At 45.5% G+C, this 72089-nt stretch overlaps 2 protein-coding genes across 2 annotated transcripts; one reads left to right on the forward strand and one right to left on the reverse strand.

Moving 5' to 3' along the window:
* Positions 1–18434: 18434 nt before the first annotated feature.
* LOC142573683 (uncharacterized) lies at positions 18435–35521 on the reverse strand. Its single transcript, XM_075683034.1, has 4 exons — positions 35409–35521; positions 34393–34481; positions 19772–19883; positions 18435–18799 (listed from the first exon to the last, which is right to left on the reverse strand). Exons 2-4 carry the CDS (start codon positions 34430–34432, stop codon positions 18628–18630), a joined length of 324 nt encoding a protein of 107 aa, XP_075539149.1. The 5' UTR covers positions 34433–34481; positions 35409–35521; the 3' UTR covers positions 18435–18627.
* Positions 35522–41100: 5579 nt separating this feature from the next.
* On the forward strand, positions 41101–58765 carry LOC142564803 (ranBP-type and C3HC4-type zinc finger-containing protein 1-like). Its single transcript, XM_075675969.1, has 5 exons — positions 41101–41207; positions 43911–44150; positions 49230–49387; positions 51682–51793; positions 58408–58765. Exons 1-5 carry the CDS (start codon positions 41142–41144, stop codon positions 58756–58758), a joined length of 927 nt encoding a protein of 308 aa, XP_075532084.1. The 5' UTR covers positions 41101–41141; the 3' UTR covers positions 58759–58765.
* The last annotated feature ends 13324 nt before the right edge of the window (positions 58766–72089 follow it).

A 72089-nucleotide genomic window follows, 5' to 3' on the forward strand; every position in this document is an offset into this window, starting at 1 on the left:
GGGTGGTGAGTTTCGCTGGGAGAACCAAGGCTCCAGAGGAACAGAAGTGAGCAAATAGCTGAAAAAATTGAGTAAATAGCTAAAAAAAGGTCGTACGAAATAAACACGTAAAGTCGAAGGTACAAATAAAGAAGAACGCTCTCAGGACGAAAATTGTTGGCAGCGCATCTATCCGTTGGAGATCGGCAATGTTAATGCGATTAGAAATCTTTCCTATGGTGGGTGTGTAATTTGTGATGATATGTTTTGTGTGTTATGATGAATATTATATCGAATATTGCATCCACATGCTATATCACCATGACATCCGTGAATCACGAAACCTTATGGGCACGTCAGCAGATACGCGAAGAGGCGATATCGCGGCCAGCCACAAGACCAAATGATATACGACGACACAGTATATCTCATTGTGGTCACTGCATCCCAGCTGAAACTTCTTAGCAGCCCACACTGTCCCTAGTATCCTGGCGGCAACTTCCTTGCGATGGCTACCCATCCAGCAGCCCTGATCGACGCGGATCGAGGTATCTTTTGCAGATGGGGCGTTTTAACTTCAATATAATTGAAGGCTACATAGATCTTGCGTCCCCTTGCTACATATATATTCTCGGAGATTGATCAAGAATAGGCACGTACCAAGTATCACACACGTAGTGACAAAGTGGTCTGTTCGGGCACATACCCTGTAGCTCAAGTTGTCTGCTCGGCAAGATAGCGCTGCGGCCAGCCCATGCCTAGTGGCCCAAGCTAGTTGACAACTTGGGTCACTAGGTATATGAAAGAGCTCATATAGATACCGCAAACTGGGTGAAATCCCAAAGAATGCTAATCGCATTAAAAATTATTGCACGGTTAACATGCCAGTGCTTCCAGACATTCGATTCAACAGCTTTATTGCCGTGGGACAAAACTGTACCCAAATAAGTATATCAGAGGATGTAAGACAGCCATGTTTAATTTGTGACTCTTCTTGATGAATGAAAATCAACACGTGCCTCGTCCCAGCTAATACCATGACCCGCAATATCACGTGATTGCGGAAGAAAGCAATCGAGCCATGCGTGTACATCTAGAGTCGCTTCACGTCCGAACTATGGCGGACTCTTGCAACCGAAACGATGGGAACTTTCCCCCTGTAAATGCTAGGTGTCTCCGTCATGTTATGCGGCATGGTTAAACAACAGTTTTATCGCGTTTAGCCTTGTCTTGAACACGGCTGTCATGTGGGAGGTAATACGATAACTCTACCAAAATCATTTGATAGTAGCGTTCCGTTGTTGCCCGTCTTCTTTGTGGTGTCCAATCCGCGCAAAGCATGTTTATTTCTTATGATCACCAACTAGCCCGAATCCACGTCGTTTTGTGATTCCGTCATACCCTCGATTTCATCAGAAAGGTATTCAGCATGTGGCAGTTATTTGCGGAGAGGAGGGCGCTGTAGGATTTAGGTTCATGGGAATGAAATCAGGGTCGGTATTTTGTAGCGATGCCTTTTCCGATTCTATGCCTTTTCAGGCTTTTCGCGCTTGGCCACTGGTCAGAGCGACGGTCTGCCCACATTATCAACGCGATCAGGCGGCCGTGTGTGGTGGATGATAAGAATAGCATAGAATAAGGCATAAGGCATCGCTACAAAATAGCGGCCCAGGCCTTATGGTGCTTATAGACACCTGTGATCGTGCATGAAAAAAAATCGATGGTTAAAGAATACAAATACCTAGGTATATGGATTGAAGAGGGGAATAATTACATGAAAACTCATCAACTACTACTGAAAACAAAAGGCAAGATAAGCGCTGCCATAATGTATAACGTAGGGAGTACGAAGAAACTCGGTGTTATGTTTAAAATCTGCAGTGCTAACTGAACTATAGATTGATCGAAGACATGTTGGATAGCCCACTGTTAGCTATACACGGAAAAAAGTAGAAATGGGGCAATACAGGAATACACCTGCGGGGCGACCTTCGAAGTACGGCAGGCCCAGAGCAAAATCTATTTAAAAGAAAACGATTGAACAAAATTAAGAAAAACAGATGGGTGGCTAAACACTTTAGGTATTGTCCTTTAGGTATTATACCGATGGATCGACTACGTCATGCAGTTCTGGTGGTGCCGTGGTTATACGAGCGCGGGGAATGACACTGCGGTTCAAGACATCGCATGTCACGACCTCAACGGCGGCAGATCTAACGGCCCTGCGTCGAGCACTGGAATTCATTCATTCTGAAAGACCTAGAAAATGGGCTGTATTCTGTGATTCAAAACCGCTATTACAGTGCATGCAGTCAGTTCTCCGACACGGATGTCATGACCAATTGACATACGAAATCGTGAAACTTTGCCATGACGTCCAACAAAAAGGTCACGAGGTCGTTTTTCAATAGGTACCTGGTCATTGTGGAATCAGTGGTAATGATTCCGCCGATCACGCTGCTCGCACAGCACATCAAGAAGAGCACAGCGTTCCAATTCCGCTTTCGAGGACAGACGCTGCAAGGCAGCTTCGACACCTGGCACGCAGTCTCACAGTGACCGAGCGGGCCAAACTTACGACTTACACGAGTGCATCGACTAAACCCCTCCCTGCAACTCCGACCTCCAGTCGGACTTCCTCGACGTGAAGCTACGCTTCTCTTTCTCCTTTGGTTAGGAGTTGCCTTCACAAAGGCATACTCTACATTAATTGGAGTGACTGACAGTGCAGCATGCGAGGTCTGTGGCACCGAAGAAAACATCGGCCACCTGTTGTGCCACTGTCCATGAGGTGCCCCAGAGAGACAAGAACTCGCCAAAGCTTTCCAAAAGCTGGACAATCAGCCGCTTTCTGTGCAGGGGCTGCTGGAACACCGCCCCCATCGCCCGTCGGCCCATAAAGCGGTGAAGGCGCTTTTGTCCTTGTTAAGGACGACGGGTTTGTGCGACCATCTGTGACTATTAATGCAATTTCTGTAAGACCACACGCGTCAGCGAACTCACCGCAATGCGCCTCTTTCATGGCGTGACGGCGCATGTACCCTGCCCTAGCGGATTAGTCGCGAAACGTATTGGAAGGGACGCGCGTCCCCTGAAAAAAAAAAAAAAAGAAAGAAAGAGCTCGGACGGGCGCTGCTGCAAACACTGGTGCCGTGTGCCGGGTTGAAACTCTACTGGTATCTCGACGTCGGTGCAGTGCCGAAAACGTGCTTAGCGTAAGACCACAACTCCACCTTAAAAGAGAAACCGGCCAGGGCATCGTCCGAGTTGTCCGGACTGCACCGTGAGCCACCGTGAGCCGCCTTTCTTGAACGGCTCGCTAATTTAACGAAAAAACCGTGCGTTACACTAGGGCGACACATAAGTAGATCACGTTGCTGACGAAGTCTTTTTGCAGCGTCGGTCCTCGCTTGCTGGTAGTGGCAGCGCGTTCCATACTGCACGTACTCGTAAGGCCCGGCAACACTGGGCCGATATGAGACCGAGAAGACGCTCACACCAAAGATTGACCGACTATTGTGCGTCACTGAAACCTTTTTATCATACCAGGTCAACAACGACGCAACCGACGAGCGCGAGTTGTTCTGCGACAGGCTTTCTTGTCGAAGGCACCGGCAGAATCAGCGTGCCCACCATCGTTCGACCGAACGCCGCGCGATTGGCCGTCGAACCGACAACACAACAGCGACAGCGTCTTCACTTATATATATAATTAATCGTGCTCAAAATTAGTCAAGCACGCCTACAAAATTGAAATGCACAAGCTTTAACCCTCTCAAGCCGTGCCCACAAAGGTTGAGCCATTGTCGATCCTGTTCAGCGAAGGTTAACCTGGCGCCGTCGAGTTCGTGCACTGGCTACCGGCGGACCTGAACTGAAATGTAAGCAGTTAGGTCGAACGAAACTGCTTTTATAGTTCAATTCTGGCCTTAGCGATTTGAATTCAGCTACACTTCACTTTGTACAGGGCGTGCACAATAAGCGGTAAGCGGCGACACAGCGCCGTGCCAACATCTGTATACGTCACCGTACGTGTAGGCTGTCGGTCGCATTCGCTACGTATATGGGTGGGCCTGTACGTGTTGCTTTGCCAACACATTTCTCAATTTCAGAGATGCCCTGTTTGCCTCTGCGTCAAGTGGCAAACAAGAGACGGTGTATTCGGTATACAGCAGCGTAAACAACCGCCTCGCTCATTTATACCAACGCCGTGTGAGCGATGGCATCCACGCGTTTCGTGAGAGAACGACATGGCCTACAAATGAGCACTTATGCGAGCACAGTTTTCTCTAATAATGATTTATGGCACGCGAAAACTGTAAGTATGATGGAGTTAGAAAAAGCGAGAATGAGTTAATTAACCGCCCGTAATATATGTATCTGGATCACAGTTGCCGTTGTTTAAGTGGTTCGGCCGCTTGTATTGACTCGTCTCAGGGTGTAACAACATGGCACATATGCGCAGATATGCATGTTTTGCTACATTTTGACACTATTTCATATCAGCAATGGACTTTTACCACAATATTTGACGATGACAACGACCTGCGGCTGTAGATGTCGATGTAAACAAGTGCACCGCTTTAATAAATCCGACGCAGAAGGCTGCGCTCGAAGATATTTTGAATATGCGAAACATCTAAATAATGTGTAAAAATAATACAAAAAGTGATGTCCAATTGCAGAAATCAGTGACAAATCCCAAGGCAGCCGTGCCGCCAAACGGAACTCAGCGTGCCTTTATCGGCCGCACTGTTTGCAGAACAGCGCACTCATGCCTGCTCACCCAGTACTCATTGAGTGCTACATGGCTTCAGGAGCGACGTGCTGTCCCGAAGAAGCCATTAATGATCATTCGCTGTCCACGAAACGCACAACTGACACGCACTCAACGTGGGCGCAGGTACACAAATCAACCGGCGAAAGCCACGGGACCCTTCCAAAACGTTTTCAGCGGCGTGCGGCAGAGGGCAGCACAGGAAAATGAAAGAGGTGGATTACCTTCTTTGCTTCCCTCCTCTCTCTCCCTGTGATCTTTGTTTCCCCTTTCCCATTTCCACGGTGGAGGGTAGCCAACCGGACGTTATTCTGGTTAACCTCCTTGCCTTCTACTCTTCTCTTTCCTTCCTTCCTTCCATAGATGAAAACACCAAATGAACAAGACAGTCACGGATTCTTGTTCTCTTCCGCAAAAGGAGACTGTAATTATATAAATAAACACAAAATTAAGAATACCACGGTTAATTGAAGCACTAAAAGGAATTATAAGATTTAGGGGTTTTCTCACCATCGGTACACGTCCGTGTAGCTCCGTTGAATAATCTGTTTTCCGTAAATGTTACAAAGGTCCTCGCTGGGCACCTCGCTTGCTTTTGCGTATTTGATATGTCTACGATCTTACAAAGTGCAATAACTTTTTCCATCCACGTTAGTAAATACGTCAAAATTGGCCTGCTGGTAGTGTCATAGTTATGTGCCGTTGTTTTTCAAACTCTTTCTAGGCCTCTTTCTTTATCTGTGTGCAGCTTGTATCATATGAATGAGTCATTTTCCTATGTAGTGACGCGACTGTACGCTCTTCCTATTCGAGGCAGATACAAAACGGCAGCGCCTATGCTTATACAGCGCATCACTGTATAAGATGGCCGAACTTTCTGGCCAGCCTACCTATTCAAAGCCATGACTTGCGTTTGAAACTGCCGCTACACTAGGCTTAGTTCATTGTATTGACAAGAGATGGCGATACAGATCTAGGCTCGTGAAATTTGCGGCGATGCTTTTCATCTTGCACGCTTGCTTGTTTTGACTTCGCTGTTTCTGGTTTTCTTTGCCAATTGCCGAAGACACTTAAGAGAAGTTTTGTATTGCGGGCCCAATATTTATTGGCGCTTTGTAGTCTGTACCAAATTACAAAGTGACTACGTCGCGGGATGACCGTCACGCTTAGTATGTGTAAAAAGCTGTCTTCAGATTATCAAAAAATGTTTAATCAGACAACATCAACAACGACAAAAGCACGCATAAACATGAAGACGTAATTAGATCGATAGAAGGTGACGCATGATTGCGTACATGTAACTAGAGCCGTCGCTGCGCCAACAGAGCGGTGCAAGCACTTTCTTGTACTCTCTACGAGGCCACTAAAGCTGCTATATGTATTCGTGTCTTTTGGACATATATCTGCAGAGCTCTTAAGCAAGTCCGAGCCAGTATTCCTGACAATACTCGCGCATAATGAGGCTATTGCGCAGTGGCATTAGAACTGTTGTGCGCTGTGTGAAGAGTTGATTAAAGGTGGAAAGCGCGGTACAGGGCAAGGGCCATGTGAATTGTGGAAACTAGCAAAGGCTCGCGCTTACAGCTTTCTTATTCGCGAGGTGGCTGCAGTTTCGCCAGGTGCTCATCAAGCAGTTACTAAATGTCAACATGTGCGCATTCACAGAAGCAAGGAATCTGTTGAATCATCTCAATACGAACACGACCGTGCTAACGCACTCCCTTTGCTGTATTTTTGGTTCATGGCTTCCTCACAAGCCATGAAGCTTTCGACATACTAAATCATTTCACTAAATTTTCATGTGTGCCTACCAAATACATCCTAACTTATAGCATAAATAAAACCTAATGTAAATAATAAAACTGCGAAGCTGGCGAATTAACAACTGTTCATGGTAAGAAAAGCCAGGCGTTTAGACACAGACACAAGTGGAACGAGAAGAACAGCACAAATACCGACTTTCAACTGAAAGTTCGCACGGTGGCGGAAAAGGAGAAACAGACAAAACTCATCTTAGCGTGCTCAATAGAAGGCAGCGCCAACGCGTCAATCGCGGGCACGTCATTCACACGTCACGGCCATAAATATTTGTTGTTCTCGGGGACGCCATCGTTGAAGGCAAGAGTAGCCGTAGTTTATAGCTGTAGGTCCCGAAAATGAGCCACAAATGAAACCCGTTGATATGTTAAGCCTACCGCGCCGCATTATTACATTTGTATCCCAAGTGGTTGAGAACTGTTGCGACCGGCGGTCCGCAGACTTGTGGTGTCCATTCAGCGTGGAGAAGTAAGGGAACGTGGGGCTGGGCCCGATGTCCAAGACGGTTAAGCGCGCACGTTTATGTTACAATATGTACAATTTTTCAAGTACTGAAAAATAAGAAGTTCATGATCAAGTTCTAGCAGTCAGTCTCTCTCATCATCCGTCTCTCTTTTTAACCCCTGCGCTGTCATTGTCCAGTCGCCTTCCCCCAGGCGTGAGGAGACCGGTGCCGTCATGTCCCACAAATCTGGAGGATGGTAGCACATTCCCTCTGAAGAGAGCTACGTACATCACTGTACACGAACAGGCGAGGGGGGGGGCGAACACACTGACCCCTTTTCCGGCGCGGACGCAGCAGTTTGGGCGGAAGACCGGCGAGTAAAGGATGTCCCCTCCTGCCAGACGTACTCCTGGTGGGACCCCGTCATTGCAAAGCCTTTCCTGGTAGGACTCCACTGGTGGCCATGAGTCATCCCAGTTGAGGATAGCTTTGACGAGGCCGTCGGCCCGCTCCCCATTATCGCGTTATCCGTGACCAACGGTTGTCGCGGGGTAAACGGCCGATCACAACAGAACCTATCCACCCATTGGGGACTAACCTTGTAGAGAGGGATCGTAGGCCCGTAATATCGGACAAAGAAGGCTGTTTTGTCATTATGACGGAGAATATGTTGTCAAACAAAAACATTGTTGGCAATTCAGAAGAATTTAAGACTGTGAGAACAAAGACGTCTGTCCTTAATGAACGTGCTGTCGGTCTCTCGATGAGACACAAGCTAGATAAGGTTGCATCTACTGCCAAGAAGGCCAGATCACTCACTTCAGAACTGAGGCCGAGTTCACAAAGCTTTTCGTTCGTAAGTGTCTTTGCCATTGATCGGTCACCTTCGCTAATAATACGTCCGGAAATTTACTCATACGAACAATTCTAGCAAAGAAAATTTTGTGAATACGGGCCATGTCTTCTTTTATTTTTGTCGCCAAAAACACATACGCAGGAGATGTCTTTTCGGGCTATTATTTCTGAGAAAGTCACTTGGCAGTATATTGTGGCTGGTTATTCCCAAAACTGCTTAGTCTAACTAAGCTATCTAGACTCATTCCGCATACCTAACTCTCAAGCACTACTTCAGGGCCCGTATTCACAAAATGTCTCATCCTATATTTGTTGGACTGGTAACCGGTAAAGCCCTTTAAAAACTTAGATATATAAAGCGAACGCTTTCTGCTTCTCCTAAAGATCTAAAGATGCGAAGCTTCTGTTGTACAAAACACTGATCCGACGTATACTTCAGTACGGCTCTGTTGTTTGGTGCCCTTTCAACCAGTGCGATATTAGTAAAATCGAATACGCGCAGAAAACGCTCTGTGCGCTGTAAATGTCGCCGATACGGCAGCGACTTCTCACACTATGCTGCTCTTCCCTCCTTGAACATGACACCACTCTTGACTTGCCGTGATGTGGACTCTCTAAAGTTATTGTATAATATTATTCCCCCTCTAGTCTATCAAAATGTGCGTACTTAACATTCGCTAAGGAACCTTCTACCAGAAACTACCACGACCTTAATCTGCAACATTTCTGGACACGCATTAATACAGTTAAATACTGCTTTTAGCTCAGAAAAATCCACCTTTCAAATTTATTGCCTGGTTATGTGCGTTTCCTTCCCCTTGACGGTTTTGTTTCTGCAGTTTATTTTACTATGTCATATTCCATTATTTAGTCTTCTTGTAACATTCGTGCTGATTTTCGTTCTCTGTGAATCCCCAATTCTACCCAATCCTGCTTTAGCCCTTGTACTGCGGTATGTAAAATAGATTAAAATAAATAAACAGCAAATTTCAGCCAATTATGATGTTGAAGATATTGTTGGAGAAGGTGGCACGGTAAGGGCAAAATCATTCACGAATGAAAAGTTTTGTGAATTCGGCCCCAGTTTTTTAAAGAGAATCCTAGTAGATGCTTAGCTTTCAGCATGGATATTGCGCATTTCTGCAATTAATGCTTGCTGCATGACGAATTATTAAAGTGTGTTGGGTTGTTAAAGGGTTGCATTAAAGAACAAATTCAGAAGCCAGTCTTTACGGACAGATGTGGTGTGGCTACAGTGGCATTCCTGGAAATCTTGGGCATGTGTTTAAGTTCGAAGCTAGTGGGGTGGAAGAAGGAGTGTTTTTAACAAGTCAGGGATTTCCATAGGTGATACTTAAGCAAAGTTGATCGTGAACTAGACTGCTCCTTCGGGGACCACGTACTTAAAACCTTTCTATACGCGAACGATAACGTAGTTTTTTGTTGCAGTAATCACTTTGACAGTGTCATTGCTTTTGTGACTGAAGAATTCAAAGTAAAATGTTGGATGTTAAGGTTTACATTAGAATTGCCTCTGAAGAACAGCATCCAATTCAAAACATTGCCTTGACAATTCTGGACGATGATGTATGTTGGCAGTACTGTACGTGATTATGGAAACGCTGCCGAAATTTTCCTCCAAGCAGCCTAAAGTTGTAGAGACTATGCAGGTCCAACGTGCACCATGGAATATGTATGACGCGAATCTTTTGTGAAGTAGTTAATTAAATGCTGCATACAAATAAACGTGTTTTGTACAATTTCGTTTATTTACATTTTATGGACTGTGTAATCTCACGCAATGTTGAGTGAGTTGCGCACACTCTATGTCGTGTTAAGCGGCAGTAGAACTATCGAAGCACGATGCCAATATCCGACAAGTTGGCATTGGTGCACGATTTCCTGTTTCACTGAAGGCTGACAAAAATCGGCTCTTCTGTAGTTCACTCTGTATATTCCTCCCACTAGTGAGGCTGACTGAAGTATTGCAACTTCTTTCTTTGAATGAACTGATTTCCTCACTTTTTAACCAACAAAGCACAATATGCATTATAGGAACATGAAGAGCACATTTCAGAAAATTGTGCGAGAGCATAATGCGCGAAACACGATGCGGCGACTTTACACTAGCCTTGAGTTGGCATTGACAACTGCTGTTCATATAGCCGTAACTGCTATAGTAAAAGCATAAAAACACGCCATTATCATAGGTAGGTATGAAGAAAAAAAATGAATTAAGAGCAGATTAGGCTAACACTTTTAGCCTAGTGCCGGGTTGTTGGTTAGAATGCAGATTGTGTCGGTGCGTTAAGCTAAATAATATGGCGATGGATGGGATAAAAGATGTATTCGTTCTCAACAAAGAGTACACCAAAAGCAAATGAACCTGAATGTAACTAGCCACACCCGAATGTGCACAAAGAGTCCTATAGGGTGTTGGCCAACTAAGAGTGGGGATGTATGCACGATACGACACCTTTTTAAGAACCTAAAATAAAGAAGCGGATCCTGAATACTACTCTGTTAGTACATGTCATTCCTTACCCGCTACAGAATTTAATTTTCCGTGCCAAAGGCATAGACTTGTTCTGCTTTTCTTGTTATTCAGTGTGCTCTAATTCCTACATCAAAGGCGTTGATCTTATGTACAGAGTAGATGGTGGAGTGTGGGCTGCTCCATTTTATCCTGCAACGAAGCGTTAGATGGTTCATTGTGTAAAAAAATCGGTTAGGATTTAATCTGCACAAGAATATATTCTCTAAGCTGTCAAAACTTGTATCCATGCTTGGAAATTCTATTGCTGGATTGTAGTTTGTTCTTCAAACTAGGATTCATTAAGTCCATCAGACTGCTTCTGCAGCTGTGTCGGTACTCGGGATCATGACAAGTTTCTTCAGCGGAGCTGGGCTCTGCTATTTAGGGACATCCTGATGTTAATTCAGTTGGGGGTGGGACGTACTGTAACTTGTAGTGGATGATCCGCTTCGTTACATGTGTCAGACTTTCGAAGATTATGGTTAAGTTGGAAGCTTTCCAACGTTCCACCATCACAGGTGCTGGTGTTACTTTCTTCTGAACGTTATAAGATCTTACAAACTTATTCGTCTATCGGTACATTTGGATTATGAAGAAATCTACGGTTTGAATTTTAGGAACTGTTGCTCCCCTTTGGGAACCTCCAAATCCAAGTATACTATGTTGATGTTCCCCTTTTGGGAGCATCAACATGGCGCTGAGGTATCTATGACAAAAACTAAGATTGCCAAGAGCTGTCGTCCTCAGAGACCCCCACAGGAGTCGCAGCCGGGCGACCAATGCCAATGCTGACTCCCCTCTATTACGTGAAGTCTTCAAGCCTAGCCCATAAAATCGCATCTTATAGAAGAACACTGATTTGTCAGTGGAAACCATCTCGAAATTCGTATTTCAGGAAGGGGACAGCTGATGCTCTTTAAACTTCACCACAAAACATTGACCTCACTGATGATACCTTGTGCAATTTAAACGACGCCCCAGTACCGCCGCTCCTCTCATACGCCACCACCTTCAACGTTCAGACCTGAATGAACGTGTCGCCAATGGATCGTAGCCTACATCATTCTGTAACGGTGCCCTAATTAACCGTGCAAGGCCTCTTCTTTCCTTTCCCTTATTTTTCTCTGAACTTCAAAAAGTGGGTGTGGTGCCTCTTTCGAAAGACACTTGCTAGTTGGCTTCTCTCTTTTTTACTATATATATATATATATATATACACACATTTGACGCCCATTGCCTCTAGAATTAGTTTCATGACTTTCGGACTTTTGCAGGCTGCACTAAATTAGCAGAACGAAATTAAAAACAGAACCTTTAGCCGCGAACAACATAAGCTGTCTTTCATGCAAGACCGCAAGCGACATGTGCACACAATACACAATATAGCACACAATATACACCTGCCCCGTTTTAGTCTTCCAATCACGCTAGCAATGAAGCAAGATTTAATATTTTAATCAAGTTGTTCTTGTGGGCAGTACACAAGTTAGGTGCTGGATATACCTGTGCTAACTGCTCTAACTGTGGAGACTTTGGTCCCTTCACGAATGAACAAGGCACTTGCATTTAGAAATTGCATGACAGTTTCTGAGGTTAGACAGCTAGAGAAGAGAGAGAGGGAGAAGTAAAGATATGAACAATCAGCCATCTGATGACGCATGAGTGAAGTTTATTGTGAGTACCAAGTAAAATAGGGCTAACTGACGGCGTTGAGCCAACTACAACGATGATAATTATGTCGCCCATAAGCTAGGTTGATAAAGTCAGCTCGGAAGAAAAACAGCATATGTAACAGTCGTAACATATAGATACCTTGGCATCAACTTGTATAACAACTTCAGTTGGTTCTCTCACCTTGCTATTATAAACTGCGGTATTGTAACCCTACCAGTAAAGCTATATTAAGCGTTGTTAGGGCTAGTTTGACCCAAGCTCTCATATGCATGCGCAGTTTATGGTCCTTAACAATATAGCTTTTCATCAGCTCTAGAATTTATGCAGAATCGCTAAGGAAGGTTTAATATGACTCAGATTTTCTGAGCACACTGGCGTCTCTAACTTAAGCATGACATTAAGCGTTCCGAGGCTTGAACTGTGCCGTTGAATCACAAGGTTGTGCCTTTATCACAAATTTTATCATTCAGCGCTTGATGACAATGTCATCGCGCTTCGTCCCGTGTGAACCATCCTGTTGAACAGATGGCCGTACGTTTAGAACACACTTAACCTTAGCTGTCAAAGATCACCGTTTTCATAGCGCGCACACAGCCATTGTTCTTCCTGTGGATCTATGCGTGGTATTATTAGATCCCCAAGTCATGTCCCTAAATTCCCCAAACCTGGGTGGCCGACTGCAGTCGCCACACTCCAAAACCAAAGACATCTGGCTGTGTACATTACATCCCCTCTGAAGTAGGGTGAAAGAGGAGGCCTGGATTGAGGCCAGATGCACATCAACAAGCTTTCAGCAACGATAAACTTTTATTACTGCGTTAGCTTTTTTAGGGCACTCACGGAATTTTCGGGGTCTATGTATCTAGCCGTTTTCTTGCCTATCTGGGTCACTGGGTGGTCAGTGGTCGAATATGTAGCGCATCGGACTGCTATTCTGAGGGAACAGGGTTCGAAACCAACCGTCAGACGAACTTGTATCCTGGAGTGTACATGCGTATGTGCCATTCTTCAACGAACCTTTTTCACGCCGATATTGGTCACTGTAGATGCGGGACTGGGTAAGTACTGCTACTTAAATAAACTCTTTGACGCCGACTTGGAGCCCTGGATATGCGCCACTCGGCCTGTGCTGTTCTTCGATGAACCTCTTTGACGCCAACTTGGGTCACTGGGCACGCGACAGTAGGTGCGTGCCACTCTGTAATAGATGTCTTTGACGCCAACTTGGGTATCTAGGTGTGTCGCGCTAGTAATGTGCTGCTCTACAACGACGCAAAATATTGCTCAAATTTCTCCGATGCTGAGCGGAATCAGACCCACGTCTCAAGGATCACTCAATCACAGCAACCCGACGCATTAACAGGCTGCGCACAGATGCACTGAGTGTGTAGCGCTCTACAATTAACGCCTTTCAGGCCAACACTTTAGCGAGCTGCACCATTAATGCACTGAGTATGTTCCGTTTTTCAATGAACCTCTCGCCAACTTCGGTCACTGAGCATGTGCCACTGATTGTGTGGCAAGCGGGGGAAGAATTCTCAGGGTTCGCAGGCACCGGCGCACCACGCTTCTCGTCTCGGAGGCCACGCGCGGGCTTCTAGGCAGTGCCACTAGACGGCGCAGCGTATCCAGAAAGAAGCGCGAAAGAGTCCAGTTGCCGCATGACGCGCTTCTCAACGCTCGCACGCACCGACGCGCTACGTATTTTGGAGGCCAGGCGCAGGCTTAGCGGCGGCGGTGCTAGATGGCGCCGAGTGTTCGTAGGGAAGCGCAAAAGAATTCCGCTGCACTACACGCCTCATACATAACTCGCTTCGACGATGGCAATACGCTGTGTCTCTACATTGAGTCAATGCTATAGGCATTACCGTCGGCACTCATCGTGAGATGGGTGCCACAGAATTTTTCTATCGATTCATCGTAAGTGCGTCTTATTTCCCGCACCAGTTCGCTCTACTACCTATCTTAAGTAGTTACTTCTTTGTTCAAACAGCGAAAGAGTAGAATAATTTTCACTTCAGTATTATGTCTACGAAGGCTTCGATCAAAAATATTTCAGGTAGAAAAAAAAGCCCACCCCTTTCATAGCGCAATGACCGAAATTTGTGAACTTGAGAGACTAATAGATGATTGACGAATTAGTGAATGAATGAACGAGCGAACGAACGAAAGAAAAATGAATGAATGAATGAATGAATGAATGAATGAATGAATGAATGAATGAATGAAGTCTGACTTAGGTTGTACTATCAGATGTGCAGACGGTGCAATTTGGCTAGAAAACCACAAGCTCCAGACGCAGCGTTTGTACTCCGAACAAGTGAGTGCTGTTCACCTTTTCTAGGGGCCTCCAGCAGCTGACTGCGCGTACTACAACCCCAGCGCCATACTTTACGATGATGAACGCCTGAGCCTAGACAGCAGTGTGGCGGGAAGTGAACATTTCCGGAATCCTCCACCACGACGTGCCTCATAATCAGATCGTGGTTATGCCATGTAAAACCCCATAATTTTTTTCACTAGAGACGAAATGGTAGTAGTATCAGAATCACAATAGCCTTCTGTCAAAGACGGTGAAAAGTTTCGCTTGTCCAAGCTGAGATTCAATTTGATTAAACCTTACAATGTGAATTTCGTTAATGTTTGGATTGATTTTTCGAAGACACACAGAGAGAGAGAGAGAGAGAGAGAGAGAGAGAGAGAGAGAAATAAGATGAAAGGCAGAGGGGTTAACTAGATGTAGTGTCCAGTGGGCTCTGAACTGGGCTCTGATCTGTAAGCGGTAGAAAAGATGACGAGAAATGAGAGAACAATCTGTCAACACAAACACAAGGAAAGCAACTGACGACTATAATTTTTCATTATTTCTGATGCTTTTAAAAATGCACTAGTGCTTTTAGGCAACTTGGTCTAACATCGGCTTTGACCAGGATCCAATAATTCTGCTTTGCGTAACGGGACGGTTGTCAACCATGTCCAGCGTGGTGCAGAGATTTTTTCTTTGTGCACTGAAACGAGGATTCGTGACTTTTGGCCATTCCAATGAGGAAAGAGTAGGCATTAAGGAATGCTACTCCAAGTCATAGACTACAAACGACCGTTGCGTCCCATCATTGGTAAGCCGAGCGGAAGGCGGGTCGTAGAAAGATTATTACACCAGAATGAATGTGAAGCCACAAATACTTATACAGGAGTGAACTGTGTTCTTAGATATTTACACTTCTCCTACTTCGAAATGTTTGCACTTCTCAAGGAAACTATTTAGGAAGAAATGGGTACTAACTTTGTATAACATTTACACACCGCTGTCTTGCACAATTGTTATTAACCTTTTCTAGCGTGTTGTCGCGATTTCGCGACGTACCGAACCTGAGCTCATAAATCCAAACGGAACGCTTCAGCGAGAGAAATCCTCATTCAGGTGTTATGTGTGGTCATCGAGCAATAAGGCGTCTGCGTGTCGCCATCTCTGGCTCAGAAAGCAAAGTACTCCAGAAGGGCTGCTTGCTGGGCCAGTTGGTTCATACTGTTACTTGAGAAGACCAGCGAAAAAATTGAGACGTAAACACGAAGGAAACACCAAGGACACACGCAAACACGAAATGATTCTGCGTCTCATTATTTTCGCTGGTTTTCTCAAGTAACAGAAAGTAACGCTTTGCGCATGGTGTTTGCAGCGAGGGTGAGCACCCCAAGAAATTTGTGCGGCAGCATTCATTGAGGTGCATAAATTGAAGTTGCCATGTTTGCAATACCCACTATTTTACATACTATAATATGAGAGACGGTTCATCTGACAACTATGACTTAGTTCATTGCGACAACATGCGAATATGAAGGTATTATTTTGTGTTAGATACCCGTGTTTCAGAAAGGAAAGAAGTACCTGGGTTATTCACACTGCGGACGCGAACGAAGATTGGCGTTCGCCAATATGAAGACGGCACTGTGCACACAATGTTGCAACGTTTAAGAAGTATTGGAAGTGTTGTACACTCTACTGAGCACTTTTACAAAACGACACCAGTAAACTATTGCGATATGCGTGGTTCTATAGTGAAACGTGGTAGGTGGAAACTATAAGTGTCGAGAGGCGCACTGAATACGGACCTACACGCCATGCTCCCTCACAAGGACAGCTGCGAGCACAAGTTTGTTATACACGTGTTCGGGTAACGGAGGAGCGTGGACACTTGACGGCTCGCAACGTGGTTTCCAGGGTACAGGTGCAGCGGCTAGTCGACATCTAGGATCGAGTTTATGACAAGCTCCCGCCTAAGCAAATCATCGTCTCTCCCGCGTCATCCACTTAGTGTACGCCCTAGAGGCGTTCTCTAGATGTACGATGCCTTTGCCACACCACCAACGCTCTGGACGACGTAGGCTGTGTGGGTGTCCGGCCATTGTGTCTGCTACCACTGGGAACGACGCTCTGTTTGCTCCCCATTCGGCACGTGCAACACCTATGTGGGTTAGTATTTAGAAAAAAGTTATTACGGTAGAACAGTTCGGAAATGCAATGCCCGCCACTTGCGGTAATATTAATGAAGGTATCTGGCGGATGGCAAACAGCCTTTACGAAAGAGAAAGTTCTTCCTCTGACTCTTAGGCACGCTAAGTAGTACCCGCGTCTCTATATGACATCACTATGAAACTTTCTAGTCCTAGTGAGATCACGTATAACCGTTTCTTTAATTGTTTATTGCTTTTTTTTTGTGTTCTGGCGTCATTTGCAATCTGGTCATTCGACTTTAATCTTATTAATAATTTCGCTCAGTGTACTTCGAGTACGGTTTGTGTCTCTTTAAACTTACAAAATGACTGCGTCATTTCTCATGACTGTTCCGTCATCGTGCTTTTCAACCTACCCTTCTTATGTTTCCTTAAACAATATCCCCCCGTATACATCGTTGCTAGAATTTCTTGTATAATGAACCATTTATTATTATGCAGGTATGCCTAGAGCATGCAATATGCAATGTTAGCATGTTTGGAGGACTATTGTTACTATTTATTTTCTTCAAATATGTGAGACATTGTGTGTGGTTATTTCTCGATGCATAGCATTCTTCGACGGGCCATTGATGCAGTCAGTGCGTTGGTACGATACCGAAAGCAGCAAAGGCTTTTTGTTGTAGTCGGTCAATGCGAAGGGTCTGAGTAATCTCAATAACGCACTAACGGCTGTAAAATTAGCATATGGTTAAACGCAGGGTTACCCTTTCCTTTTCGTTCTTGTTTTATATGGGAACGGAAGCGCAGCGCTTCTGGCCTCGCACGCTCATTGCTACTTGGTTAGCTGCTGGTTCGCTGGCGCCATCTGTCGTTATCGAGCAAAGTCTTCCGTAGTATCGAGCGCGTTCAGACGCTCTGGCGCGCGATTTACGGCGCGGTGTTGACCCCACCGCTGCATTTGAGCAGCCTTACAGGGAAATGCCTCCGCTTGCTAATATGTTGCCTTCAAGAAGGGCCTCTGTGTCTATGTTTTGATGGGCTGTATTTTACCAAGTAGTCTTAAATTGCGTACACTGACCAAACTGTGGTATAATGATTATAAACAGGATAAGGTGCATCAGAAAGGCTGGCCAACGTTTCGATAGAAGGACCTATCTTCGTCAATGGATTCCTATCGACAGGTCCTTCCATCGAAACGTTGTCCAGCCTTTCTGAGGCACCTTATCCCTGTTCATAACCTTTATACCACAGTGTGCTACTCCAACTGCCAGCCCTATTCTTGATTTTGGGTACACTTACCAAAGATTACTTGTGTATTTTGCTACTCCATTTCACTGTCACAAAAACGGTTTGCAGACAGCTTCATGCGAATAAAATGTTGGTTTCAATAATGGCTAGTTCATCGCGCACATGGGAAGTGAACCGCATTCTCATGTTTGCATATCAACATAGCTTCAAGTGCAGGAGCTATATGCGGCTTTGCAACAGCATCTTGCAGGCTTACAAGAAAAGTTGGAAAACATTCTTAAATATCCAGTTTGTTTTCACTGTGAGGTTGCTCAGAGTGTGAACAGCGTTAAAATAGATCAAAGGCGAGATAGGTAAAGCTTAAGTTGTCAGTACATGAGTTAGTGCAATTGATCCCTGCATAACTGTACGTTACTGTAGCTAAAATAGAATGTTATTATACACAGCATATATTCCAAGCTGGCCCTCACGAAGCAGTACAAAATACGATCTCCAATGACCGAGATTTTGAAATTAGGTACCTTCCTGCTGAGCCAAGGGCATTTGCTGAAGATTTTCATTTTACTACGTAACATTCATCGTGCAAAGCCCACTTCTGTACCAGCTATATGCAAGTGGATGACATACAAACCTTGTGCTGACAGAACTGTCATTCATAAAAATGTTTATTCCACACCATTTTGCGTGTGCATGGTGTTCGGGTTTTCGTCCTTCTCCTGTCAATAATGTCCAGCATTACGGATGTTTCTTTCATAATTGATGGCATGAGAGCGGCAGTGTGAGGTGACAGGTGTCACAGTTGGGACGTATTCGACGCCTCTTGTGGCGGCAGCGCTGGGACTAGTATTGTCTTCTCGGCGCGTCACCACACAGCTCTCGTCCACCCTGACACTGGTCGGGGGTCAAGCGGCTCGCATCGCGAAGTTCTTTCAGCTCAGCCATAGCATAAGCCTGGGGACAGTCCGAGTACCGAGAGGCCAGCTTGAGGCACTCCGAGAGGACGTAGAATGCGCTGAAACAAAACAACAACAACAAAAATAAACGTCTTATTATTTGGTTGTTTAAATGTAGGTATTACAAGGGATACTGAGATGGGAAGCTCCAGCTGCTTCTTTGCTTAACACACAAGAACACCAGCAACATAAGAGCTACGTATACATGTGTGGAAGTGGTCATTCCTTGAGAGTGCTCACTCCATGCCCTGTGAGATAAGTTGAAGCTTAACTTAGGACTAACTTGATTTAGCAGAACACAAGAAAAAAAAATAACAGCTGTATTTTTTCTGCGTTGATTACTGTAGTAAATGACCTTGCAGTTACTTCAGCTTCATTCAATTCTAAGCGCTAAATGAGCCTTGAAATCGCGTTGTTCTTCTTGCGTTAGTGCAGCACGTAGTAGTGCAACATTAAAGCTCATGTGCGTATTCTTCAGGATCAAGCGTCGAATACTGAAAAAAATGTATACATTAAAAACAGCCGTAAATGCATTATAACAGGAATGGAATCAGAGCACGCTACGTATTACGTTTACGCGTATAAACAGGGGAGTTTCGGAGGTCATGGATATTATATAAATAAAGCAAGGAGGCGAAAATACGACACAATCGGAATACAAGAGACACATTAGGCCAGCGCACTTTAGTTTTGAGTAGACGCACCTTTCCTCTCCTTTTTACGAAGGCAAAGTTCATATTACCTCCCTATCCCATACCACTTTCTATGGTTAGTAGTTCCTGTTTCTTTGTTTTGCTGCAGTTACATGTGGCAACGGCAATTAACGCTGCACTTATTTATGTTTTGGTACGCATGCGAAGACGGCAAAACACCGAGCAACCACATCAGAAACAGCTGTCGCTGAATAATTGCCGATCGCGCTATCTATTGCTTTCGAGTGGGCTTAATGGCCAGTTCAGGAGTCCTCAAGGGCCGCCGCTCGCATCCTGCATGCATGCACGTCGCCGACGCAATAGAAGCAGCTCTCCCACCAGCATCTCTGGGAAGCTGACGCCTGTTGCAAATTGGTTTCGTGCTTCGTCTTGCAGCGGCCCGCATCCCGGCGGTAGCCCATGTGGTCGCATCCGTAGGCGGTCGTGCACACTGCGAGGAGCAAGCGGAGGAGAAGCGCCAGACCCTCGATTTTGTCCATGGGCGTTTATCAGTCATAATGGCCGAAACGTGCGTATACGACCATAAATTGGAGCACAAAAAAAAAAGCCGCTACAAGTTTATGTAAACAACAACAACAACAACACCAACAAAACACATAACGATCGATCGAACGAATAATGCGGGAAGAAAGGCAAGTATACAAGTTCGTGCTCAGAGTTCTCTAAAAGAAACAAAATTAAACTCAGCCGGTGTGCTCCTAGTTCTTGCGTATAAGGCGACACTGAGGACGGGTCCTGTACCAATACTTTCTAAGCAGTTTGCAAGAGACAGTGGCGCATGTAAAATAAACGCTGGCCAATTGTAAGAGCAAAAACATCAGTGAATGTGGCCGGCAAATAGCAAACAGTTCTTTCGTCGAAGGGTCTGTTAATTCTACACCAGGTGCATGACAAACAGAGCTAAAGCTCTTCGCCGCGCGCTGCAGCAAGCCAGGTCGATTTAGCTCTCGAGATATGCGATAGCATACTTAGAATGTGAGGGTTGAGACATCCTGACAAATGCTTGCGCCTGCATCAATCGCGGGTGAGCTTGCACACTCTCATTCAACGAAGTGATATTTTGAACCGCCGCGGTGGCTTAGCGGCTATGCTGTTGCGCTGTTAAGCACGAGCTGCTAAGCACGAGGTGCACGAGGTATTGATCCCACGAGTGCCGGGCGCGGCCGCCGCATTTCGATGCGGGCGAAATGTGAAAACGCCCGTATCCCGTGCATTGGAGGCACATTAAAGAACCCCTGGTGGTCAGAATTAATCCGGAGTCCCCCACATCGGCGTGCCTCATAATCAACTCGGGGTCTTGGCACTTGAAACCCCAGAATCGAATTCAAAGAGACGTTTCTATACTGCGTATTTCCTACAAACTTGCGATTTCGTGCACACTGTGATGCGTTCGCGCATGCGTTCAACATACCTCGAGTTTTCAGTTAGATTCCTCCGAAGAGGGCGAATCACGCCTATAATGCTAAAAAGACATGTGTGACCACTGGTGGGATCGAACTTCAATCTTCCAGCCCAGCAGCCCAATGCTCTAACCATTAGACCACGATCTTGCGCATGCTTCCCTCGTGCCGAAGTCGCTAGTTGAAACGTCTGGCTCTTATGTCACGTGCCAGTTTTTAGAACTCTTCCCTCGTGACATCTAGAGCTTGAAGACGGTGTGTTTGAGACGCTGCTTTACTTAGGGATCGGCCCATACTTTTCATCAGTGGGGGAAGTCCGTCTATAATGCTGTCGCATTATAATAGCGAAAACACAGGACAATCAACTTTGCATTAACAGATTAGAATTCTTAGATACCGTGGACTGATTGGGGTGCATTTTTTTTCTTATTTGAAGCTTGCCACTTGAGGGGTGGGGGGCACAATACTGCTAGGTCAGACATATATGTCCGTGTTATGTCATAGGCAGGCCGCCTTCGATAATTAATAGTACATGAGCTATCACAATTTGTCGGCGCCTGCTCTTACGAACCACTCAAGCTTACAAATTGATTTGTAACTACGGACCCTGGTACGTTGTCATGGTCAACAACCAAAACAGTTTGTGGGCCAATACTCACCGCGTCCTTGGCGTCATTATCGACAGACGCTTTTCATGGTGCCCCAATATGTCTCAACTGAGAAGTAAACTGTGTTTTTATACTTTGGGGCGCCGCTATAGGCAACAGGCGCGGAATCATCTTGGACCCGTGGCGCCTTCTTGCGGCGGCCTCGCGAATGCAATGGCATGTGACGGCCGAACCAGGCGCAGCAGATGCAGCCGCCAGCTACGTTATGTTGATTGTGTTACTATCTTTCTTATTTTTTGCGCTGCCGAAATACCACGTGGAACCCAATCCGAACAAACATCTTGCCTTTTTTGGTGCACTAACAGTTACTCAAAGATGACTGAACTCGGTGAGGCCACTTAGTTCTACCAGTTTCCAGCCTCGCCTCATCAGATGGTATGATGCAAAGCCTGGATAAGCGCGGTTCTAGGCGACGGTACGCCCATTTCCAACGCTACTTTTGTATAATTCTTCTAACATAAATATAGGAGCAGTTCATTAACAAGAGCTTCGTGCTCCATGTAAATTGTGGGTATTAGCTTCTGCAGGTGTGGCGGTTTCGGAGCTTGTGCACCAAGGCCAATAGGTGGATTTGTAGTCGTCATTCTGCCATCCTTTCAGTGGTTCAGTCTTCTTATTTAAGGGCATATTTCCCGTAAAACACGTTGTTGGGCTAGTTGCTGCATCGTATTTAAGAAAAAAAATCAGCCAGTTGGTTGTTTATTGGTTTTGAACCAGCCAATTGTTTAGTTGTTTTATTGGTTTTTACTGTGCTTTTGCTATGAACATGTGACTCTGCTATGCTATGAACGTGTGACTCTGCGTTGTTACGATTAACTAACATCTGTATTGCTAACATTGTCATCACTGGGGTTAAGCAAAGATAGATGTGAGATTTCTTGGAAGATAGAAGGTGCATGCGGCCTTTGGCATTGCGTTTTCTTGACGGTTGGTTGCCATAAGCCAATTGTGCGGTTGTCATGTGACAGAGTGCCCTTTATAAATTAGAGCCCCGTTCTGTCGAATAAACAGTTGTAGTCCAGTCCTTTTCCTTTCTTCCTGCTGTTGCGTTTCGCCTGCGACACGTGGTTTTGCCGGCGCGACTGCGGCGGGGCGGCAGACATTTTGGCCCGATCGTCGTCGCCGCAACACTCATCGGCAGGTGTTTCCAGGCGCGACTGCGGCGATGCGACCGCAAAGGATCACCCTCTCATTCCAGTCATTGTGCCCGAAACAGGCGATGCCAAAGCAGGGATCATCCTCTCATTCCAGTCATTGTGCCCGAAACAGGCGATGCCGAAGCAGGGATCATCCTCTCATTCCAGTCATTGTGCCCGAAACAGGCGATGCCAAAGCAGGGATCATCCTCTCATTACAGTCATTGTGCCCGACCGGCAGCGCTACAACAGGGTGCTACGAGATCGTGCTCGACATGGTGCTACGGCAGCGCTACAACAGGGTGCTACGAGATCGTGCTCGACAGGGTGCTACGAGATCGTGCTCGTCATGGTGCTACGGCATCGCTACGACAGTGTGCGTCACCATTAGCCCATTGTACATTCACGTGCTCGTCTTTTGAGGGGTTCCTTCTTGCCCTCAACTGCGAGAGTATAAAAACAGCTGCCCCCGGACGCCAAAAAGGAGGGCTCCGATTTCTTCTGTTGAGTAAAGTGCTCTCCCGTCTCTCTACTTCGGTCAAACCTGACCGCCAACTCTTTGCGATGTTAAAATAAACAAGTTGTTTTGTTGTTACCAGTCGACTCATGCTTTGCCGGGACCTTCGGATGGTTCCAGTTGTACCCCAGGCCGCCAGGCCAACGCTACCCTTGGGGCTTGCGACCCAGGTACAACCACGGGCGTCAGCGCCGAGTTCCCAACAACAGATCGTACCAGCGGTGCGATCCAAACAACTGGTTGGCAGCGGTGAGATCGCCTACGACTTCAAACAACTGTCTGCCAGCGGTGAGATCGCGACAACGGAGGCCAGCAGCAAAGAGATGCAGTTGACAGTATGCTGAGCAGCTCAACGACGATCCGGGAGCAGTGCAACGAGCCCTGTGTGACGACTGGTTGCCTGCAGCGGAACGACTGCGCGGAATTCCTGCCTGCGAGGTTTGGTGAGTGCGGGACTTTCTTCTTCTGAGCTTTGCCAGGCTTTTGTTAGTGTCAGAAACAGAGCTGGTAATTGTGGTTGTCGTTGCTGCCGGGTTAGTTTGCGGCAAGACAATAGTAAGCAGTAGAGAAAGCAGCATTCAGAGCAGCCATGGATTTGAAGTCGTTGCGCAAACCGAAATTGTTGGAGCTTGCAAGAGAGTTGGGTCTGGATGTCTCGGACAAACTCAGAAAACCTGAACTGCTAAAGGCTATTCTTGAGTTAGAGGCTGAGGATGACGAGCTGTCGGAATGCCTTGAGACCATTGAAGAGAGGGAGACTGCAAAAAGAGAAGAGCGTGAACGTAAAGAACAGAAAGAAAAAGAAGAGCGTGAACGTAAAGAACAGAAAGAGCGAGAGCAACAAGAGCGTGACCGTCAACACGCTTTGGAAATGAAGCGTCTTGAGGTAGAGATGGAACGCGCTCGTAATGGAAGTCAGGCACACGGTGCAGGAGAACGCGTATTGTTCAAAATGACTGACCTAATGCGGCCGTTTAAGCTTGGAGAGGACATTGGTTTGTTCCTGGTTAACTTTGAGCGAACGTGCGAGAAGCAGGGGTTCTCTCGGGAAACGTGGCCACAGCGCTTGCTCACTTTGTTACCCGGCGAGGCGGCCGACGTAGTCGCTCGCTTGGATAGAGAGGAAGCAGAGGATTTCGACAAAGTAAAATCGAGTCTGCTAAAAAAGTACCGGCTGTCTGCGGAGGCGTTCCGTCGGAAGTTTCGGGAAAATGAGAAAAGCAGAAGTGAGTCATACACAGAGTTTGCGTACAAGCTTATGTCAAACATGCAGGAGTGGCTCAAAGAAGAGAAAGCGTTCGGTGACCACGATAAAGTTCTGCAGTGCTTCGGGCTAGAACAGTTTTATAGTCGGTTACCGGAGAACGTGCGATACTGGGTCTTGGATAGGCCAGACGTTTGTACGGTGGCTAAAGCCGCTGAGCTAGCCGAGGAGTTTGTGACTCGTCGGGCTCGCGGAGCTAAGGACGGTCAAAAGGGTGAATTTGGCTCGAAGTTTGAGAGGCCGAAATTCACGCCCATGAGATTAAAGGGGGACACGCGTAGTGAGGATGCGAGTGAAAGCAGTCCGACCAAACGTAAAGAGACGGCGGCAGCCAAACGCAGAAAGCGGTTCGAGATGAGGCGAGCGCGCGTTTGTTATACGTGCCAGAAGCCGGGTCACTTTTCGGCGCAGTGTCCGGAAACAACACCAAAAGTTGTGTTTTTTTCAATAGGCAGCACTGACGAGAACATGAAGCTTCTCGAGCCTTACATGCGAGACCTCCTCGTGAACGGGAAAGAGTGCCGAGTGCTTCGCGATTCCGCAGCTACGATGGATGTAGTTCACCCGTCTTATGTAGAACCCCATATGTTCACGGGCGAGTGCGCATGGATCAAGCAAGCCGTGGAAGCTCATAGCGTGTGTCTGCCAGTAGCAAAGGTGCTTATTGAAGGACCTTTCGGAGCGCTTGAGACGGAGGCGGCAGTGTCATCTATGCTGCCACCCCAGTACCCGTACCTATTTTCAAACAGGTCCGATCACCTCCTGCGCGAGAAGGGGCTTTTGTTTGGTGAAGCTAGTGTTCAGGCCTTAACCAGATCGAAGGTTCGGGAGCTCGCTGCAAAGGCGGTAGTTGCGGGGCCGACGTTATCAAACAACGAAAAAGGGTCAGAGGCGCAGCAAGCTGATATTCAGAGCACGCCCGAACAGAATAAAATTGAGTCTGTAGCGTTGAAGGCGCCAGATACTGGAGAGGAAAATCCCGATTCGGGAAAGTTAGAAGAGCTATCTACTGATTTGCTCATCGCGCCTACGTCAGACGGACTTGATAGGTTGCTAAAAGTCAGCCGGTCGGCTTTGATAGCCGAGCAAAAAAAGGATGGCAGCCTGGAAAACGTGCGCTGCAATGTCAAAGAAGGTATCGCCAGGAAAACTGCGCGTTTTGTGGAAAGAGGTGGAGTCCTGTACCGGAAGTATCTAGACCGCAGAGGAGTGGAGTTCGATCAGCTGGTCGTGCCTCAATGCTATCGTCAGGATCTGTTGCGCTTGTCACACGGGGGTTCGTGGTCCGGACACCTAGGAGTTAAGAAAACTAAGGACCGTCTCTTGCAAGAGTACTATTGGCCAGGGTGTTTTCGGGACGCAGACCATTTCGTGAGGACATGTGACACTTGTCAGCGGGTGGGCAAACCAGGGGACAAATCGAGGGCGCCGTTGAAATTGGTACCTATCATTACGGAGCCTTTTAGACGGCTCGTTATTGATACAGTGGGACCTCTGCCGGTAACAGCCACAGGGTACAGACACATTTTGACTGTGATCTGCCCAGCGACAAAGTTCCCTGAAGCAGTGCCGCTTAAAGAACTCAGCTCAGTTGAGATAGTTAATGCACTACTGTCCATATTTGCGCGAGTTGGTTTCCCTGCGGAAATCCAATCAGATCAGGGCACAGTGTTTACTAGCGCTTTGACGACAACTTTTCTCGAAAGGTGTGGGGTAAAGCTGTTACACAGCTCAGTGTACCACCCACAGTCGAATTCCGTTGAGAAGCTCCACTCCGTCATGAAGCGCGTGCTGAGAGCGTTGTGTTTTGAACATCGAACTGACTGGGAGCTGTGTCTGCCTGGGGTGATGTTTGCTTTAAGGACCGCGCCGCATGCGGCTACGGGGTTTTCGCCAGCTGAACTGGTGTACGGTCGCTCGCTTCGATCTCCGCTTCGCATGCTTCGAGAATCGTGGGAAGGTAGGGGCGACGACCCAGTCGTGGTGGAGTACGTGCTTAAGCTCCTCGAACGCTTAAGAAGGGCACAGGAGTTGTCAGGTGAAGCAATGACAAAGGCCCAGCAGAGGGCCAAGGTTTATTATGATCGGACAGCCAGGGCCCGTCGTTTTGAGGTGGGCGATGAGGTCATGATATTGCGCACATCGCTAAACAACAAACTAGACGTGCAGTGGGAGGGCCCAGCACGAATTGTTCAGAAACTGTCGGACGTTAGCTACGTGGTAAGTCTGCCAGGAAAGCGGAAAGCACAGCAAGTTTACCACTGTAATCTGCTCAAACCTTATAGACAAAGGGAAGCAGTGGTGTGCATGATGGTAAACGTTCCTGAAGAGCTTCCGGTCGAGCTTCCGGGACTAGGCTCAGTGACGAACAGGGAAGACACCGGTCAAGTCATTAGTGACCTTATCAGTAAAGCACCGCTGTCGCCCGAGCAGAAAACCGAACTACACCAGCTATTACAAGAGTTTCAAGGTCTGTTCTCTGAGAGGCCTGGTAGGACTTCTGTACTTACTCATGATATAGAACTTACCTCCCCAGAGCCAGTACGACCCAAGGCGTATCGGGTGTCACCCCGCCAGAGCGATATTATGGAGGCTGAGGTAAAGAAAATGCTACAGCTCGGTGTTATTGAGGCAGGTGAGAGTGATTATACCTCCCCTTTGATTTTAGTTGAGGTACCGGGCAAGGAACCTCGTCCTTGCGTCGACTACCGCAGGCTTAATTCCATCACTAAGGATCAAATTTATCCGATCCCTAACATCGAGGAGCGCCTTGAGAAAGTTAGTAGCGCTCAGTTTATTTCCACCCTAGATCTTGTCAGGGGTTATTGGCAGGTTCCACTTACAGAAGAGGCTAGTAGGTATGCGGCGTTCATTTCACCAATGGGAACATTCCGTCCTAAAGTGTTGAGTTTTGGTTTGAAGAACGCGCCATACTGTTTTTCAAGTCTCATGGATAAAGTGTTGCGGGGACAGCAAGAATTCGCTTTACCGTATCTAGACGACGTAGCGATATTCTCCGCATCCTGGTCTGAGCATATGACACACTTGCGGGCAGTGCTAACCCGCCTGCGCGAAGCAGGCTTGACAGTAAAGGCTCCTAAGTGCCAGTTAGCACAGGCCGAGGTTGTCTACCTCGGTCACGTGATTGGTCAGGGTCGTCGCCGCCCCTCTGAAATAAAAGTGGCCGCTGTGCGAGACTTTCCGCAACCGCGCACCAAGACCGATATTCGGTCGTTCTTGGGTGTCGCCGGCTACTATCAGAGGTACATCCCTAGGTACTCTGATATCGCGGCTCCCCTGACGGATGCTCTAAGAAAGACAGAGCCTCAAACAGTCGTCTGGGACGAGACCAAGGAAAGAGCTTTTAGCGCCCTAAAGAGTGCCCTAACAAGCCAGCCTGTGCTACGATCGCCAGACTATACAAAAGGGTTCATTGTTCAGTGCGATGCTAGTGAGCGAGGCATGGGCGTTGTACTGTGCCAACGGGAAAATGGAGAAGTAGAACACCCCGTCCTGTATGCTAGTCGTAAGCTGACCAGTCGTGAGCAGGCGTATAGCGCCACCGAGAAAGAGTGTGCGTGTCTCGTGTGGGCCGTTCAGAAATTGTCATGCTATCTAGCCGGCTCGAGGTTTATCATTGAGACGGATCACTGCCCTCTCCAATGGCTGCAGACCATCTCTCCCAAAAATGGCCGCCTCCTGCGCTGGAGCCTCGCTTTACAACAATATTCCTTTGAGGTGCGTTACAAAAAGGGGAGTCTCAACGGTAACGCCGATGGCTTAAGTCGAAGCCCCTAACGTAGGAATCAGCCTCAAAATTGTTTGTTACTGATGTTTTTCTTCCTGAGGCAGGATTTTTTTTAACATATTGCTTTTGTTTAGTGTTTCAAAGTGATGATATGCTTTCTAGTGCAATTTTTCAATTTGTGGACGCGTTCTGAGTGATGCTAGACTACTGTAAGGAACTAGGCAGTGGTATAAAAAGGGGAAAGAGCCTGGCAGGGCTTAGTGAGGGTTGTGCCGTGCTTGCTGACTGAGCGGTTGAGTTTCAGCGTAGTTCTAACGCTTGCCGGGAACGAGAACAAAAATGTGAACTCTCCCGAAGTCACTTTGCAGTGTCCCGTGCGAACCTGAACGAGAGAACGAGGCCTTCTCTGTGCGCTGCGCTCAAGAAACGTCGAGGGACGCCCGACTTCGGTTATGAGCATCATCGAGCGACATCCCTCCGGACAGCGGATGCAGTCCCCTGTCCATCGGGATCTCCTTCCCCCGGCGGGGCGGTCTGTTGCGTTTCGCCTGCGACACGTGGTTTTGCCGGCGCGACTGCGGCGGGGCGGCAGACATTTTGGCCCGATCGTCGTCGCCGCAACACTCATCGGCAGGTGTTTCCAGGCGCGACTGCGGCGATGCGACCGCAAAGGATCACCCTCTCATTCCAGTCATTGTGCCCGAAACAGGCGATGCCAAAGCAGGGATCATCCTCTCATTCCAGTCATTGTGCCCGAAACAGGCGATGCCGAAGCAGGGATCATCCTCTCATTCCAGTCATTGTGCCCGAAACAGGCGATGCCAAAGCAGGGATCATCCTCTCATTACAGTCATTGTGCCCGACCGGCAGCGCTACAACAGGGTGCTACGAGATCGTGCTCGACATGGTGCTACGGCAGCGCTACAACAGGGTGCTACGAGATCGTGCTCGACAGGGTGCTACGAGATCGTGCTCGTCATGGTGCTACGGCATCGCTACGACAGTGTGCGTCACCATTAGCCCATTGTACATTCACGTGCTCGTCTTTTGAGGGGTTCCTTCTTGCCCTCAACTGCGAGAGTATAAAAACAGCTGCCCCCGGACGCCAAAAAGGAGGGCTCCGATTTCTTCTGTTGAGTAAAGTGCTCTCCCGTCTCTCTACTTCGGTCAAACCTGACCGCCAACTCTTTGCGATGTTAAAATAAACAAGTTGTTTTGTTGTTACCAGTCGACTCATGCTTTGCCGGGACCTTCGGATGCTTCCAGTTGTACCCCAGGCCGCCAGGCCAACGCTACCCTTGGGGCTTGCGACCCAGGTACAACCACGGGCGTCAGCGCCGAGTTCCCAACAACAGATCGTACCAGCGGTGCGATCCAAACACTGCATGTTTCCTGTGTGCGCCTTTCTTGGCTGTTTTTTTTTCTTAAATAAGGTTTATTTCCCTTCCTCACGCTTCCCAGCTCTGGCTGCGTCTTGTACACGATTCTGTATGCTCTGCATCACCGGCAAATGCCAACGCAGTAGCATGTTCAAACTAGCCGTCAACGCCGGCCTTACACGAGCACTAGCCGCCGGCGACAGTTTAGCTCCGCCAAGCTGTGAAAAAGACCAAGGCTGAGGATTGAGCGAATTAATAAGACATTAAGATGGGCGAAGCATCAAAAAAAGAAGAAGAAAGATGAACGGAAAAGTGGAACATACCAACACATGTGCGATCGATGAAGCAGAAAAAAAAAAATCTCGTATTCCTTTGTCCATGATTTTTGTGCTTCACCAATCTACATGCTGAAATACACGAAAATGTTAACGTGCAGAGCGCAATAGCATCTGCACTATAACTGATGGAGTTCCACGTCTTAGCTTGCCATGGAGCGCTTTGTTTGCGGGGTGCCATTGCATCGCAATTTGCACTAGTTTTCTGCTTTATATACTATCTGATGTCATAAATGTGACCTGCCTCGTACAAGCGGCGACCTTTCTCAAGGGCAGGCGCACGAAAATTTGTTTTGCGGCTCATTACGCTTTCAAAATCAACAGTGTGAAATTACTGGAAGTGCTGTGTGCGCCTTCGGCCCGTTGTCTGCATCGCATGCCAGTGCTCTTACTGCTGCTGTTCGCGGCGCTCTTATCCAGCGAATTGCTGGTGCCTTAGCAATTAGGTTCTCACCCGCAGCAACGACACTGTCCCCTTTTTTGTGCCTGAAGTATCCTACTGAAAACATCACTTTTCCTGAAATAAAGAAAAATACCAACTTACTACCGCCGGCTATTATAGCGAAATAGCCGGAACCAAATTCCTGGCTATTTGGTGGGCTACTTTTCTAGGTTCACATCATTCAGAGACACAGGAAGCTGTTAATTGAAAAGCATAGTGGCTAGCCAGCATATTGACACGTGTACTTATCTTTATCGGGCAACCACGTTTCGCCGCTTAACAACTGTAATCGCACAGCGAGGGACGCGCCTGCATGTATCCGACGTTTCTGGAAAGTTATCGACGCTTCTATCCGCGTGCCTGTTGTCACCGAACCTTGTGTTATCAGATTTCATCGCGTGACACGAATGGTGTAGAACTTTGTGGAAGACACGCGGGTCCCATCAGTTAATCTGGAACATTCGACGATTGATCTATAAAAGCCGACGCGCTTGACCCGCTAATCAGTTTTCCGACGATCGCCGACCGTGTTCGCCGCTATCGTTGTGCTATAAGTGTAGCCTGTTGTTGTGGGCACAGGTTCGCCCAATAAAAGCTAGTTTTGTATTCCACCGTATTGCTTCTTTCTTGACCGTCACTACCACGTGACAATATATTCGTCTACTTACTATTCTACAGGCAATGGGACAAAGGGGAAGAAAGGCCCTAGAAGAAGGTGGGCTGAAGGAATGAGGAAAAAAGAAAGGCAGAAATATATCGCAATTTTTGTAAACACAACGGTGGCAGTTTTCTCTGATGGCGGACAGTAGTTGCTCCTAATTCCTACGGCGTAAACATTAAGAGCTTCAAGAGCTGCATTAGAATCACAGAATACGCATCAAGATCACGCATCATTCAATTAAAACTGGGATCCGGAATCGTGGCTCTGCTGAATATGAGCGGGGGTAACCACCTGGCAAATGGGCAGTATTCTGCATTCTAAAGTGTTTACGGGCCGTGATCCGTCATGTCGGTTACATATAGCGACCGCAAAATTACCTTAACATTGCTGCGTCGACTAGTGCTAGGAGTAGCCTTCGTCAGATTGCGTTATGTAATTGGAATAGTATGTAACACTAATAAAATATTTTAGTGACATTTCATGAAATTGTGTTTAATTCCTGTTCAAGAACGCTGGAGCTGACTCGCGACATATCACTGAGAGTATGAAGTGGCAAAATAAAACGGTAGGTTCGATTATTAATGGGCCAACGACTACGGTAACGCACAATACTCTTCTGAAGGAACAAGAAATTATGATTGGTAATCAGCCTCTCGAAGTCGTGCAGGAGTGCATTTATCTGGGCGAAGTAGTAACAGGTGAGCCGGATCGTGAGAAGGAAATTTCCAGAATAATGAAAATTCATTGAAATGCATTTGACACGCACCGGGCCTCAAGCGAAGAACGGCAGCTTGTCCACATTAAAAATTGACGTATGCATGTGTGCCTTTTACCAGTTTTAACTTATGGTATTGAAACGTTGAGTAATAAAGAAATGTGAGAACAAGCTAAGGACCGCACAACAAAACAAAACAAAAGAAAATTATAGGTGTAGATTAATCGAAACAAAGACGGATGAAAGAGCAAACAGGCTAGCTTACAGTGTTCTCGTTGAAACTAAGAGAAATCAGCGGATTCAGGCAGGTCATATAAAGCGTAGAGCAAACAAACGATGGTCTACTGGAGTGAAAGAATGGGTGCTATGGAAATGTAGAGCGGTCGAGGATGCCAGAGAGATAAGTGGTACGATGGGATTAGGAAATTTGCAGGCATAACACGGAGTCGACTGACCAACACACGAGTAGTTGGATATCGCTGGGAGGTTGCATTTGTTTTGCAGTGTGCATAAAGTAGGCCGCCGCTGGTGATGGTGATTATGATAAAATATGATAATGGCTGGTCTACACGACTTCACCGGAGCCCTGAAGGTAACGAAACTAGCTGAGGTAAAGGTGAGCAGTGTTAGAATGGCGCACTCGAATAATCTTACGCCTCTCCGTTTCGTATTCCATTTCTTCCGTTTTTTTTTCTTTATTGTTTGTTTCACGGATTCTCTCCGTGTAGGGGGCAGAGGTAAAGACAGCTCCCCTTCGGCCTTGCATTGTTTATGCCCTCTGATTGCAACACTGTTCAAGCATGTCACTAAAATCTTCCTTAAGGCAGCTATGTGATTTCAAGTTGGACATCTTTCCCATGTATTGAGATTCAACCAAAATTGAGGGTGACCTTCGGCTCGAAGCCCGTATACTGTATTCATCTTCGGTATTGCATAGAACCGGAGTCACTGCACTAACTGGACCTGACCAGAAGACCAAGTAAATTAGCAAATGTAGTGCAAAGTTGTACAGCCTTCCTCCCTTAAGTAAATGAACGGCTGTTACTCGCTTCTAGAGGCACTTTATGACCCTTTCCGTTATACGGCAATATTTTTCAAGTTGCAGATTGCTTCTCTGGGGTGAAAAGTGAGTGTGCAAGCAATGTACAATTGTTGCTCAAGTTTTCATAGCGGGTCATTACAACTTGTACGGAATGATAATCGCGCTTAAAAAATGCTGTGATGATGTCATCTGAACAAAACAAAATAAACTAGGTACACTTGAGACAAAGTTTATGGATCAGGTCGGAAACCGTACAGCTAGGGGAGAGAATTAACAAAAGAGACGTTACAAAATTTTGTGTAATACTTGTATTTGATAATAAATAAGAGACGAAAATTTGAGTTAGAAAGGTTCAGTACTCTTACGCGCATGGTAAGAATGGGAGCTAAAATCAAAGCAAGACAAAATTTAATTAAGTTATGGGGTTTTCCGTGCCAAAACCACTTTCTGATTATGAGGCACGCCGTAGTGGAGGACTCCGGATATTTCGACAACTTGGGGTTCTTTAACGTGCACCTAAATCTAAGTACACGGATGTTTTCGCATTTCGCCCCCATCGAAATGCGGCCGCCATGGCCAGGATTCGATCCCGCGACCTCGTGCTCAGCAGCCCAACACATCAAAGCAAGGATCATATGTGAATAAATTCTGAAACATAAACAGGCAAAAATGGCAAGCGGTTCAACACGGCAGGCTGTCATCGGGATATCTTCGTCGAAGTGCACTGAGCTCTTGCTATTTCAAAGGTGCACACAGCTTCTCAACGGCGCAGCCAGGGGGTGGCACTCCGGGAACTCCCCATGCCTCCCCCCCCCCCCCGAAAAAAAAAGTGTTAGTGTGTGGCATTCTTAGCGCCCACTGGCCCCCTCATTCTCACCATCTCCGAACAAGTACGTGCCCGCCCCCCTCCCCCTCGAAATAAATAAAATTTCCGGCTACGCCACTGCAGCTTCTGGATATCAAGAACAACATAGCCTGAATGTCCGGCTTATTGCAACGGTATACAAGGCGGAAAACATCTCCTCGTGTACAAAATGTATCCCATAGCTGCGGGCTTTGATAGCACAAACTACTGTATGCACGAGTTGTTACTCAACTAAATGCATTCTTATACGTACGGCACTTCAGTTTGAAACACCTAGTGCATCTAAAAAAACTGTATTGGTAGGTAATGACGCATAAACGGCGCAAGAAAGACGGGAACTAATAAAAGAAATGGACGTGACAGCGCCAGACACGTCTGTTTTTTTTCTCAGTCCCCGTATTTCTTGCGCCGTTTATCTATCATTATGCAACTTTACCAACCCATCCAAGTTGCCGCAGTTGTCAGTATTTTATTGTGTTTGAATTACCAGCTTGAAAGCGGTTAAACACTGAAAACCGTTAAGAGCTATGCTGCACCTGCCATGTGGCGGGTACAGAATTTACACGTTCATTGAACTCGACGTCATAACATCCTTTTCTTTATTATGATTATCTCCATTTCCTTTGTTTATTTAATTCTAAAGGTTAACTCTTTTTTTCTGTAGAACCGACGAAAGTGGAGAAGCCGAGGTACTTTCTACCTCAATCTATCCTTAGCAACCGATTTGTAACAAGAAACAAAACATAACCGAATAACAGTTTACTTACACACAACCAAGAGGGCTCCGATGAAAATTGTCGCTTTCATGGTGCTTTTTGGAGGAAATTTCAGGAATTCTTGTCGGTGTCGACTGCCTCTGAAGCGATCAAAAGAAGACCATCCAATTTTCTCTTTTGTATTGGTATTGCCAACAAAAGATGTCGCTTTTAGAATGCGTGGTTAAAATCCTGTCACTAGCTTTGCAACGGTATACTTGGCAGAACTGTTTAAAATCACGATTCATCACGATTCCTTCCTTCTATGTACTTTCCAACTAATGAATAATAGCGTTTCAGCATGTCCATTTTTCTTTTTTTTTTTGATATCGAAGAGGATCTGCAATAATGGAAGCGGTAAACGTGTCGTCAAGTTTCTGGGCCCCTAATCACAACACAGCTCATAGTACACTGTAGTTTCGTCCCAATTGTACAGCATGTGACGGTGGCAAAGAAAACGGTTGTGCACTCGGAAACCTTCCATGCCTGCGTATACTTCCAGGTACTGTATAAGCACTTATTCTAAATTCGTCAATATTTAAATAGGCACATTTGTAAATTTCGCGAGATGAATTTTGGAAGGACTCAAGTAGCTTGGCCGTGCTACAAATATATAGCAAACTTTAGCGCGGTTGCCAAGAAAACAATTAGTTATTGCGTTTATGATTAATAGCACCAGGATGATAAATATTCCAAACTAATTGAAACCGCAAGGATATATACAAGGCTCCAAGTGAAGGTAGCCCGTTCTTCGCCATTACCCCAGCAAAAATGTATTTACTTTTGGCAGCGTGTCAGGACCTCGCAGAAGCACCTGCTTGGCTTAGTGAATAGAGGGCCACTGAGTGGCCGAAGTAAAGCTTAAACTCGCCATGACTTGACAAACAGCATAGGCAGGCTTCGAGCATCGTCAACAGCCTAAGAAGAACACGGAGTCGCGTACAAGCAGTAGGCTGTATACGCGACCCATGTGCGCGTTGCAGCATGAAGGCCCCCGCAACACGCGCCAGGTCGACCGAGAACCTTACCTTTCGAGATGCGGTGAAGCACTGCCGGTTGTAGCGGTTGTTCGGGCTCCGCTTATGGAGCCGCAAGCGGTTATCCTTGGCAAAGAATGACACAGAAATCAGGAAGTCGGTCCGTGACCGTTTACTGTCCCTCTTTCCGTAGAACCTGTTCGAAGAAAGGGACGCTGCGAAGCGCCCCTGTGGGTTATACAAATGAACGGGTGGCCGGGGCTTCCTTGCGTAAGTGTGCCATCAACGCGGCTGCAATCACCTTTGCCCGGAACGTGGCCAGCGTACGTCTGTGGTTGGACAGGATGTACGCACCATTGAAGGAGGGACGTTAGAAAACACTTTTGCTCGCTCGGTTCGTCTTGGCGTTTTTTCGCGTATCTGACTTTTTCTTTCTCTTTTTTAACTTCGCACATAAACGACTCTCGGGATATTGCTTCGTGTACAGGCAAACTGCACGGGCGCCCTTACCAGGTTCGCATGGCACGTTTTCTGTCTATCTTTTAGAACTTGAATATGAGTTCCGGCTTTCTAGTACATCGCTTTTTTTATGCGAGTGTCAGCAATAATTTGACTCACACGAAAAGGCTTTTAAAGCCACACAAAATGGCTAGAAATTTCTAAAAGACAACGCTTTTACACATTTGTTTTTGTGTGAATGTAACAAATATTGTAGAGATCAACATATCGCTACTTGAGTGACCGTTAAATTTAACACTATTTGAATGAACAATACATGTTTTGCCGGAAAACACGCCGACTCTAGCCGCTTTTAAGTGATTATAACATTATAATTGTATTTGCTTATACATGCGCATCTATTATCTATTTGTGTGTTATCTATTTTTTGTCGTAAGTGTGGTGTGATGGAGTGGCATGCTGAAATTTCGTTGAAACGATCTACTGGTTGAGGCAGACAAGCAACTCTCTATTGTATATTTACTACATCCGTTGAATTGTGTATCAACGAGTGTTGACCGCATGAGTAATACTCTCAGTTATTGCCGTGATAGCTCACAAAAAACGTACATCTTATAAAGGACTTTTTGCACTCGAGAACTGTAATGTAATATTTCCGTGCATAAAAAATTGGAACTCTGGAAGCTGATTTACTACCAAAATAGCGTGTTCCTCGCTGGACACCAAGAAAGTTGCTTAAATTGTTAGTTTGGTTGTATACCACACAGAAAGGTTTCACGGCGAAGTGAACACGACAAGAATTCTGAAGCTGTAAACCACCACGCGTATTCAATTTGTGGCATCTGATACGCGGATGTCGTTGCAGTAAACTACCGGGAGTCGAACCACTGCAGTGATGACGCACTGCTCGCTCACTTTCAGCTTGCCCATGCGCAATGCAGACTAGCAGAGCAGCAAAAGGAAAAGCGGCTGGCGACTGTTATCGAATTTCGCGGAGTTCCTCAAAGAGCAAGCGGAGTTCATACCCTAAAGCTCAGGAAGTCGCAGACGCGGGCAGGTTACATATTGAAGACATTAAGCCAACTCTATCCGGTTTCACAGCACAATTTGAGCTGTTTCTGACGTTATCAGATGACATTTATCAAATATATTAGAGACATTTTATAGAAGCATTATCCAGCGTATTTGGTGCCCATGTCCCAGAGACCTGTTTTGTTAAAAAGCGAATTGTTAGCCGTGCTGATATTACTTTTCTTCGAGGGAAAAGAAGGAAAGGTTGGGAGGGCAACAGACACATGTTTGGCTTGCTACCTTACACAGGGGATGTTAAAGGGACTGACAACTGGCCAGAAATGGCTGAGACGTTGGTAGAAATGAAATCACCATTATTTATAGTGAAAGAATCCACCACGCTGTTCGAAATTTAAGTAGGAATTATAATTTTAAATTGGTCAAAGAAAGTTAATTACCAGTAAGAAACCAGTAAGTTGCGAGACCTGGCGATGAAATTTGGTACTTCTGGCGTATTCTATGATACTACTGTACGTAAGTCGACTGTGATTAAGTACGGCATAATTATTGCTTAAAGTTGCAGTTCGTATATTATCAGACACTCGCGCATTATTCTATGCGTCGAAAATAAAAAAACGCACGCGTGGCTACGGCGACACGCTCAACTGTGTACCACGTGCCAAGGCGTCGTTTCGTCTTCGATCTGATTGGTTTCGTTTTGTCTGGGTAAATACCAAAGCAGTAGAAGAGAAAAGCACGAGAACACGTAGCCATTATCGCATAAATAATTTAACAATTCGGAAAGCATAAATCGCAGGAACATCAACTTGATATACAAAATAATACTTTCTCATACATAGTTACGGCCGCGCTTGACGACTGCGTCCCACTAATGCCGGCATATAATCGCTATCGCGCTCACCTATGAACGTTTTCAGCATGCTTCCAGAGAACGGCTACATCCTCACTGCAGATCGAAAAAATTCTGATAAAGAAATGTTCCACGACGTTTTCCGCGTTAGCACTTCATGATTAGACACTCTGACCGGTAAGCTATCCATTGCACTAAACAAAAAAAATGGGTACCATGAAAATTGGTTGTCAGCCCCTTTAAGGCATGAAAAGAAAGAGAGAAAAAAGAGGAAGAGTGGCAGTATTATTGCAAACACTTGGGGCTGCCCAAGTGAGGCGCGTATATTTCAGAAACTTTAGTAATGTCTGCGTTTCTTTGTAAGCCTGCGACACATAACGACTAAGAATCTTGGGCCTGTATTCACAAAAAGCTCTTGCGCATAGTAGTGTTCGTAAGAAGAAATTACAGCCAATCCCGATGCTGGGAATATCATTGGCGAAGGTGACGAGCCAGTGGAAAAACAGTGCTTACGAACGAGAACTTTCTTGAATTCGGCCCGTTGTTCTCGGAAAGTGGCTCACGATCAAGCCGGTCTGACACAATAGGAAGAACGTCGCCCTGCTCGACATGGTAACGATGAAAAAAGAAAAACACAATATGTGTTCGGCTGTTTCTTTACAGCTGCACGAGTCGCACGTGAGTTCAAGTGATCCACTGAATATATGATCTCATATTATTTTGCAGTACCGCATCTGCAGCACTTGAGATTACAAGTACCCGTATTATAAGACTGGCGGTATCTGTGGACACAGTACACATTCCGAAATCGGATCGCTATCGGATTGAGCGACCGTATAACCCAGCCCCACCTATAAAGAATCTCGCCTTTCGTTGAAGTGACAGTTGCGAAGAGGAGATTATAATTGTATTGCGTCATGAGACAGTGAATGGACCACGTTTTCTCTCTTTTGAAGCGCGCGTCAAGAGAGAGAGAGAGAGAGAGCAAGGACAGGAAAGGCAGGGAGGTCAACCAGACGAGTACCCGATTTGCTACCCTGCACTGGGGGTGGGGGAAAGGGGAATAGAAAGAGGAAAGAATAGTATGTCAAAGATGGAAGAAGCAGCCGCACATCCAATGCGGATCTTGTTACAGCAGGTGTCACAGCACGCCGGCCTGACCCTGGCTGCTCACGACGAAGAGATGATGTGCCTGACCTCAACCCGCGAAGAGAAGTGTTGACGTGATTGAAGTGCCTACAAAGCTGTATGGTTAGTTGGTCGAGGAAGTTGCGGGTGACGAGAGGCACGTTATAGAATTTACGGCTACGCTTTTTCTTCCATCTCCTCAAGGTTTCATACATTTAATCTAAGACCTCACTTTTTTTTCTTTTTGAACAACCCGCTCCATTCCTAGCCGATTCACCACGGCGTGTCTACGCCGCAGTTATTGAGTTCGTCATCGCCATCATCATCAGTAGCAGTGGCATTCGCGGGCCTTTGAACCTTACTCTAATGAGTGCTAAGAGTGATCTGCGAATAATAGGCTTGATAATGCAAAATTAAACAGCAATTGAAATTCTAGTACTGATGAAAAGTAAACAAGCTGTATGATCGAACAATGTACGGAAATCCAAACAGTTTATTTCAAGATGATTTAAGGGTGCTTCAACAAAGAGACATCGCAATCTAAGGAAAGGGTCGCTGTTGATACGTTTTAGAATGCCCCATTTTGTACCTCATTTTTTAGATTCATTGCAGTTCTTCTAAACATTAAGCTTTTGTTTCGTTTTTTAAATGCTAAAACGTCCAATTTTATTGCCACTAACCCTAAGAACTTCTGATCACATTTAGTACAGAAGAAAGAACCTGCCAACGTAGGTCCGTCAACTACCGATAGCTGCGATGTTTACAGATTCTTTATCTGCGTTCTCTTTTATACGTGCTTTTAGTGGCTTGCCCGTATTAAGGTTATTTCCTTCGCTAGTTTTTGCCAACATGCAATAATGCTTAATTTGGGTGAGTGGCTACGAAGGCTTGCTATTGAACTAGTCTGCTGATTCACTGGCTAAGGCGACCCTCTGCGGTCTACTCCTCCCAGTTTACCATTGCGACCACTGCCGCTAGAATACGGAGGTCGTATAGTTATGCAAGCTCTCAAGCTCTATCAGGCCCTCCACTCACTTATTTTCTTTATTTCTACAGATTAGTGAGTGCTGCAATTAATGGTGGCTTGAAGTATTCCTCACGAAATTAAGTTGCCGCTGTCTAACCCTGAACTGTTACCTACACAGTTCTGGCTCTGCTCTCTGTGCTTCTGAAGCGAGGCCGAAACATCATCACTTATTTCTGTTAGGCACAGCTTAATGGCATTTAGTTAAAATTATTTTAAAATTTCTCCTTCATAGACTTCGCCTGGACTTGACAGCTCATTTTAGCTATTCTTTTGGAGCGCGAACTTTGGGATTTAGCTCCAAAAGTATTTCTCCCATCGAACAGGATCGATTGTCAACCAATTGCCCTTTTAAATTTGTCTGTTTTATTGTGCTTTTAAATTAGTAACACCCGATTCTCTCTCTCTCTCTCTCTCTCTCTCTCCCTCTCTCGCTTTGTGCTTGTATTCAAATGAAACGCGTGATTTAGCCTTTCTCATATTGATTACTTTACAGCAGCCTAGACCCGCCGTGGTTGCTCAGTGGCTATGGTGTTGGGCTGCTGAGCACGAGGTCGCGGGATCGAATCCCGGCCACGGCGGCCGCATTTCGATGGGGGCGAAATGCGAAAACACCCGTGTGCTTAGATTTAGGTGCACGTTAAAGAACCCCAGGTGGTCAAAATTTCCGGAGTCCTCCACTACGGCGTGCCTCATAATCAGAAAGTGGTTTTGGCACGTAAAACCCCAAATATTATTATATATTATTATTACAGCAGCCTAGAATTGCATTTGTTGTTGTCATTTTCGATTATCTACATTGACCTCTATCCATACAGGGTACGATCATAAGTTTCTTTGCTAACAAAGACAACCTCCTTCACGCTAACTTGAGCTGGTATGTGCAGTCAGTGGGTGCATAGCAGTCATGAAAGCGCATAATTGGAACGTATGACTAATCTACGCGAATCTGTGATTGCTATCAGCGTCAATACGGCCGTGTTATGCGCAGACAGCGCAGAAGAAATATAAGAAAAAAAATTGCGCCTCGATGTTGGCGTGTTTGACTGTCACTTCTATATATTCGCGGTGCGCAAAATACCCCGGGCGCAGGCAAAAAGGTTCCCAAGGGCAGGTGGCCTGGATCTAATAGATCACGGCCGCGTGCCAGACGCGAGTTCTGCGTTCACATTCGTTCGCCCTGCTGTTTCGAAAGGGTCCAAAAGCAGCGCCTCGCTCGTGGCACGGTGCCCGAACTCGGGAAGCCCACGCTGGCTCGACGCGGCCCGACGCGCCACCAACACACGCAGCCATGAGCGCCGCCGCCGCCGCTCCACGAAGCGCCGGGCACCTTCGCGTGGACGGGAATGCTTCGCAGGTTAGTCACCGGTGGCCGGCATTTCGCTCACTTGCATGGCGAACTCAATCGCAGACCTTTTACGAAGACGTAGCACACCGTTGTGTTCCGTGCGACGGAACTTTTCCTTTCTTCATCGTCTCTGCTGAGATATATACGTACTTATGCTTGGAAAATCGGGCGAGCGCAAGCACTGGGCGATAGCGCACTTCATCCAAAGGAGGGTCACCCGCCGTGGTAGCCCAGTGGCTATGGCTATGGCTACCTCGAGTGGATGTTGTCATTCGAACTGGTGGGTCTGATCCCGGCAACGGCGGCTGCATTTCGCCCCAGCGAAATGAACTTAGATATAGGTGCACGTTAAAGAATCCCAGGTGGTCAAAATAACCCTGAGTCCTCTACCTACTCCGTGCCTCATAATGCGATCTTGGGTTTGACACGTAAAAGCTCAGAATTTAATGGAAAGAAGGGTCGGTGGAGGCATCGCCGAAATACTGTACACGTCTAACTTTTAATTTATTAGAGGGAAACACGTACTAAAGCGACGGAAGTGTTGCGTGGCTTACATGACGTGTGGATGCTTGGAGCATAGAAAGAAGAGTTTTTGCTCTCATTACTTAAGAAACATCGCTCCTTAAATCAAGGCTGTTCAATTTCTTAAAAGTTTAGCATGTTGATTAGTCTTCACATAACAGGCAGCTGCTTTTTGAAGTCTTTCACTTATGGGTTCAAAGGTCTCTTTTAAGGGATGCTTACTTGTGAGATTTATGTATGTTTCCGGCGTTTTACGCTGAATTTAGCTGCTTTGGCGCGGTCTCCCACCGTATGCTCAATAAAGAGCGGTGTTTCATTGAACTGCATGTGACATATGGGACACTTTCTCGTTCTGACATTGTCTATGTGAAGTAAAAACAATATTTTACCTTGCGGCTACAAGCGACCGCGTAGACCGGTAAAATCTCGGACTTCCGAGAGAGAGAACAAGCCGACAGGACCGGTCTCTTTAAGTAGCATTTTTTTAACATTTCGAAAAAAAAAAAAGAATGCTAGCCCGTGCCGGCGCGTGCCAGCGCGTGCCAGCGGCACTTGCCTCGTGTAGACACGAGCGTCTACGTAATTCTGATTGGACGCCGATGCTGCTGCTCCTACAGAGGACTGCCCCTGTCCCACCCTAGAGAGGAGGAAAGCTCGACAAACAATGGAAAAGTCACGTAGGGACGGATGCGACGCCGATGCTGTTCTACAACCCTAACAATATGAGCTTGTGTGAACTGAGACCGCCTTACACTGAATACGTATTGCGCAAATCTATTTGCTAGACCACATAAGCCCCGCTGTATGAGTGAAAACATTCGTTGGAGGCAATAAACACCCGAAATGATGTGTTATCTTGGCATGCATTCACAAAACTTCCCCTTCGGCACTAAAGCTTCTCGACTGGATGGCTTACGGGCGCCCGCTCTTGATAGCCATCGGTGTGATAGCTGCAGGATCACCGCAGCGATGACAATCTCCTATGGTACTAGTCTGCAATAAGTTTTGTGAAAACAGCCCTGGGTCTATACTCACAAAAATTCTCTCAGGTAAGAATGTTTGCTTATTAGCCGGCACTCTGACGCTCGTCATTAACGATAGCAATCGGCGTGATAACAAAACCACCTCCACGAGGAGGATAAATCGTGGACGGCACTTAGGAAAGGGGAGTTTAATTCACAAAGCTTCCCTTTCGTAAGAGCCGTTTGTCATTGGCCAGCTATACCTTAACTAAATATATGCTCGCTGTCACTATTAGCTGGTACGTGTTCGTACAAACTAACCTAGCGTAATAACAGCTTGGTGAATGTGGAATCGGGGGCGGAATGTACAAATCTACTTGATCGTAAGGTCAGTTTATCATTGGCCAGCCACTGTCACCAATAAAATGTCCAGCGTCACGATTGGTTCTCGTATACTTTTACGAACACTATTAGCCTATTAGCACGATAAATTTATTTGTGAATAAGGGCTCAGGCCGCATTCCGAAAATGCTATTGTGCTCGAATTGTATAGCAAGAAAAACTCGATCCCATCCTGACGCTGGACATACTATATTAGCGACAGAGGCTGGCCGATGGCAAAGTTCACTTACGAGCGGAAAGCTTTGTGAATTCGGCCTCAGAAGTTCTTTGAATGCGGGCTTTCATACTTCCTGCGTCTTCACAGCCATTCCTCGAGTAGACACAAGGATACTACTTCTCCCAAGCGTGCTTCATTTCCCAGTGTACTGCATGCCGTTGCTTGCTCACAGCCCAACAGCATCTTATAGAAAGTGCTATGCAGTAGGCTAAGCGATGGCTGTAGGATGTTTTCTGTTAGGACTATATGTGCATTACCCGCATGAAAGTCTACGTGAATTTATTTGTTCATTGTACTCTCGACTTAGTTGGGAAAAGAGAAGCTGGCCGAACCACGCTTGGGTTATGGCGACCGTCCTCGGCACCCAAACCGCATTACTGTCTGTTTTGCTTCATGGCACCCAACCGCGAAGCCACTTCACACTCAAGGCCGTTGCACTTATTTTGCGACGCTGGTCGCGGACTTTTCATGCTTCATATCGTTACATTTGTTAACATTTCATGTTGTTTCTATTCTCACGTTGTATCGTCCTAGGCATCGGGAGTGAAATACAAGACGAATGTTGGCGAGCCTTTCGAGCATTCTCTAAAGGGTCTCCTTGTCTTCCAGAAAGAAAAAGAGCTTAACGCCGAGAAGGCACGGGTGAATGACAAGTTTTCTCCGCTGTACCACTGCGCGCGGTCGAGATGCTCCGGAAGCTGGTGCTGGGACGGCCCGGCGACGGAGCCCGTGCGATGCCCACAATGTTCTGCTCTCAATTGCCTCGCCTGCCGGGCCATCCACGACGGCCTGTCGTGCGAACAGTACATCGTGCGCGTCGTAAAGGCCATGGACAGCGGAGCCTTGGAGGTATGGGACGCTCTGGATCTCTAATTTGGTGCAACATTATTTAAGCTGTGTTATACCCTGTCAGGAGGAAAAACGCCTTTATCTCTTCTGCAATGTTTCCATAAGTGATCTGCCAGATGCTCATTAATGGGGGAGTTTACAGTTTGGGCATGCATAATGGCCAAGGCCCGAATTCACAAAAACTCCTTACGCTAAATTGCCCGTTAGATAAAATTTCAGCCAATCTGGATCCAAGGGATAATATGGCAATGGCAATGGGCCCTTACTAAATAAATGCTTTGTCAATTCGGCCCCAGGTTATTAGAAAGCACAGCAGGAGTTTATGTCTGTCATAATTGTTTTCGTATAGGAAATGGCAGCGTCTTCGTAACGAAGACGCTGCCATTTCACGACATCACGGCACACTACCAATTACAAAGACGCATATACCCATTCCCTCACGCTAGGTTAGACAGGACGCAAGCAGTACACTTCAGACAATTACAAGCAGACTCTTACAGAAACCCCAGACTCATGCACGCCATGTATCCAGACATGTACACTACAAACAGATGTACATCGTGTGGCGAGGTTGCCACACTAAATCACATGTTATGGGAGTGTCGGGACCTAACAAACAAGTCGGGCAGTGCGGACCCCTCCGTCTCTTCCACCGCCAGCCTCCAGTCACGCTGGATGACCGCACTGCTCAGCTCTGACCTGACAGCACAACTCTGGCCCGTCCAGCGAGCCGAGGAAGCCGCTTCGAGACAAGGTCTCGGAACCGCGTCCGCGGCGGGTGCCCAGCCCCACTAAAAAGACGCCGGACTCAAATCTTGTTGATTTGAAATAAAAGGTTACGCTCTCGTAACGAAGACCGTTCCAGCACGCGACTACTCGAAGGACAAAATATACGATGAGTATTTAAGTTGACTGCATGGGCACATGAGCGAGCGTCATTCAACGAGTTACCTAAGCTAAAGCTGCGCACAGAGGGAAAATGTACGACGCGTGGTTGTGCGAGAAATAACAGACTCTTCGACATAAGGATAAGCTGGCTATCTGAAAGGGAGGTCAAGAATTTTACCAGTTACAGAATATTTCTAAAGAGTGCAGCTGCGAGGTCAAGTCTCAGCTGCACAATAACAACTACGGAAATACGCACTTCATTAAACTTGCTGAAAGACCACTCGGTCACACAAAACCAGGCGCCGGTTCGCAAAGCCAAGTTCGCTTCTCGAGAGTTGTTGAATTTGCGCGGGAAGCTGTACCGACCAATAGTGACCCGTCAGAAACAAAAACAAAATGAAGGCATGAAAATCCACTTCGTGGTTCCTCTCAACGAAAACAGCGCTGTGGTCGTTTCAAAGTTTTGCATTCGGCAAAAAGAAAAAAAAGAAAAAAAAACCCGTAATTTTGCAGCCCAACGTCAAATTTGGGTATCCTTTCTTGGCAGAAGGGCGCCGGTAGACTACTAATGCGGATGCGATGAGAGATAGGTGGGAGGTCAGATCGTGCTTTTAGTGACGTAACACTTATATGAATATGACGTGTGCATGAATCTTGTGGAACGATTCTAAGCTACACCATTAAAAAATAGACGCTGGAAAATTTTCAGCGTCCATATATATATATATATATAAAGCGCAAAGGGGAAAAATTTGTTGGCAACTCTTCAAAATGGGCATATGTGCTTAAATGGTGCTCTGCTCGGGGCAAAACTCAGAAACACGCTTCTTGACTGATTGCGATATAAATATTTTACTACGCCACAAGAAGCAGAGTCGTCAATAAATGCAATGTTTTGTGACGTAATATCAAGACGTCCAGATCTTGTTTGGTCGACTTCGAACTACAACATGCCAAACCTATTTACCTGTCATAATACTGATTACATAGCATAATTACATAACACAGCATCGCAAGGACAGCCCTGAGTCACTGGACGTCCTCAGCTACCTGCAAAATATTTCGAGCTGACGACCGTCGCACAAGATTGCGGTCAGAAAGCCGGCGCGCCGCGCGGGTGCTCATTCTGGGTTTTTTTGGGCAGCGTGCCTAGTGACGGGAAACACTTTAATTTTGTTCTCGTGCTTCGTTTTTAAAAGTCTGGCGAGCGAGTGAATCGTTGCAAAACATAAACTAACTCTCTTTCTGTTCCTCGTTGCTTATTTTTCTCTATACGCGCAAGAGCATAGTAGTCATAGTTTCTTAAACGGTTCAAAACAAGAAGGGGATGTGCTATAATTTCAGGCATGTGAACGAACTACTTTGGGCTATCGGGATGTACGGCAAAGTGATTGACAGCTTACAACACGCTTCTTAATGAAAGTTCGAATACCTTACTAGAAGTCATACGTTCAATCTGCAAACTCTTGGAGCAACTCTCGTTTCAACACGGCCAGGGCATTCGTCTAATGCCCGCGAAACACTTCTAATTTTTCTTGACAACTGGTCTACGTGTCTCATTGCTTGTTTCAAGCTTCGTTAATAACAGGCTCTGTGTGATTTCTGCCTCATTGTAATGTTTACCGCCTAGTGTGCTTATCTTAACTGCTAATGGTGCACAAGGTCCATTCGGAAATTTCAGTTTTTATAAAGAATGGTGAACATCAAACAGCAAACCGACTTACTCAAGGCTTCTTGGTTCTATAGGCAACAACCATATTCATAAATACATTCACTGCCTAGATTCTGAGGCGTTAACTTTATTTCCTCATTCTCCAATTCCTGCCTTTTTTTTTTTTGCTCGTTTGGTTTCGAAGATGTTTAATCTCTCACACATTTATCGTATGCGCTGTAAAGCGCCGTCTCAGTAACTGTTCGACTGAAATAGTTTTTCGAAATAGTTAAGTAGAGGTAGAAGCAAATGAAATGGAGTGAGTCTATGATTCGAGGAGGCCGAACAAGCCAGAGATTCTCGCCTTTCCTTGACAAGCGTCCGCAAATCACAGGACCCAATTCGCGTTTACCTCGCGGAGCATAGCCTTCTTTCTTTCTACCTCATCATTTCACGCTGTGCGGTGCATTTTCTGTGGCGGTCTTACGCCTGGGCGTTTCACGGTATTCCAGTATTGTTGGCATAGATGGTGTTCAAATCCGTGCGCCAGCGACGTTTTCCTCTGGGCAACAGTAGCTTATCTCAAAGGCCGTGCTTTTGCTGACTGCACGCACCGGAAGCAATTGCGGAATCGGAAAAACATAGACACATCATAGACGCCATGTATTGCACACGACCTAGTAGCGCTAGCTATGTGTGCTCTGAAAGCGGGGCCCGGTAACATGGTGGACGAGACCAGTGACGTCGTCTCTGCTGCCGAGGAGTACGTGATCAACTCGGGACCAAAGACGAAAAGAAATTGTGATCAACGATGCAGTACCCATACGGATCATTGATTCACAATGACTGTGAAATGGTTAATATCATGGGAGGTAGGCTTTTTCTCCAGGATATACAAAATAATTAAAGATTGCTTGCAACAGATAGCACGATTCCAGTCCCTGAGGAATTATTCGAAGAGGCGGACATTACTTGTACGCGAACACAAAATATATAATCATCAAATTAACCAAATTTCACCAATTAGGTGCGTCATCGAATCCCGGCTTCGGTGGCCGCATTTCGACGAGGGCGAAATGCGAAAACACCCGTGTATACTTAGATTTAGGAGCACGTTAAAGAACCCCGGGTGGTCCAAATTTCCGGAGTCCCTCACTGCTACGTGCCTCATAATCAGAAAGTGGTTTTGGCACGTAAAGTTCCATAATTTATTTTAATTTAATTACTGATACGGCGCGCTTTGCCTATAGTGAGCATGTGCGGCTGTGTGTCGGGTCAGGATTTGCCATGGCATGCTATCATTGAAACTTAGCCCAAAGCTGCTTTACGTTGCCGTCTGACGCGTAGCGGGACGCACTCAGTCTCGATTGGCATTTGACGATCAATGTCTCGAATTAACTGCGATTTTCAAGATTTATAGAAGATGGGTGGGCATGAAAATATCACTGCCTCCAAATTTTCCATTTAGACAACTGGCCCCAAGGTACTAATAAAAAAAGTTTATTAATAAATTTTTCGTTATTAGTCTTCTGAAGCTCACGTTATTATTAGCGGCCCAGCATGTCCGCCTCATCTAGGAACTCGTCTGCAAAAGTGCCAAGTTTGCTGCGCTCATTATCTTTTAAATAAAAAATCTGCATAGTCTAAAAAAATCCTGTATATTAGGCCTCTATTCAACTAACACGTTAGGTCAAAATTATAAACTTTCAACCAGCTTCTTGGTGCTGGTTGACTCGTCTGTTCTGCTTCAGCAATGCATAAATAGGCGTATTCTAGGTGCCCTTTAGGTAACGTTAAGGGATAAGAATTGAGCTGATAGGGTGAGGGAACAAACGCGACTTAATGAAATCTTAGTTGAAATCAAGAAAAAGAAATGGGGGGGGGGGGGCATGAGGAGGCCATGCAATGAGGAGGAAAGATAACCGATGGTCATTATGGGTTACGGACTGGATTCCAAGAGAAGGCAAGAGTACCAGGGGGCGGCAGAAAGTTAGGTGGGCGGATGAGATAAAGAAGTTTGCAGGGAAAACATGGCCAGAATTAGCACATGACCGGGGTTGTTGGAGAAGTATGGGAGAGGCCTTTGCCCTGCAGTGGGCGTAACCATGATGATGATGATGATGATGATGATGATGATGATGATGATGACCCATTAAGCAACACTTCCACGACCTTGGTTAACCTCCCAGCCTTTCCTATTTATCTCTTTCTCTGTCTCCACGTTTATGAAAAATTCATCGGCAGCTCAGATAAACGAGCTGTTTTCTTATATCGCAAATAAAAAAAAACTTGTACTTAATCATCCTTAATTCACCTTCAATCGTATTTATTAACACATTTAGTATAAGCATTTCACGAACGTAGATAATCCAGTTTAGTTTGCTCTATATGATCAAGAATGCTACGTTATTTTCGTACTACATGTCGGGAATGAATAACCACCGTTCTACTGTATAGTAGCGTGCTGTTCTTAAGCATATTTTTTATTATCCTCGTCCTTTACCTTATGCCCCACCTTGTGTTTCTTATCTTCTGAACAGGATTCGAAAGAAAAAAAGAAGCGGCTTCAAGAACAGTTGGAGTTATACACCAAAGACATCGTCGTAAATTCAGCGCCCTTCACATGCCCGGTTTGCAAGTCTGATGTTGCAAAAGGAGATGGAGTTTGCCTGAAGAGTTGCCACCATTCGGTGTGCAGGTCAGTATGGCTCGTGCTCTCCGCGTGCTTACAACCTCTCGCGAAAGACCAAATAAAAACAAAGCATACATACAAATGGAGGCAGGCTTTCAATGTGCCAGAGGCTCTCTAGCAACATATTCCGAACAATTAGTGGCGGATGAACATTTGAAGTTTCGAATAGCCCCCCCCCCCCCCCCTGAATCGAACATTGCACACTACAACTATTCTTTCGGTATTTGAAAAAGAACTATTAAGTATTTTTTAAATGTTGCAATGTAAACCTTATTTCGCAACAATCTACTGTTCGAGACTTGTTGCTCTTATCCGTCTGCTAAACAAAGTATCGCAAATCATCAGATGTGAAATAACCACAAAAGTTTTCGTAGCAATTCAGAAACACAATGGTTAATGCTGCCTTCTGCTTACGATTTCGCGGCGGAAACTTGCATACCAACCTGTGATTTTCACTTATAGTCCTATATTTAATGTTTTTGGCAGTCTATAGTCATGCAGCTGTTATATCTATTGCGTTATAACCAGTGATATTTTCCTTGCAACTGACCATTTTACATGTGTAGGAGGTAAGTAAGTCTTTGAGCACCTTTCCTTTTTTTTTTGCTTTTTAGAAAAGCTTCTGATTTTATTTCGGCAACCATTTATTTAGCGTTTTTGGAAACAGCCATTAATTCTTGCAAAGTTTGTTTGCAACCACGCTCTCAAAATGTTCAGAGGCCAACGTGCTGTTATGTTTAATGACTATTAGTGATCTTGTCTTTAAAACTGATTCTTTGTCATTGATAGTTTGCTGCCTTTTTCGCACCATAGACAGCGCAGGTGTGGTACCTAATGACACCAAAATAAATAATCCTGCAGGTGTAAGTATATGCGTCTTCGTTTGAATATTCAATATTCGAAACTATAGTCGATACTTACTAATTGTATATTCCATTCGTATTCGAAAAAAGTCTATATTCACTCTCCTTTTCGAGCGCTGTATTAAATGACCGTGTTGAACCAAAGTGGGCTTTGCTCAACGCTGCACCCGAGGCTGTGTCGCGCGTCAGAATGCTACTCTTTATTCCAAGAGGGCGCTCTGCAGCGCCGATTATCTTTCGCATTACAATTTTGGGTTGTCATATCCCACCTTGACAAAGGTCGTTTGGGGTACCAACGCGTTTATTTCATCTCTCTGCGTTACCGAATTAAGGCTGCTGCATCGATATAGGCGGATGAATGCATTAACCCCTGTGCACTGACGATTCTATGACCATCATAGAAACCCAGGTGGCTAAATTTAATCCATGTATTACATCGTGCCTCACAGCAGTGGTGTAGTTTCAGGACGAAACACACCCCAAAGAAAGAAAGAAAGAAAGAAAAAAAAATCCCCAGCTATGTGACGGTGACATGCTGTGCCGGCAGCACCGTCACGCTATCATCAGCTCTTCTGTGCCAGAAATGTCTGATTCTGTTAATGAAACAAAGTTGGCAAGTGGTAGGCCTGCAAAATGGTGGAAGGAATGGAATCGACAAGTATGCGGTATAGTCCCAGATGAGGTAGGTAGTAAATATGCGAGTACAAGGACTCAGCGAACCACAATAAGGATTGTGAGGTGTTGTTGATTCATGCCGCTTTCTAGCTTGGCATCTATTGCTAGAATTGTCAGCGTATCAACCGCCGTGCTTCCTAGAATAAAAAAATTTGGAAACCACTCGTTTACATTGGTTTTAGAGTCATTGAAAAATACTAGACTGTACTACAACGCTGACATGCCTTTGTGCTCCGATTAGAGCACCCAGCCTGAAGCTGGCAATTTCAACTTAATGACCTCCATATTTTTCCAGTTAGCGCCCATTCATCCTCATTGGCCGCTCCAACTAAAGTCCATTGCATGCTGAAAAAAATTATCTTTTTGTTGGACATTACAAAAAGCACAAGACATACCTTGTGTATGAAGCATCATAAATAAAAAAGCTTTGGCGCCATTTAAACAAAAATAAATAAATAAATGAATAAATAAACGAGCAAAGACTCAAAAAAAAAGGAGAAATTGTGTAGATGCAAAGTGCTGACTCTTGGATTTTCGCAACGATTTTACCAGTACTGGAGAACATAACTGTGGAAAGGAACGAAAAACAACTACAACAGAGTGAAATGGATCAGCAAAGATATTTATTATATTGACCTATCCACACAAAAGCTTTAAACCACAGCAGAGCAGAATGAGCATAAGCACACGACGATCCGGCGGTGGTTGTGATGATGTCTCATTTTTGTCTCCAGGTAACCTGAATTTATTTTTTCTCTGCAGGGCTTGCGTGGTTCAAGCCATAGAACGCTCTGGAACCGTGGCAGTGAAGTGCCCATACACTGGAAACGATACTGTTTGCGACATCACTATTGAAGACACCGAAGTCCGAGCGGTACGTTATCTTCGAGGTTACAGGCTACATTTGTCAGGGGGACATTCGACCTCAGAATAATGTCTTCCTCTTTGTATATTCTTAATGCATAAATCCCGTTCAGTTTATTCCACCCACTTTACTGCTCTAAGTTATGAGCTAAAGATCATGCGGTTTTTTTACGCGTTGTTAGTCTTGTAATTAACCACATAAAATGTTACGCAGAGAAATAGGCATACAGAAAGAGAAAAAGAAGGAAATGCAAGGAGATAATGCAGGCAGCACCTGGTTTGTGAAGTGAAGCGCGCGCAAACGCACAATAGCGCTCACAACAGCGTTCAAAAGCGGTCGCTGACCTCAGCCATATTTAAAAAGGGCAGCAGGGTTTTTTGCGGCCTTCTGCGTGCACGATGTTCGAGTACGTGGTCCCAATATCCTTCGAGTCCGTGGTCGTTGAGTCGGCTTGATGTAGCACGCAAATTCTGTCTGTCGTCATTAAAATAAGGGCAGTATATAAGGCTATGTACTACGGTCTCGCGACAATCGCAATGGTTACACGAGGCACAGTGCATCATGCCGATGTACGGGGCCAGTTCATATGCTAAGCATATTATGCTGGCATTTGCCGGCTGGCTCCTTCCTCTCTTTTACTTTCGGTCTGTTTGTGTATTTTACTGTTTCTAAACCAAATAATAATAATAATAATAATAATAACAATAATAATAATAATAACAATAATACTAATAATAATAATAACAATAATAATAATAATAATAATAATAATAATAATAATACAGCAGAGTTAAGAGAAACATGGTTAGGCTAGCTGTTCGGACATGACGGAAAACTTCTGCACATTTGCATGGTTCCCGGTATGCAAGAAAGATAAAAGACTTTTTAAGAAGAACCGCTAAACTGCGTTAAGCCACATTTCTGCAGCCGCAATTGGCGCCTGCTACTCGGCTTAGCGACAGAACCGGGGCGGCTTGCACGAACATTTAATAACGAAAATAATAACGCGTTTAAGAACGCGTTCTTGTGTGGACTAGGCGTTGTCTAAGGAACATTTAAGAACGCGTTCTTAAATTCATTATTATTGTCGTTATTAACTGTTCGTGCAAGCCGCCCCAGGTTGGCCAACATTATGGTTGCATCCCATCTGTTGTGGGTACTCACACGCTCTTGCCTGATGTACCGGCAGACTTTAAGGAAGCGACCTACAGTTAGCTACACGCGCAGCAAATTGTGTTTGCAGGCAAAAACAGCTACGCCAGCGTTGGCGATGACGCGAGAACCTACCGAGATGACACCAATGACAGAATAATTCAAGACGCCTCCTCTCCAAGTGCAGGTTGCTAATAATTGCGAGGACACTGGCCAGGAGCCACAAGAACAAGCTGCGTTCGCTACAATGCACCGAAAACTTCATGCATTCTTCCGGCAACATGGTTGTCCAGCACGAGGTTTGGTTCCTTAAGCCATGTCAGACAAACAATCGACGGTACTCGAGAAATGTGGCCCTTAATGATATACGTGCTTAGGAAAAACCCTCAAACTTCACCGCCTCTTCATTTGTACACCTGTGGCAACCAGGGAGAGGAAGGAGGCTGCGGTGTTTCACATTACGGGTTCACCAAAGGGGACCCACATCATTCGTCGTCGCAGCAGCTTGAAAGTAGTGGAGGTAGTGCGAGCGGAAATCATCAACATCCCATTTGCAAACACATCTTTATTTCTGGCTAATTGAACTAGAGCCCGCAGTCTCATCGCTCTACCTTGCATTTCTACACGCCTACTCTTTCCCGCCACCTAACGAGACCTCCTCCCCCATATCTATTTTCACGCTTTGTGAAGTGAGTCGCCTAGGAAAGAGAACATTTCGTGAGGATGAGAGTACTTCTATCTTTAATGAAACTCGCAGAGGCTTGATCCTCGCCGCAATCGCCTTTCGCTAATCTCGTGAAATTGTTATCGTGGTAGTTGGCTCAGCCATCGTTTCCGAACGACTTTGTTTTATCGTCTCGTTCTTAACCTCACATGAGCCTCGATAAGAGCAACATGGTACGACTGCGAGCGACCGTGCACAATTTCCAGAGAACTCCGCCGCGAGCGCACATGTGTTGCCAGGGCTATGTGCAGGAGTGCGAAGCAGGGTGCATGTCTATCACCGAATGCACTCAAGCATGCAGCAAGTGGGATGGGGGGAGGAGGGGGGATTTTGCGTTATTTTTATTAGCACTTGCATCATTTGTTTTGAACTCTCTTAAGTGTAGCTGCGCATTGCATATATGGAAATTTCTCTAGCGTTTTCCATGTTAGTTCCAGTGGCCATATTCGCAAAGCTCCTTGAAAACTCGCTCGCTTTTAAAATGGGCCCACGAAGCACTTCTGAGTTTCAAAAATGTTCCGCGAATCAAGCAGGCGCACGCTCTTGCCGCTCACTTTATCACTTTTCAGTTTAATTACTATAGAAATGATATTATTTGCCGGTAATTTAGTATCAGCGACAGGCACTGACAAGGCAAGATTATCAAGTAGGCACGCGGTTATGCTGGGTGCAAGAGAATGTTCGGCGAAGGTTTAGCATACAACCGTGAGATGGCGACACGAGCCTGTAGCGTTTGCAAATGGGGCGTTTTGAGGCGTTTTGAGAGACGTGGCGCATGATGCGGCATGTTCTGGCGGCCCAGGTTCCTTTTTACTGATGAGGAGTATATCCTGATAACTTAGTTTCAGTCAACCCAGAGGTGCATTACAAAAACGGCACATATAAACAGCACCTGCTTTGCGAATATGTCTTCGAATTTCCCGCGCTCCTTTTGGAAACGTATTTAGTCTAGTATGGTGGAGGTGGTTCTCGTGATTTCCCACATTCTAACCGTGAATTTGGCACCTCGTGCAAAAATAACGAATGGCAATGAGTACTACAATCTTGACAATTGTCGTGCTTCACGGCAGCAACTCGGAAACTAATTAATTCATACGCCGGTTATTTCTTGAGTACCAGCCGATATTCTAAAAAAATCGCATCGTCATTTGGGCCTTTGATGTTAATTAACGGAAGAGTGGAAAATTAACTCCATGAGAAATCGCAATGTCTAGGTAGCTAATTACAAAACATTCTCAAGCTACATTCTTAATTATTTACATTGGGGCATATGTTGGTATCGCGATATTGAATCCGTGCTTTAGCGAGTTATGCACACTTAGCTGAAATACCAAGACTAGCACCAGTTTCGTGATATTCGTCCGTAAAATTTGCTACCAAATACATTGGCAGTCCAGTTACGCTCGTCTGTAACTGCTACGCAAGACAAAATCTACAAACAAGACGTATGTGGTAGACAAAACAATGCGAGATGTAGAAACAAACAGGGAAACAGAAAACGATGAGGCAGGTCTAAACGGGAGTTAATCATACGACATGAGTATCTACATTAATACAAAACACAGGCAATTAATTCTGAAACATATCAATACAGGGAGAATACTTACTACATGTTCTTTGAAGTCCAGTCATTGGACAGTCTTTAATGTAACAAGGCCGGGCAGAAAATGTGGAATGTTGTTTGGTACACTTTCCCAACACGGAAAATTGCAAATGGTAAAGTAGCTTTGGGCAATGTATAATGCCATGGGCCTCCTTATAGAGGAACAAAAGGTCTCACATAATACGTCTTAATTTTAGAGGTGTGAGTTGAGTATATTTGAGAAGGCTGGACTATGGTCACCAGAACGGAAAAAGCGGTCCTTCAATATAAATTAGTGCATCTTAGACGCGTCAAAATTAGATTTGCACGTTCCGCACGAAAACTACAGAGGCATATATTAGTAGTGGAAGGCACGTAGTAGAATACAACTTCAGAAAGGCAACAGGGGAGTGGAAGTCTAGCTATGTACGACAAACAATACCAAGAACGCGAAGAGCACGTTCAGTCGCATATTTAGCACGTGAAGGGACAGCGTTTGGCCGAAGTGCGCACCAAGATGTTTCATTTCATCCACCTTGGGCAATGGAGCATGCCGAAGAGTGCACGGAAATTGCACATGCTGCGTTTTCCGCGTGTAACTTAATACTAAAGTTTTGGAAGCATTTAAGAGTAGCTTATTGTCTCTGCATTAGTTTGAGAGTGAACAAATGTCTTTTTGCAGGTCATTGCAGTCCTGAACACTGTTGATATATTAAATAGCTTTACGTCGTCACCATATAGAAGGAATGAAGAGTGTCGAATTGCTGACGAAATGTCATTTGTGAACAGTGTGGGAAGAGAAGAGGGCCAAGAACAGATCCTTTAGGAACTCCGCTTGTGACCACATAGCTAATAGAACTCTGTCTATTAATTCCAATGAAGCACAACCTATTGCTTAGATAATTTGATGCCAGGGCACTGATGAAAGAAGGTATGTCAGTGTACGAGAGCTCTGTAACACTCACTCACTCACTCACTCACTCACTCACTCACTCACTCACTCACTCACTCACTCACTCACTCACTCACTCACTCAATCAATCAATCAATCGTGACGCGCCGCGGCAGAACGCGCCAAGCACAGATGAAAGGATATTCATTGTTTATTTTTTAAAGAAGCTATAAAAACTTACTATTACTACTACTACTACTACTACTACTACTAATATAATAATAATAATAATAATAATAATAATAATAATAATAATAATAATAATAATAATAATAATAATAATAATAATAATAATAATAATGGCAGCTAACGACGTCACATCAGCATGTAAATTTTGCTAGACCTAATGACATCTGAAGGTATTTGTCTGCTTACAGCTATTCCATTATGCTCAGAGGGCGGAGGAAAAAGAGTGGGAGCGTGGATGCCGAGAATGCAGAAGCTCACACAAAAAGCTTTTCCTATAGTTATACATGACGAAGATCTGTAAGAGGACTAAACTGCGGTGGCTAACGACATCGATCAGAGAGTTTCTTTTTCCCCCTCCCCCCCTCCCCTTCCCACTACGAATTTCTCTGGCCTTGGGGCCAAACAACATAAAAGGATTTCAAGAAGACATGAATTATAAAACTTTGAAAGAAGCATCTTTTTGTGTGTAAAACGGACTCACGTTGCAAAACACGTTTTATGCTAAATGGAGTACAAGTGCTAGCTGTTACAGAGTTGTAAGGTCGCCTCTGGGATCTCTGAGTGCATGCATGTTAGCGACGCTTGGATAAACTACGGTTCATCATGTTCGAGGACGCAGCGCCGCGAAAATACGCGCCAAGGTCAGATGAAAAAAATATTCATTGTTTACTCTTTAATGAAGCTATGAAAGCTTAATCACTCCACCTGCTTGCTTTATTTTTAACTATACATTCTCCCCCTCATTCTCTTCTAGTACTCACAATCTGCTAACGCTACGTTGACCCCCACCTCTGAAAATGTTCTGCGGATGGTGGCATGTAAGCTGTGCACTTCTTGTTTGTTGGCCTCTGAAGCAACTGCAAATGAAAGTTGCATAGAAGTTGAAGAAAAATCACGTTCACAGCCTTCACAATCAATGATAAAAGCCTCACAGCGATTACTGCGAAATATTGTTAAAAATAAGAGATTTAAGATAAAACCATAAATCCAGTGATTAAGGCTCATATCTCTGGCGGACACTATACAGTTTGCGCGATAACACAACTACGGTAACAAAAGCTCACTAAAATGTCGCTAAAGTTCTCTATCATCCTTTCAACTAGAAACTCCTACTGTTAAAATTAGAAAATTCAAGGATTAAAAAAATAATAAATCAGCAGGCTTAAGCGATTCACGTGGCGCAGTACTCATTTACTGCGGCAGCAGGAGGTTGTTACAGCCCACGGCGCCGTCTTCTGAAAAACAACGTTCTTTGCGATACGCACAACTCGTCCTCGTAAGCTGCAGTATTAATTGTTGCGGCCTCCAAAATTAGCAAACAGGCATTACTCTCTCAGAGTCTGTGTGGGTCTCATAACTCGCACATTGTGGTACACCAGAACAATGCGGTTTCCCAGGTTAATCTCCCCGCCTTCGCATCTCCATTTATTTCTAGCTCTCCGTCTTCCCAGGCATAGGTGTACGTTGCCGCAGGGGCATAAGTTCAAATCGCGGTGGCGGTAGTGGGAAAAGTTTCGTTTTAATGGCGCGAATGCTGATTTGTCTACCCTCCGCGCATTTTACTGGCATTGTAACACTTAGTGTTTATAATACCGTCTTTCAGGTCGTGGTTTTGGCACGTAGGAAACCAGAATTCCATTCAATAAAACCGTTTAGTACCGTGCACTCGTTTATTAGCAACGCAGTTGCACTTAATGAAGCGAAGCATCAGCTGCGCAGGAGACAGCTGTCTCGGAGCGCATTTCCAAACTTTTTTCACGATCCTTTATCATTGGCGAAGTAGGGCCGAATTCACAAAGCTTTTTGCTCTCAAGTGTTTTTTGCCAGTGCTGGTCGTCTTCGTGAATAATACCTTCAGCACCAGAACTGACTGAAATTTAGCCTTGGGAAAAAGCCTAGCCTAAGAGCTTTTTGTGAATAAGGGGTCAGGTGTTTTCCTTGGTGGCCTTTCATTCGATCTAGACAACCAATATAGATTTAGACATCTAAACATTTCTCTCTCATCCACGTCTTTTGTTTTACAGTTGCTGACGAAAGAAGAGTACGAAGACTACTTGCAGAAGGGCTTGCTGGAAGTGAAAGTATCCGCAAAGAACTTCTTTCACTGCAAAGCTTCCGAGTGCCCTTGGTGGTGCTTCATAGAAGCGAGCGTGCCGGAAGTTGAGTGCAAGCTGTGTGGCACCAAGAACTGCGTTAACTGCGATGCCATTCACCTTGGCATGACATGCGCCGAGTACCAGGCTTGGCAGGCCAGCATGAAGCAGCTGGTTCCAGTGCGATGTGCAAACGACATGGACAATCTCATGGCTTTCATGCTGCACGTTGCTTACATGGCGTGTATCGTATACCTGCTAGTAAAGTGTATTTTCCCCTAACTCACATAACACGCTGCCATTCCATGTTACACTCCCACACACACGAAACTCTTGAGCACTCTGCTCCTTTTGCATGACCAGCATCTTTCCAATTAAAGTAAAAGCATTAAAAGATCTCCCGCCATCCTCACGCAATGAGTACTTGCATCGGGCTCATCTAACCGAAGTACGCCAAACAATATCGCCTTGAATAACTCAGGGCGAAAAGGGAATCTAGTGACAACCGGTGCATGGAACAAATAGATATTGGGCGTGGGGAAGTAGGAAACTCAACATTGCGTAAGATATACATCATCTTGTTTCCCTGGAGTATTTGGAGCCGGAGCCAGAAAGCAGTACGTTGATAGGATTTAGATACGAGCGCGCGTTGAAGTTGACGTGCCTCGACACGACCACGTCTGCTTGAGTTCGAGCTGTTCGATTAATTCACGTTCGCGACTCGCATACAAGACAGTCGAGCTGCGGATGCCTAGCTTTAGAAAGAGACTTTCTAAGCGAACCCTCGCGAACTTTGTTGATTTTGCCTGCTGTGTCTTGCCGAATAGCGCACTCACAGGACTGCACTTATGTAACGAATCGGCTTATACGTACGTAGCCCGATCTGCACTACCACTATAAGTGTGCCTGTTGAAGGCTGTGTTCCCTGCAGACTTCAGTAAGGTAGAAAGATGGACGAGTTGGAAAGGATGTCCATTTTTTAATCAGCGCGAGAACAACGGAAAACACAGAGGTAGAAGGACACAAGACAAGCGCTGTCTAACAACTGAAATTATTCACCAAAACGCTTGAAAAAGAAAACACCAATAAACCAACTACCTGCGTATGCAAAAAAATATAAGACACGTGAAAATAGTTACTGAGCAAGTGCATTTCACAATCTAAGAGAACGACAGATGGCTCAGATACGCAATCATCGCGCAACCTTTCTATACGGAAGGCTACAGCGAGTTCACGAGCCCTTCGGTTTTTGGCCTTCATGATGATGTCAGTTTTTTCGAAGAAAGGTTTGCACCCACAACATCTGCAATGCGCTGAAACATGAGAGGTCAGCGTTCGTTTTAAGGTATTCTTATGCTGGCGGAGGCGCTCATTGATGTAGTTGCCCGTCTGCCCAATGTAGGCTTTTCCGCAAGGGGGAAGAATTCCATAAACTACACTACGTCGCAGGAACCGAAAGGTTCCTGCGACCAACAACAGTTGATCCACCTGCCTTCCTCTGAATCGCAGCACAAGCCTTACGTACTTTGCGGTTGGCCTAAAGAATAACATCCACGTCAAAACCTTTTGCAATCTTCTTAAAACAAGGTGACAGTCTATGAACATATGGCATGACAGCAAATTTTCTGCTCCTCTTAATGCCCCAGTCGTCAGTTTCAACAGGACGAGATTTACACTCCTTGATGACTCTCTCGGACGCCTAACAAGCACATACACAGGGTACCCTGCGTTTATTAGACGAACAACCTGCTGCGGAAAACTGAAAACATTTATGTAGTCAAGACTTTCTAAGGGTGGACTGTAGAGAAGAATTTTGATTCTCTATTTTCTCTACAGCTACTTGTGTAAGCCATGTATGTTCGTGCACGTGTGTCTGTGTGTGTGGGTGGGTGTACACTGTGTTTGAGTGGGTGATTTCAGGGATCACCATTTTCGGATGGAGTAGCATGCTTGGCATATGGACAAGCAAACACTTCCAGCACCCATTAATGAATGTCTTACTCTCTCTCTCTCTCCTTTGTTCTTTTTGTCTTGTCGTTTCACCGTATGGCTGCCGTTCCTGAAAAAGCAATGACTGCATCCCATGTGGCCTTTTAAGTTATTATACAGTGTGCCCTACAATTAGTGTTTGCTCGGTAACAAACCCACCGCGGTAGCTTAGAGGCTATGGCGTTGCACTGCTAAGCTCGAGGGCGCGAGTTCGATGACCGCCGCGGCAGCCGTATTTCGATGGGGGCGAAACGTAGAAACGATCGTGTACTTAGGTACACATTAGAGAACTCCAGTTGGTCTAAATTACCCTTTAGTGCCTCATAATTATATTGTAGTATTGGCACGTAACACCCTAGAATTTAATAAATTAATTTATTACTTGGTATCAAGCAGAGTGAGCCTCAGCTTTTACCGGGTTAACGTGGAAAACAAGCTTTGGTGCACTTTCTTTCTTCTTCTCGAAAACCTCTTTTGTTAAACATTTTATGTAGTGGTGACATTCAAGACAAGATCTCTCCTGTTCGTCTTCAAAAAAAGTGATTGCACCAAACACAGTATAGTCCCAACCGCTCTTCAAAGAGCTGTCCGCGCATTGCACTACAAATGAAGCTTTTTTATTATTATTGTTGCATCGGCATAACGCCAAAAGCCCATCTCCTAAATTTCTCTAACACTTCGGGCCTCTTCAATAAAACGAAAATTCAGGCGACTGACGATGGGATCGAACCTCTGACTACAAACGGAGAAGCCCCATGCTCATGTTTTACTGCCACATGACCGATCCCGCACTTCTTTATGTCAGCGATGTTGGCTCATCTATATATCTACCAGCAGAATTTAAACCCGCGAGCAAAAGTATACGGACCAGGGATTGCGCTATGAAACTAATTTTCTCCTCTTTCTGTGAATGCAGTTTGAAGTTAGACTGCAGTCCGAACTTGGCATTACTAATTTTCTAGTGCACTAGTCAATTTCCGCTTATGCGCGTTAATAATGAAGAAATTATGTTGTTTCGGCAACCCTGTGGTCCACATACTTTCGCTCACGGGTGTACATGTGCTGAGAGACTAGCTGTTCTTTATTGCTTGGTGCAGCCTCAAGTTCGCCTTTCAGTGCTACGGATGAGACAAAACAAAACTCTCTTCATAAAATCTCAAGCAACGGTCTACATACTCCTGATGTACAAGATATACACAGATCACACTCGCATTTTCAGGGCTAGTTCGTTCAGCGTGCGCGGATCTGCAGGATCTATGACCTTCTCGGTAAAAAATCTTGAAGGGGCAGCGCAATATGACGAATACAGGAGGCAGGAACACACAGGACAGCGCTGAACTCACAACTAACTTTATTCCAAGGCATACACAAACCTATGTACTACGAGCCATAGCCACGTGCTCTCCCATCGATGGCGTCATTATCAGTGGCCAGGCATAAAACCGAAAATCCTGTAATCTAATGCTACACTATGACGCGGCTTAAAAATTCAAACTCACCGTCATACAAATTTAACGATGGCGACCCTTTTTTTTTTTCTGATATAGTAGGCCTCAATAATCTCCCTCCTAGTCTGATTTCTATGCGCGTAAAGGTTGTAAAGGTTGTTTTTTCTGCCCCTAAAAGATGATCAAAATTTGCGGTAAGACTGAGAGGAAGTTGGCTCAGGCTGCCTCCACTCATGCTGGAAAAGGCTGCACTGTTAAGCATACACCCCTGCTTGTGCACTTTAGAATGGGAGTTGTGTACGAGCTTCCATTTTCCTGCGGTCACGTCTATATCGGCCAAACAGGTCGTTGCCTGAACATTAGATTGTCTGAGCATAGGCACTCGCTAACGGGTAATGCCTACTCACATGTCGCGCGGCATTGCTCTGAACATGGGTGCACTCCAATCTTCATTATGAAAACACCCCAATACTTTCCGCGCATAGAAATCAGACTACGAGGTATATTATTGAGGCCTAGTATATCAGAAAAAAAGTGTCGCTTTGTGTAAGCATGCTATCGTTAGATTTGTATGACAGTGAATTTGATTTTTTAAGCCGCCTCATAGTGTAGCATTAGATTACAGGATTTTGCGCTTTTGCCAGCGCACTGATACTGACGCCATCGATGGGAGAGCACGTGGCTATGGGTTGTAGTACATAAGTTTGTGCATGCTTTCGAATAAAGTTAGTTGTGAGTTCAGCGCTGTCCTGCGTGCTCCTGCATTGTGTATTCGTCATATTGCTCTCCACCTTCAAGATGTTCAACCAGTCCTAACTCGCCCAAATGTCGATCCTTGTACAGTATATTTCTCTGTAATATCTGTCACCATAAAGTTTCTAAGAGCTCTTCTCGGGCACCACTCTATGGAGCTCGTTGATCGTCGCGCACTTCGTGTCACTTCTTCATCAAATTCTGTAATGTGTACGCGAGCAAAAAGAAAACAAAAAGAAATGTGCTCTCTTCGTTGAATTAAAAGTCCTGGATCAACGTGGGCCGTACAGAACGATGCGCACGAAGCCGGCGATAAAGAACAGTTTGGAGCACTTCTAGCGTTGATGCCACGGTGAAAGCAAGAGAATGCTGGAAGCCGGGCGGGACATGGTTAAATAAAGCAGACATGTATGATTTGGTAGCACTCACGGCCAAACAGCGGTATACGTGTCAGCTCTGGCGTTGTCTTTCCGCGTGATTTCCAACGCCCTGAAAACTGCTATTTCTCAGCTTTTCGTTCTCTTTTTGTTTTGTTCGTGTGTCAAAAGAAGGTGCGAGTTACTTGCGCTACAAGGCATTAGCCAAAAGAATTTACTCCGTTTGAAAACGATGATATTAAGTTGGGCCCTAAGAAGCTAGAAAAATCGCACTGTAAATGGCCACGTATAGAGTTGCACTTATAAAGCTATTTAGTGCTTTTCATGTACCTCATGTCACATATTAGCACGTGTACACAATTATCTCACATCCTCCAATTCTATGAAACTAGTCGCTAAGAATCCATCGTCTAGTTCTAATTCATGGTTTCCGAAATTCAGGAATTTTTGGTAACGTTCGCTACAACACGCGGTATATTAACACGCGATGTTTCATCAGTAGCCCTTTCTGCAAGCCCTTTCTATTTGCATTTGCGAGACACTCAGTTGCGTTCAAGAAATACAAATAGATCGATCTGAGTTCATTTTTAGCGCTAGTAGCGTAAACGGGATCACGAGTGTTTGGCTTCGCTCAGTGCGTCGCTGTTCGAAACTTCCTGGCGTTTTTGTGCGACGCCATCGCAGCCGCATATTTCTCCCCCCTTTTACACTGCAGGTGGCTTCTGACATCCGCACTTTTGTTTTGCCCCCCCTTGCACTCGCTCCTCTTCAACAGAGGTGCCGCCGCGATGTCTTCAGCGTGCCCCGATTGCTGATTCCCGATTCCTCCCGTTCGCCCTGTCGGCTCCTCTCCCAGCGAAGCCCCGAGGAATTTTAGCGTTATTGGTGTTGCTCGCCGGGAGCAACCGATGCCGAAGAAGAAAGCGTGAGGAAAGAAAGAAAACGAGACGCAGAGCGAACAGGAAGCAAGTGGCTCAATTACGTTATGAAACGTAATCGAATTATTGTTAGGCCTTTAGCACAACAAGCCCAGGATCGAGTGCGCCCTGTTTGCTTAATGTCGGCAGCGCTTGTCAGCCGTTTCGTGGCGGCGCGCGCTGCCGATTGCTCTTCCAGAGCGGGAAGCGGGGTAAATAATTCCCGCCAAAGGGGTTTATTAATTACTTAACCCTATTGTCTGCATTCCTCGTCTCCTTTGTCGATGTTCACTCTGAGAGCTCGACGTCATCTCTCTTCCGCAGTGCGGCGCTGCCGCTCGTCTGTGTTTACGATTGCCAGAGAGGCCGACTTGCCGCCACCTTCTTGTCCACGTGCGCCCACCCGTTGGGGCGCCTTCGCGTGGTTCTGGCCTCGCTTCTGGCAACCCGCGTTATTTTGACAACCACGGCGTCGCGCAGTGCATGGGGATCTTTTCGTTTCTTTTTTTTTTACATTTTCCCCCACTGCCAAGGCTGGTTTTTAGCGCTGTTACTTCAATCACAGGAGACACCGAGCAAGTGTCGACACATTAATGGGTGCTCACTCCTGCTGTTATGCAGACCGAAATCACTCGTCCGGCGACGTGCTTCTTTACGTGTCTTTCAGCACAGTCATATTGCGGCGCAATTGCTTATTTTCCCGTTTTTCCAAAATGTGCTTCGAACGGAGATTTTGAACCGACTTGTCTGAAAACTGGCTAACTACAAACGTAGGTGCAAAATTTCCTTTCCTTTCGTGAGGTCTGCCACGCTGCGCTTTGTTACTGGAACTAAAAAGATAACCGTACAGCCATAAAGTTACAACGTGCGCTACTCAGCACAAGTTTATCGGTAGTTCACTCTACATATTACCAGCAACCCGTGGTGGTTTAGGTATGGTGTTGGGCTGCTAAGCACGAGGTCGCAGGATTGAATCCCGGCCATGGCGGCCGCATTCCGATGGGGGCGAAATGCGAAAACACCCATGTACTTATATTTAGGGGCATTTTAAAAAACCCGAGGTGGTCCATATTTCCGGAGTCCCCCACTACGGCGTGCCTCATAATCAGCAAGTGGTTTCGGCACGTAAAACCCCATAATTTTTGTATTCTACATACTGAAGCAGCAGTGCGTGAAGTAAAATGAGCTAAAGAACATAAAACGGCAGCCACACAGCAATCAACTAACAACCTAGTTTCATTGTTCAACAACTGGCAACATAGAATATAACAAGCTAGGCATCCTGATATAGAGAGCATTGCCAGAAGAAATAGTTCAAATTAAATTCCGAGGTTTTACATAAAGCGCTGAATAATTATTCGATGATCAGGCGCGTCGTAGTGGGAGACCCCAGATTTATTCTGACCACCTGGGATTTTTTTAACAAGCATTCAGCGCACGTACACGAGTTTTTTAGAGCGCAAAGCGTCGGCGTTCCGGGCGTAACCAAGCGAACGAGCACAGCGAAACACGAGAGCGAATGCGGTGCGCAGCGGGGGATGAAAAAAGTGGCGAGAGAGAAGAGGCGCGAGGAGGAAAGCGGAGAGGAAGGTGCAGCGAAACCAGGAGGCGGAAAGCAGACGAGGGTATGGCGAAAGCGTGACAGGAAAGGCATAGTGCGGTTGACGATGGTTACGAGATGGCGCCCGAGTAGCGCGCGTTGTCTGGGAGGCTTGTCGGCGGCGGATTCTGTGAATCACGCCCACGCGTCACCCACGCGTTGGCCCCACGCGCTGGTTCTCCCGATCTCCAGATTAGCGAGGCAGTGGCGCCACACTTTGCTCCGTTAACAACGTGCCGCACGAGACCAATTGTCCACGCCAGCCAATACAGTGTGTCCGTAAAGTCATGGTGCACTTTTTACCGGTCATAGGAACTCAACGAAACAAGATAGAAATGTGAATCTTCCCCAAATACAAAAAAAAAAAAACTCTCCAAGTCAGTTCTCCCGCATAGTCTCTGCAGGCTCGTCACTTACCGATGGCCTACCAGAACGGGGTTTCTCCAACAAACTGCCGGTATCCTTGATATGCTTATCTCATCGATTAATGTTATTCCTATGGGGTGGCGCTTCGTTGTAGACGCGACGATAATTACGTTGCAGTTTGGTCACGAATTTGAATTTAGCAGACGACAGAACACGCTGAACTTTCCTCTGTACCATCCACACCTCGACTGGGGTGGCGTGGGCTGATCCGCTGCTGCGCATATTATGGCGCTGCGTCATCAGCTATGTGCGCACACCCTCGCTTGTCATACTACGGAAGCTTAGAGAGTTCTCCGTTTATTTCGTGAAGATTTAACAATTCTATCTTGTTTTGTTGCTTTCCTGTGACCGGTCAAAAGTGCACCATGACTTTAAGGACACACTGTAGACGGCAGGGTGAAACACGTATAGAGCTGCGCTCAAATTTTGCATTAGGAAGAATCGTAATCGTCGGCGAAATTTTTGCACTCCGCTATCATGGGAATGCGGCCGCTGAGGCTGGGATTGAGCCCGCAACCTGGTGCTAACTATCTGGTGCACTTAGCTACCACGGCGGGTGGCGCAGCAGTACAAGCACTTTTAGATGACATGGCATCTCAAGGCTGTGAACGGGTACGAGTACTTATCCAGGTGCAGCAATAGACAATGACAGCCTTGAGAGGCCATGTGTCTCATATCTTTCAGTGTTTGTACTGCTGCTTTTTGCAAAACTATCCACATCGACATGCCTTGGTTATTATACTCTATTTTGTCAGTTCTCGAGCAGTGAAACTTAGTTGTTAGTTCAGCGACTGTGGCGTCCACTTTACGTCTTTGTGTGTGTTGTAATTCACGTGGTGCTGCTTTAGCAGGTGCTATTGCAATACGCTAATGAGTCACCGTCGTGAGAAAATTAAAGACATCTATACGCACCAAATGGCGTGGGGACGCTGTGAATGATGCTCAGTTGTTCTACAACATTTCACAGCATTAAATTGCCGTTCAACGGTCACTGCTCTGTTGGTTACCTTATCGCTTAGTTATTCGCTGAGAAATCGTGCTTGTCTTGCGCAGACATGTATCGCTTTACGTAGTTGTGTGATCTTTAGCATCACTTAATTCCGCTCTGCGTTTGCTTACTTATTTCCATTTGTTTATATGACGAGACGTGACGCCTGTCACGTTCTCGTGACGCCTGCGGCAAAAAGAACGCTCCACGTCCACCGCCAAGGTCTGTGAGTGGTGGCGCTGGCTAACACTCCCAGGGTTCTACTAGTACACATAAATACCCAAGAAAGTGGATGGGGAAACAGCGCCGCGGTAGCTCAATTGGTTGAGCATCGCACGCGAAATGCGAAGGTTGTGGGTTCGGTTCCCACCTGCGGCAAGTTGTTTTTTCATCCACTTTAATTTCCATTAATTTATCGTTCCTTTATTTCATTTATTAAGCACAAGTAATTTTCCCTATGTTGTCCTTGGTGTCAGTGTTTGTTGGCTTATGATATAAGACTACATATATATATATATATATATATATATATATATATATATATATATATATATACTTACACTAAAGCCCAGGGCAGGATTTGAAAAACAAAAAAGGGGCATACACATGGGTGTCAAGCACATGCTTTACGCAAATTTAGAAAATCAAGCATTTAGATAGCATATAGGAGATTGAGCTAGATCTCTATGCAGGACGAGGCATATTGGATCTCATAGATTAAATGTCCATTCGGAAGTGCCAAAAAACAGGCATTTTTGTCTAATATGCCAAACAGCCCCTGTGGTAGTATTTCATGCGCCCAGAAAAACATTACCTTGCCGAAATAGTTAATGTTAACTTCGGCCCGTTCACACAATTTCTTGAACTATTCCCAAAAGTGCGGGGATGATAAAGTATGGAGGAGGCGAGAGGTTGGAGACACGGTAGCGCATGTTTGAGGCCTGTCTACGATCTCGTAAATTTCCATTCATAAGTGCGCAAGTACCTAACACGATCAAGAAGGCGTATCACTCCAACTAATCCAACTGGGCACATGTCCGCTCTGTGATTTTCGTGCAGTTTCGAACCGGGTGATCAAAATAAATGCATAGAAATATGTCATTCGATTTATTACTCTATTGTTTGGACAATTATCGTTCTGAAATGAGACTCACGCATCTGTGAATGCAGTTTTACGTTCTCCTTGTCTTTCTACTTACCAACACCCTACTCCCCCTTTCTCCAGTTCAGGGTGGCAAACCGATTTTCTTTTGTTCTGCTTAACCTGCCTACCTCATTTCCTTCGTAGTTCCTTATCTCTAAGATCAGCGTCCTGAAATTATCTTCCGCAAGAAGGAGCGTCTGCTAATTTTTTCTCGTGCAACTGAGAGAGCTTTTGGCCCATTATAGCGAGAGCAGCCCGGGAAAAGGTGCACGATTCCTTCACTGCACCCCTCGATACCATAAACGGTGTTATCGTTTATACCGCTGTGAAAATAATGCGCATTCGTGAATGCTACTGCAAGCCAAATGCAATATAAACGAGCTTACTTCCGACGTGGCTGATAATTAGGATCCGCGAAATATGAGGGCTGGTTTGTGGCGTTAAGTCGAATTATATTGAGCTAATGCAATCATGATTTTGTATTATCCCAGCGGAAACCGGACGCAGCAGACTGCTAGCTGCGTCCGGTTTCGAAAAAAAATATGGCTATACAGACTAAGGTGTCATGGGAATTTACTTATTTTATGTATTTATATATATCTTTCTTCAGGATATACAGATATATGTATGTCAGAGGGAAAAGGCATTAAAATAAATACATACATCGGCACAAAAAGCGTATGAACAAAAACAAATTACTTCGTGTAAAAGGAAGCAGAGATAGAGGAGAAAAAATGCAGGATATATAAAAGTACTATGAAATAGATACTTAGTATTGCACAAGAACTAAGATATTAACACGTTAGTTACTACGCTGTTAAACATGTCAGGTTCTGATATTCTTGTGCACGGGAAAGGCAGGCTGTTCCAATGATTACTCGCTTTCACTACAAGTTTCTCTTATTATGTGGTATGCTTACTTTCAATGGATGATCGCGACGTGAGGATATTCTGCTGGCTGTATGTATCGTATGCAGAGAGAAGAGAGAGTAGGATGGTAAGATATTTTGTGATACAGACATATACGAGAGATCTCCTACAGGTTTTTAGTTGATTAAACTTTAGACCTTACTTTGCGTAACGCTGCGTCCTTCAAAGGGTGTTAAACCGATTAGATAACAGACCATTTTCAGAGACCAAGATTGTCGGACCATGGCCACATGTGTCGCAGGCTTACATAGCGACGCGGGCCCTGCTGCGTTTCATGAAAGCGACTGGCCTCAGTGACCAATTATAGGCGTGAAGCAGTGGACATCCGAATGTACTCACACCGATAGTACCTTCTTCCCTCCCTCTCCTTTCTTTTCTTCCCTTAAACCCCTTCCCTTGTGTAGGGTAGCTAACCGGACGTGCGTCTGGTTAACCTCCCTACCTTTTCATCTTCTTCCTCCTCCTCCTGGCTGTTCTATAGTAGTTTTTTAACATGAAACGAGCAGAAATGTTCTGCACAGCTTCCAATTTATCTATTGAAGTATTCTGATAGAGGTTTCACACTGATCATGCGTATTCAAGTCACGAGCATGTGTAAGTAGTTGAAAGCTGTAGTTTGAGCTGGGGGGGGGGGGGAGGGAGATGGTGCAGGCGCGATGTTTCGTCGAAGATATCTTAGGGTACTGCTTGCTTTGGATGCTGTCGTCTAGATGTGTTCCTTCCAAGAAAGAGTATGCGATATTAATAGACCAAGATAGCGGTATCATGTCACGTTCTGTAGGGAATACTTATCACCTAATCATGTAAGCCTCACCAGTGGTGTTAACTCGAGAAATTCGCATTGATTTTCACTTGTATTGTATTCCATATTCCAAGTTACGCACCAATAAATATGCGATCTAGATCAGTTTATACAAGAAAGGTGTCAGAACTGTCAATTATTTTACGAAAAAGCACACAATCATCTGTACACAAACAAATCTGAGAAGAAAACATGTTAGAACAGCAAGAGACAAAGGACAGATCCTTGCGGAACCCCTGAAGTAACCGGTGCCATCGACGAATTAATTTCGTTATAGTGATTACGAAATATACACGTGAGATGAGGAAGGCGCGAATCCAGTAAAGTATATTTGGGTGAATGTTAAGTTTACCTAGTTTATGTAAAAGCAAGGCATGGTCCACTTTATCCAAAACAGTGAAGTCTAGAAAGTACAGTCTATAAAAATCAGAGTCAGGACAGCTGTGTAAATAATACGTGAACGTCAGTTCAGTCTCTCACAAGGAATACTTCCGAAACCCATGCCGGGCACACGTAAAAAAAATAAATTATCGTCTTCAAGGTGATTTACTATGTGTGTGCATATAAGGTGCTTGATTATTTTGCAACGAGAATAAGGGATATGGGTCTATAGTTTATTGGATTGCGCGGGTCACCAAAATTTGTGAATTGGAGTAGTTTTACCGTAGCTTTTTTTTTTCAGTTTTGGGGTAGTATTGTTTCATTGTATCACTGGGAGAAAAATGCATTCTAAGACGATGGAGGAGCATTTCGAAGTATTCTTCAAGAATTTATTGTTTATGCCATGGATCCCACAAGTATATTTTGGCTTCAGGTTCCTAATGATCGCTTTAATGCCGGTGGCGTCAAATGTTACGGGATTTATTCCGGGATAGTTAGGTTTCCGCAAAAGTGGAAAAGAGCTGCAAACCTTTGAATATGAGAATGTTTTCTGAAATGTGTAATTTAGTACAGCAGAGAAAGGATTGTCTGGAAGGGGGGGGGGGGGTACTGCCTCTCCGCTTGTGGTTGCGAGTGACATGTGCCGGCTGTTGTTCCCTTCACCAGTATTCCAAAGCACTTAGGGTTCGTGCTTTTTATGTGAGGAAGAGTTTTGCTAAAGAAAGTAAATTTAGTTGTTTTATTGTGTGTGAATATGTATTAGCAGCTATTTTGTATGCATTCCAGTGAGGTGAACTCAGTGAATGTTTGGCTCTGCGAAAAAGACGCTTTTTTCTTATTGGGCAGGTGGCTTAGGCAACGGCTATACCAGGGGTCATCGTCAAAGAAGGTTAGGCGTGCAGACGCGGACACAAGAAAAGAGAACCAGACGACACAAACGCCAACTATCAACTGAATGGCGCACTTTGGCGGAAAAGAAAGTGGACAATAACTTATCTGCGCGTGCTCAGGTATGGTAGTGTCACCGGTCAGTCAGGCACACGTGCGGCCCTACGCGAGAGATAACTGTTTATGCATTTCATTCTTCTTTATACAGGTTAATCGAAGGCTGTCTCATGCATGCGCTTGTTCTATTATTGATATGCCATGCCTCGACTATTAGACGCGCTTCTTGGTTCTTCTGCCTGTATAAAACACAGTGCATACATCGAAATTTGACTTGCCTTTACAGTCTCCGCAGTGCAAAGAAAGATTACATGGCGATCCTCCGGTTAACGACCTTTTAAGTTCAACTAATTTCTGATTACCACAACGGCCTGTTTGCGCCACGTAGAAGAGGCAAAAGGAACACTATATACATAACCAATACGGCAGTCCATGAATTTGTTGCGTGTTTTACGAAGGAAATGTCTGTCCGCCTTTGGTCTTTTACTTCTCATTCTTTCTCTGCATTGAGGAACAAATCTCGCCTATCTTAATGGAAGCCGTAAAAACAATGTTAACACCGTATCTACTTTACACTTTCTTTAGCCTGTGCGATAAGAAATGGATGTATGAAATACCTATGACTCTTTTCTTCTTATTACTGCTTTCTGCAAGCATGTTCGATCATGACGAAATGATGGACATTTTTAATTGTTCTGAGAAAGCGGCTACTGCCACGCGAGGATAACCTACTTCTAACAAGCACGTAACATGCGCTAGAGAGGTGCACATAAGCTGAACAAGGACTGGCAGCCATGATTCCGGGGTAAAGCACGACTTGGTCCTAGCTCGGAACAAAGAAATTGCCATTTATCGAAGCTAAGATGCAGGATGGTGCAACTAGGTAGGAGAAAATTGATATGAGCTCAGAGTA

This window comes from Dermacentor variabilis, chromosome 1, assembly GCF_050947875.1.
Source record: "Dermacentor variabilis isolate Ectoservices chromosome 1, ASM5094787v1, whole genome shotgun sequence".
NCBI classification, from domain to species: Eukaryota; Metazoa; Arthropoda; class Arachnida; order Ixodida; family Ixodidae; genus Dermacentor; species Dermacentor variabilis.

Coding starts and splice junctions, on each gene's coding strand:
- LOC142564803 (XM_075675969.1), top strand. CDS start 41,142: ATGAGCGCCGCCGCCGCCGCTCCACGAAGCGCCGGGCACCTTCGCGTG. Junction 41,208..43,910: donor TGGACGGGAATGCTTCGCAG/GTTAGTCACCGG, acceptor CTTGTCTTCCAG/AAAGAAAAAGAGCTTAACGC. Junction 44,151..49,229: donor TGGACAGCGGAGCCTTGGAG/GTATGGGACGCT, acceptor TCTTCTGAACAG/GATTCGAAAGAAAAAAAGAA.
- LOC142573683 (XM_075683034.1), bottom strand. CDS start 34,432: ATGAAAGCGACAATTTTCATCGGAGCCCTCTTGGTTGTGT. Junction 19,884..34,392: donor CGGAGCCCTCTTGGTTGTGT/GTAAGTAAACTG, acceptor TGCTCCTCGCAG/TGTGCACGACCGCCTACGGA. Junction 18,800..19,771: donor TCAGCTTCCCAGAGATGCTG/GTGGGAGAGCTG, acceptor GTTTTGTTTCAG/CGCATTCTACGTCCTCTCGG.